Source organism: Beta vulgaris, chromosome 2 (genome assembly GCF_026745355.1).
Source record: "Beta vulgaris subsp. vulgaris cultivar EL10 chromosome 2, EL10.2, whole genome shotgun sequence".
Classification (NCBI taxonomy): domain Eukaryota; kingdom Viridiplantae; phylum Streptophyta; class Magnoliopsida; order Caryophyllales; family Amaranthaceae; genus Beta; species Beta vulgaris.
The window spans coordinates 47,602,741-47,673,803 of NC_079203.1; the positions used below are offsets into that span (position 1 = coordinate 47,602,741).

The window sequence follows — 71,063 nt, forward strand, 5'->3', positions numbered from 1 at the left end:
ATATCATATAGGCTTCTTTGGTCGTGGGTTATACAGTACTTCTATATTGTAATGGTATGAAGGTAGGACTAATCGTGGATTGGCTGGTGTGGTTTGGTATGTAAATCAAACCGCAAATATACAGTTTGACATTTTTTCAACCCAAATCGCACCGCATTTTTGCCCGAACCGAACCATGCAAATTTTTTGGTGCGATGCGATTTGCAGTTCAACCATATTTTCCTTCACGATGTGAGTTTTGTAATCTAAGAATTTTTTAAAAATTTTGTACAAAATTATTGATAAATCAATACATAGTTCTCTAAAACTACATACTAAATACCGAGCAGATGAGTGGAAGTAGGAGGAGCAGAAGCAAATAAGCGAGGAAGGCAAGAGCATTGCAAATAGGACCACATGACTGATGAGTGCAAATACCTAAAATAATATATTAACTTGTATAGTCGTATCATCTCGTATACTCATATGCCTGTTAGTTTTGTGAAGTGTATTTTTTTTTCAAAAAGCAAAATAGATAAATATTTTTTCTAAAATATAAAATTGCGGTTTACGGTGCAGTTTCAGTTTAAAAAACTCAAAGCCAACCAACCGCTAACCGCGAGTTTGCTTGAAATATCAAACCAACCCACAATTTTGAAACCGCAAATCATAGAAAAATTGTTTGGACTGCGGTTTAGACCGCACTCTGAATAGCCCTACATGAAGGTCAATAACTATATATGAATTTTGAGACACAACTTTTATGACAACTAATAACTAATCATTTGCATCATGTTCGTTTAGGTTAATCACATTCTTTTTGGTGTTAAAGATTGATTAAATGCACTAAAAAAGAGGGATTTGACCCAGATTTGGGTATCACCCCCACAAGTTTTTTTATAAACTAAGTTAAATGACATCCGCTAATTGTAAACATATTTACGTGATGAGTTGGTTGTTTGAAATTTGAGTTAGAATTTATCTACATCGGTCAGGCTTATATGGACTATTTATGTATATTGTCAAATTGGCTTATTATTTTTTGATGCATATGAGCCATGAAGGCGGTACAAAGTACAAAGAAGGGGAGGGAGGATTCGAATCTGTGACCTATCGTTCACAGCACCTCAATCTTAACCACTAGGTCAAGATATCCTTGGTAAATTGGCGTATTATGATATCGAACTGATGATTTGATGAATGTTGGCAACTTAGTCCGGCAAGGTGCATGTCAATTCATGTTAAATTTAGATCATGTAAACTCGGGGGCTTCAAATTGAATTACTACCATTTTCTAAAAGATAAAAAGCCGGTTCCTTAAGCTCGTATAGTCCCCGAGAAAAACATGAATGTCCTATTATTGGGCCAATACTATGCATTAGGGAATAAATTGGGCCGATTTTTTCCCTTTATTGGTAGTATTTGATTCTTTCCATAAGTAGAGAAACATTAGTGTAACAGTTAAACGCTATAACATCTCCTATTGACTATTTCACCATTGAATTCAATTTGGAGTTTGCGCACACAATTTCTACAATTTATAAGAGAAAGAAAGCCATTGAAAAGAGTATTGAGTGTTTCATTTCAGAAAATAATAATTAAAAAAAAAAAAAAAAGATTTGAGGAGGAATGCTTCGCTCAAGTATAAATGGTTGCTTCAATTTTCCAAATAGTTGTACCCTCTCAAAACATGGTAAATATCCCCATTTTTCTTAACATTATGCTCTTATTATAGGATTATTGTTATTTTTTTGAATCATTTGTATTCTCCAAGTTTGATATTTATTTTGATTTTTTTTCTTCTAATGATAAGATAATAATCCAGAGAGAAATCAATGTATTTCCTTTGGTAATTATGAGTTTTGGCCATAGAAGAATTATATCTTTCACGCTTTTTCATTGGTATGGGTTGCATTTCATGCTTAGGGTTAGTATAGAAGTATATATACCGCCACATATCCTAAACCTTTTATTATTTCTAGAAATTAACGGTTGTTCATCTCCTATTTTATGTAAATGGGGGGGGGGGGGTAATTTTTTTGGAAAAATTGATATTGCCGTGCTAACTACTTTCTCCGTTTCTTTTTACTTGCAACGGTTTGACTTTTATACTATTTTACCAATTCTACTTAGTTTGTGTTTGGTGATTTATAGTTAAGGAAAATAATATTCATGTGGGATCTTGTTAGATTCGTCTGAATGTAATATTTTCCGAATATATACTTTTTATAATTTTTATTTATCGGTAATTAAACTTACGGATGGTTGAAAATATACATTGGCAAATGTGAAAGTCAAACTGTTGCAAGTAAAAATAAAGAGATGAAGTATATACTATGGCTGATTCATTTGGAAAAGTCATAACATTTGACTATCTTAAAGTGGTTTTAACTTTTAGAAGTCTCCTTTTAAAATGGACATATAGGTTCTCACTAATTTCAAATTAGTCATGAGCTTCTCGAGCTTGGTTTGAGACTTAAACGTGGTGAATTGAGTAAAGTAAAACTTGATAGATTTTTAGTGACCAGGCTCGCATATATGCATTTGATAAAATGAATGAGTTGGAATTATGATTATCTTAATTCATAAAATTAGAATTATGAATATCATTATCTGAAAATATAATATATTTATATGATACATTTTAGTCAGGCCTAAGACAAAATTGAGCTGAAAAATTAGCCGATCCCTGAATTTATGAGCATGCCAAGCTGAATCAGCTACCTCATTTCGCTCATCTCAACGTGTTGTCAAACCTTTGTTTACCTATACTTTGGCTATGTTGCTCTGATTTTTACGTGTTTAACAGTTAAGTGTCCGACTCGGCTATTTTGCAGAGATTTACAGTGTTCAAGAGTCTAACCCATGTCAAAGTATCGAAAATCCGACTTAAGATGAAATGAAGAGTTCGAGCAACATAGTAATTTAGGACATATCATTATTTTGCATGAAAAGAATAAATTATTATTATGTGTAGACTAACTTTCTTAACATGGGCAGGTTTTGTTCCATGGATGGAAGTTCAAAGGCAACAACAATTGAGTATTCAAGATCATCATGGATGCACCATAAATCCCTTAAGACCACCTTCCAAACACATAATCAAAAGAACCAATTTTGGTAGCATCAATTGCAATAATGAGACAAAGTTAAGTATATATCAAAATTACAGTGTGTTAAATGAAAGAAAAAATATTGTGCAAAGGCAAAGTTTGCCTTTCACAATAGAACCTGGTTTTACAGATGATGATGATAATATTACTACGTTAGTCACTAACCTCTACAAGCAACTAAATGTTCTTTATCGCTTCAGTCGTCCTCATACTATCATTGGCACAGTAAGTTTGACTTATAATTAACAACAAAATTTGTTTATAATTTGAAGCATTTTATGTGTAATTTAATTTTGGTTTTTCATTGCAGTTTATAGGAGTAACATCAGTTTCTTTGCTTCCAATAGAATCAGTAGCTGATTTATCCCTTGAATTTTTCATGGGTTTGTTGAAGGTAACTTGCTTGCTTGTGATCTTTTAGTCAATCGGAGTTGTCATATTACTAGTTTAAATTTACTATATCAGTGTTTAAAAATATACTCCACCCGTCCTAGAAAATTGTGACATTATAATTTGAACTCTCACTAGTGCACAATTTTGACTAATAATATCTTTATTTATCTGTTGGTAAACATTATAAATAGTATTTTGAAATTGTCTATATTGAGGGGTTTGTTTGATTGACTATTTAATTCCTGGAAAGTTTAATTTCCTAAGAAGTAATTAGAATTAAGAGGTTATTTGATTGACATGAGCATAAGAAGTGGGATTTCCTAAGAAGTTCTAGTTCCCACCAAACGAGGGAAAGTTGCTTACCCATCCCCCCTAAAGACTCGTTTGGTTATCGTTGAAACTTAATTCCCAATGGAATGAAGTCTTATTTCATGGGAAGTAAATTCCCTTGTCTATTTCCTAGGAAGTGGCTTTGGGTGTTTGGTTGAGTATAGAAATTTGTAATTGACACATGAATTTCTAATCACCAGGGGAGTTGGTGATTAATTTCCTACATTTCATAGGAATTTCCATTTCCTTGAAAATTCTATTTCCCATGAATTTCCATTTCCTTGAAAATTCTATTTCCCATGAATTTCCTATTCCCTGTATATCAAACAATTATCATATTTTGTACTTCTTAAGAATCCAATTTCCAGTGAAATTTGAGGTGAACCAAACGACAAAGTAAGTAGAATTTTCTCATGGGAATTCCAACTTCCCATGCTCAGCCGAACAATATTTCTTACGTCCTAGGAAGTGAGGATATATAGGAATTGCAAAAACAAGAGAAGTGTAACTTCCCAAATGCAACCAAACAATACCAGAAATTAATCCAATAACCATTTGTTTCATAGATTATAGCAAAATTAATAGAATTAAAGCTAGTATATACAGTATATATAGTGCAAAGTCAATTATTACTGTTAACTTGGATGCATATAGTAATTTTATGAAACACAGGGTAAGGTTCATACTAGTTAACACATTACTTTGTTATGTCTCAGGCATTGGTTCCATCAATACTGATGAATATTTATGTTGTTGGCCTAAATCAATTGTTTGATTTACATATAGACAAGGTATTACAACATTCTTTGATCATTTTTTCTTTTTGCATTATAATCTTCACTTTAGTTTCCTGTCAATTGATAAACAATTCAGGTTAATAAGCCAGATCTCCCGCTAGCTTCAGGAGAATTCACAATGGGTGTTGGATCAATGATTGTATCAATTTGTTGTCTACTGGTATGTAAATTAAGCTTTTCAATATTTGTACATCACAAAATTTAACAATACAAAGTGAATTAATTCCTTTTGATCAGATAACTGTTCTCCTTTTGATTTTTCTTTTCCCCTTATCTTCCAGAGTTTTGGTATAGGATATGCCTCTCAGTCCCCTCCATTGTTTATAGCCCTTCTTACAAGTTTCTTCCTTGGAAGCGCATACTCAGTTGATGTAAGTTCTCCGTTGACGTTTTACCACTCAGTAAAATAGCCGAGTCAGACATTTGGACTGTTGGACATGTACTAGTCGCACTATAGTATCATATGTGTTACATACTTTAGAATTTCAGCATTTGATTTAGTAACAAAGTTACCCAAGTTTTGATCATCTAATTTGTAAAAATTGCAGCTTCCCATGCTAAGATGGAAAAAGCAACCATTCCTTGCAGCAGCTTGCATTGTTATAGTGAGGGCAATGGTGGTCCAACTTGCATTCTTCATACACATGCAAGTATGTAACATGTTATTTATCACATGATGATTGGATTTCTATGCTTTATGGCATTAACTAGAAGGTGTTTTGCAATATAAGCAGAAATATGTGCTAGGAAAACCAATAATACTGACTAGGTCAGTCATATTTGCAACAGCTTTCATGTGCTTCTTTGCCACAGTCATTGCCCTCTTCAAGGTACATATCCTCCTTCGATCAAAGGAGATTTATGGTGATTTATCAAGACATGAACTCTAATTTGGTGCATGTGTGTTTTGAATTTTGTTGTAGGACTTACCAGATGTTGATGGGGATAAACATTTTGGCATACAATCTTTCAGTATTACGCTAGGAAAAGAGAAGGTTTGTGATCTACGATATAAATAAGAGTCTGTTCTCTTCACTTTAAATTTCCGAATAAAATACTTCAGTCCTGTTCCAAAAGTTATAAAAAAAGTTTCAATAAGCTCAATTTACAATAATCTAAGTCCGCTCTCTCAGAACATGTACAAAATTGCATTTATTCCGCTATACTCTAATGACCTCTTGAACAAAGTAATGATCTCATCTACTATTAATTAAGTCTCAAATTTTTTATTATAAAATTATCTTTGAAAGTACATTTTTTTTTTTTTAGATAAACAATAATTCATTGATTCAAAATCATACGACATCTACAATAGAAGTCAAAACAAAACAAATACATATCAAAATGAAATAAATACAATTCTAATATGACAAAACCACGATCGTTGAGTAGATCTAACAATTCTGAAAACCCTCGTCTTTTACATCGCTGTCTGATGCAGCCTGCTGCAAGGGGGTCTGTCGATCTTTTGTAGTTTTGAAGTAGAATCGGATTCAATTCAAGTGATTGCAAATGAAGTCTTGACATATGTTGCAACCCCGCACAGATTTCGATCAACAAATCAACATCTTGAATTACACAAAAACCCAAAAATAAATTCTCTAGACTCTCACATGAAGAGAGATAAAACCCAATATATGGGTAGATATAACCCAATATATGAGTAGAAAAACTCTCCATTAGAGAGAGACTAAAGTTTATTAAAAACATAAACATAAAAAACTAGTAATAAAAGGAGAAAATGGGCTTACCACCGCCCAAAAGGGGTGGTGGTAGCCGCTAGATTAAAAATTAGGGTTTTGTGGGAGAAGAGAGAAAAAGAGAGAAAAGGAGGCGGGCTTCTTCTGTTGTAGTTGCTAGAGTAGCTGATTTGAAAGTACATTACTTACATATAATCTTGATTATCTATGTAAAATTATTTGTTGCTGCTTAGGGTTTATGTTTGTATGTGCTACAAATATAGGTGTTTTGGCTTTGCATTAAAATGTTGCTTGCAGCATATGGATCTGCGTTGGCTCTAGGTGCTAGTTCTCCATCCTTGCCTGTTAAGCTTGCAATTGTAAGTATAATTTCGTCCAATGATGCAGGATTAATAACCATTGCTTAATCACTTAATAATTATGAGTATTTACGACGTAATCATTGTTTTTTAGGTACTTGGTCATTCTGCATTAGCTGCAATTTTATTGATGCGTGCTCAATCAGTTGATCTCGCAGACAATGCTTCCATAACCTCATTCTATATGTTCATCTGGAAGGCATGTATTTCATACTATATGTATATATATAGTCTCTTTATATGCGTAAAACTTGGCAAAAAAAAAATGAAAAGACTTCACTTAACCCCATTTTAGATTAGGCCAAATTTCACTTTAGTGACGTTTATTTCATGAATTCATTCCAGTGTTACTCCGACACCTTCATTTACCTCAAAAATGAGGTGTTGTGTCGTCCGACTCGACACTTTACTTGGATACTTCATTTTAAACTAAAAACTTGACTTTTTTTCTACAAAATAGCCGAGTCGGATACTTGGACACGGTATCCGAGTAGAAACTCAATCTGTGTCAGAGTAAAATAGATTCATTCTATATATATTTTCTCAATCTGCCTGATAATTGTTGGTTTATGCAGCTATTCTATGCGGAGTATTTACTGATTCCTTTGATTCGCTGAGTCAAATCGAGTGTGTAGGAAGGAGTGCACTAGTTATGTGGGAAGTATCTCCTGGTTTCAGTAAGTGCAGCAACAATGTACAAATTAAAGTGTTTGAAATGTAGCCCAAGTAGGCTCTTATGTAATCTATACTCCAAATTTTGACACAACCTGTTTGTAAAATATATTCTAATAATCAATTGTCATGCATGGCTGCATGGCAAATAAGAGTTGTAGCATTTGTCTAGAACTTGATGATTTGCAATACATGAATCATTGAAGAGAAAGTATTGGGTCAGACCGTCTGACGTATTGTTTACTGTCAGACGGACTGAGCTCAATACATCTTCTCTCTGCTTCACTTTTAAGGTCACATTCTCTCTCCTCTTTCTTCTTCTCTGGATTTTCATATAATCCTTCAAATCTGCCATAATCAATCTTCAAGGATTTGTTCAATCATTCACTTCATCTGCCGTTTTCCTTATCTAGGTTATACATCACAAATTTTCCAAATTTGAAATCCATATTCTGCGGCACCACCAGCTCCAACCTCACCGTATGTTGCGATATATTAGGAATTTATTGTTATGATTCCCACTGTGATTGTATTCCTAGTTTTTAGGAAACTTTTCAATCTTTATTTTCTGTTCCTTATCATAAGGAACCTAGGGCTGTATATTATGGGCAACACGAATCAATCAAACACAGCACATTATTCTTCCCTTCTCAGTTGCAATAATTTCATAATCTAACAAAGAAGAAAAAAATCAGCTAAGAGGAATGAAGAAGAAGGAGAAAGTGAGAGAAAGCAGAGGTTAGTGTTTTGTTTTTCAGTTGGACTTTGTTTCGTTTCAGTTGGACTTTGTTTTCTTTCACTTGGACTTTGTTTTCTTTTAGTTGGACTTTGTTTTCTTTCAGTTGGACTTTGTGTTTCTTTCAGTTGGACTTCGTGTTTCTTTCAGTTGGACTTTGTTTTGTTTCAGTTGGACTTTGTTTTTTTTTCAGATTGACTACCTGAAAAAAAATTGAAGACTACCTGAAAAAGAATGAAACTACCTGAAAAAAAATGAAAGTACCTGAAAAAGAATAAAGACCAACTGAAACCCAAAGTAAGTCTAACTGAAGTACAAAAACCAACTGAAAACAAATGAAGACTAATGAAAAAAAAATGAAGACTACCTGAAAAAAAAATGAAGATACCTGAAAAAAAATTAAACTACCTGAAAAAAAATTAAGACTAACTGAAAAAAAATTGAAACCACCTGAAAGTCGTCCGACCAATGATTATGGTCGGACGAGTCCGACACAATACGTTCTCATCATTGAATATACTACGCTTCCAAAAGATGAGCTTTTCCATCATGGTTAGCTTTTATGGAGATCAAATTAATCTAATAAATCAATACCTTACTCCCTCCTTTCTTATTGGTGTTTTGACTTACACATTTATCAATGCATATATTCGACTATAAATATCTATAATTACATACTTGTAAAAAAAATTGGTACTACTAAAGTGCTAATTAAGACAAATCAAACAATATTGTATATGACTATGTTTGATTCTTATGTATTGATGAGAACATTAAATGTGAGGTGAAGCTATGCAACAAATTAAGTTAATTATAAAACAATTCCTAATTTCGAAAGGAAAAACAAAACAATTATTATAGGGGGTTGCTAAATGCAACTTTCATTTACCATGTACAACCCATCTAAATTCCAAAATTACCCTTATTCACTCACAACTCATTTCTCCCTCTTCCTCTCCTCTCTCATCACCCTCTTCCTCTTCGAAGATTTCTGGTTCACGAAATTTCACAAATTCGTCCACCATTATATCCCAAATTCGTTTCCAAGCTCTTCAATCTTTTCGAAAATGTTGGAAAATTGATAAATGACTAGATCTTATACACATTTCGGGTTCAATATCAAGCGAATAAGTTTTTTTGAATTTCGTCCAACTTTCTTTCAGAATTTCGAAGGGAATACTGGTATTTCGTGCAAGGTGCACGAAACGGATCCAATTGTTTCGTGCAGATTGCACGAAACAGAATCATCTGTTTCGTGTAGTCCACACGAAACAGAATCAATTGTTTCGTGTAATCTACACGAAACGGAATCATCTGTTTCGTGTAGTCTACACGAAACAGACATTACGAAAAAAAAATTACAACTTGAATCTGCGAAAAAAAATTCACAACCGGCATCATAATTACGAAAAAAAATTCACAACTTACATCAGATTGAAATTCGATTGGGTCAAAATTATAGTCCATTGAATATCAAATTAAAATTTGTAGATCTTCGATGAAGTTTTTTATATCTAACAGTTAGAGAGCAGGAGAGAATATTTTTAGAGAGAAAAAGGATTTTTTTAGAAAGAATATGATAATAAGGGTTTTTTGGGGTTTTTTTAAGGCTGCATTAGTAAAGTGAGGCTGCGTTTAGCAACCATGTTATTATAACCATAGTTTTCGATCCCATTAATCTCACAATTAGAAGCAATACAAAAATGTGAATAGATAGTTATTGTGGGCTTAGGCAGACGATTTTGACGACGGATTTCATCACAAGGTTTTTTTTGTTAGTTTTCAGACTCAAAATGCAATGCTTCAAAAAATATATATACAAATATATTGTATTTATTTAAACCATTATGTATATTTGAAATCTAATTCTCATTCATTTTCTTGAACAAGATCTAGAAGGTTTATTGATCCTATGGGGTGCAGGTCGATAAAAGCCACATAATGAGCTTACTTTACGTCGAGTTAATCTGGTGGGTTTGCGTAGGTCTTTCTTCCGATCTTTGGCTTCATGAATACGATTAGCTAATTGTATGACGACCTTCGCTACTATGAGAGTGAGCAACTTCTATTAGCGTTGGATTTACTTTTGACTGTGCAAGAATATGTGGCGCTCAACATGTCTGGAAGCACAAGAGATGACTGGTGTGTACTAAAACAAAAGGAAGTAAATGATGAAGACTTAAAGAGCGATTTAAGGTGGCCGAACCGCACGTATCAATTGGATCATAGACACAAGTTAGAAATGCTCTCTTTTCTTTATCTATCGCGATTCTCTTAACTTCTCTAATCCTTTTTAATTAACCAACTGTAATTGAGACCAATATAAAAACTCGAGATTACGAGTCTGTTCTATTCGACATAAAACGACTAAGCTAAACTTAACTGAACTGATTACAACTGAACTGAATTGAACCGATATACAACTGAACGGAACTGAACTAAATTGAATTGAACTGAACTGAAATGAATTAAATTATAACTAATAAAAATGATAATTGAAGCTGAATTGAACTGAACTGAACTGAACTGATTGCAATTAAACTGAATTGAAATAAAAATAAATTGGGAAGAAATGCCCTACTTATAAACAAACAACATATGAGATTTGCGATTGTTATGAAAATATATCTCGAAATTGAACTTTATTGTCCCAATTTCTCTAAGAGGTCCAAAAAAAATGCGCATTGCCAAAATTGTCGCAAAGGCCCATGGACCGTCATTCCATACGAACTATATATTTACTTCAATCGATATTAAATCCTTCGGCCAATACACATTCACATAACACCAACCCAAAGGCCCAAAACTAACAAAAAAAAACCCTCCTATAAAACCCACATACTTCACCCCTTCCGAATTTCTTCACATTTCTAGGGTTTCTCAGCGTCGTTCATTTCAGTTTCTCAGATCCTCCACTCATCGGCGGCTCTTCTTCAACCTCCAACCATGGTAAAATCAATGGCTTCTCTCTTTCTCTCTCCTCTGTAAGTTATTTTTTAACCTAAATCGTAAATCGATTAACTAATTTTCTCTCTCTTCAATTGCAGCCGTCACACAAGTCTTTCATGATCAAGAAGAAGCTCGCGAAGAAGATGAGGCAAAATCGCCCCATTCCTTACTGGATTCGTATGCGCACTGACAACACTATAAGGTAATTTTGATCTAATTCTTCATTTTGATGTTATTTGCCCTAATTTTAATCGGTTAATTTACAAACTAATTACTAAATTGATTTGTTATTTGTTTGATTTTGATAGGTACAACGCGAAACGCAGGCATTGGCGCCGTACCAAGCTTGGGTTCTGAGGTGCTTGTTATATTTATATTGCTGCAGTATTTTGTTCTAATTTTGCGATGGTAGTTTTTGAAAGGGGATGTATGGTTTTGTTTTATTTCGTAGAACGATGATGATACTTGTAGTTGAGTTTTTGTTTGTTGGGACCCCATTGTAATGAGATGCTATTAAGAGCAATTTTTTTTAGTAATACATCTATTTTGTAATGTTTTACTATGATTTAATGTTTTATTTTGAAATGTTTTATTTTGATGTTTATATATTTTGTTAGCTAGAGTTTTCAATTTGTAGGGGAAGTTTTGATTTTTGATCTTCCATGTTATGATGTTCGATGTCTTAGTGTGTTTATTTTAGGTCATGTTTGATATTGATTTTTTTCTGTTCGAAAGCAAATTCTAAATGATGTTTACTGGTAGCGTGATGCATTGGAGTTGGAAGGGGATTGATTTTGTGTAGCTATTTTGCTACTTGAAATCATATCCCAAACATTGCTGTATTGCTAGAGCGTGTTGATACTCGTGAAGTTTCTCGTACAGGAGGGGGGGAGATTGTATGTAGCTTTATACTATGGTTGTAGAGAGGCTTTTGGATGAGGTATTTGGTCGGCAATGCTTTGGACTTGCTTTGCCCACATTGCATAGGATTGATTCTGTGTAGCTATTTTTGCTACGTGAAATCATATCCCAAACATTGCTGTATTGCTAGAGCGTGTTGATACTCGTGAAGCTTCTCGTACGGGAAGGGGTGGATTGTATGTAGCTTTATGCTATGGTTGTAGAGAGGCTTTTGGATGAGGTTTTGATTGGCAATGCTTTGGACTTGCTTTGCCCACATTGCTTTGTTAGAGTGAGATTTAGAGATGATCTTACAAATGTGTGTAGTTAGTCAATTATTTTGTTTGTCCTTTGATGTGTCTCACTTATGTTTCCCTTCTTTGTATGCTCTTTAAAGTATCATCATTCATCTCTCTTTTTCCCTGGCCATGTACCTGTGAGGACAAGGATTACCGAGTAAGAGTGTCATAACTTGCTTGTTGGATTCTCTATGCTATTTTGCTGAACTTCTTTGTATCCTTTCATTGAAATTATGATTTTTTTGAGTATCTATGTTGTGTATTTTAGTAGTATTTACTAGTTAATAGCTACTAGAAATAAATTCAAATTCATCTTAGGTAGATATGTAGCTTTTCCAATGATTTGGTTTCATTAAACAATGAGTTACGATTATTTGAATTTCCTTTAGATGGACTTGTCTTGTGTCATTGAATTTTGTTGTGTTGGATAAAGTGTAGCTTAGATTTTATAGTTAAAAATGTATGGCATAATCTAATTCTTTTTTGTCATTCTTGGATTGTCAAAAGTATAGCAGTGGCAATAATACCTATCTCTGTTTATGCTCCGTGTTATGTATCCCTTCCTTTTCAGATTGTATAGACCCTTGATTAATCCAACAGCACGGTGCAAAACTTGTAGTCCCAAGTATATTGCACCGGAGGAATTAGTAGAACAGTCAAAAGAGTTCATAGGAGCTCAACTAGATTTTTTATTACTTGTATTCCTATGCTTGGATGAACAAGTATTGTATATTTCTAAGTTTTCGCTCAAAGTGATTTGTGTGCATTATGGAATCATAATGTTGCTAGGTAATGTTGTTTCTTTCGAGAAATGTTGCCATCTTTGTCTCTTATATTGCGCCGGATGAATTACTAGAGCACTCAAAGAGTTTCATAGGAGCCCAACTAGATTTTTTATTATTTAAATTTCTATGCTCGAATGTACAAATATTTTATATTTCGAAGTTGTTGCTCAAAGTGATTAGTGTCCATTATAATCTTGATGTTGCTAGGTAATGCTGTTTCTTTTGAGAGATGTTGTCATCTTTGTCTCTTACATGTGAAATGAGGGGAACTAATAGAAGAGACTGTTTAGTTGATGGTACTAATATTTGATGGTACTTGGTTGTTTAGTATGCATTTGTTAAGTATACAAAAAATTATTGATTTGCAATGCCATACACCCTTGAGGCATTGACATGCCCCCCATGCCCCCCATTGCTATATTCTGCCGCTTCATTCTTCAATATCTATAGGCTTCGCGCGCTTGTGGTCTTCAGTCTCTCATGTGATTGATGCGCTTGAAAATAATTTCATTAGGTGCATTTAGTGTTAGGATTTATGGGCTATCGATATGGTTTTCTTTTCTGAGAATCTTGTTGACTGTATCATGTTTGCTCTAATATTGAGCAAATCAAATTTCTAACAATGTAAATCTATGTTTATTATAAATAACTCTTTGTTATTGCTCTCGTGTCATATACTATATCTAGTTTTTTTTCCGGGTGATGCTTCGGGTCAGTTACAGTAAATAAATATGTTATTATTTTTAAATTTTATAATTTTTTTTGCTACTTTTCGTATTTTTGTCAATTAAAAAATTGAAAAATTCACGTTACTGACATGATAAGTAGAAAAAAGTGAATGGTTTGAGTTTGAAAACAATACCTTAAATAGGAATTGTGGTAAGAATATGACATTAATATTTTTTTGTAAGTTACGGAATAAGTGTGTGATAAATGTATATACTTATTCAAGTCTTTTTAATTAAGTATAATTATTATAAGACTTTATCATATTTTATTTGAAACATTAGACGACAAAGTCGTAATATATTGATGGTTAAGCTCTTAATTTTTATTTCAAAGGTCATATGTTCGATACCTTGCACTTACACATTTTTTTAAAGTGAGGAGTACACATAAACATAAAGCATTTGCGTTAGAAATTTGAGGAGAGTGTCATGTGACACGTAGGCTTTCTTTCGCACGTCTTTTAATATATTTGTATAGATATTAATACTTATGTATCATTAAAAACAACCTTTTCAAAAACTCAAAAGTATTTTGGTTTTCTGTTTAAATGTTCTTTTGTTTTTTATATAATGTTAAAACCAGATCAATTAAGAAAAAAACAAAGCAACAAAAAGTAGAAAAGAAAAAACAAATAATAAACTAGGTAGCTATGTTACCTGAATTTGTGTAGGAATGTCGAGTATGGGTACGGATTCGAGAAATCCTAGACGGGTAGCCACCATGAAAGCCACCGGAAGCTTCTCATAACACCACCGAACCACCATGAATCTCTCACCTCTCAATAACGATTTAAAGCCCTAAGTATTTGTCCTCTTCCATCTACATTTAGTGCTTCATTTTCAAATGTAAAGTTACAAACCCTAGATCTAAGTAACCTAAATATGACGTTTTACGAGAGTTTTCTTCTTCTCCTCTTCTTATCATTCGTACTCTAGGATCTGAGAATCTAGGGTTGGCCGAGTTTGGATGATACTTGACGGACCTGACATGGATTTCGTACCGGTGTCGTGTCGTACCGACACCGATATTTGGCAAAATTTGCCGAGTCCGGGTAACTCAGCTAGGTAGGAGCCAATAGTCACCTTGAAATCCTTATCTATAATTCTACTTAACAAAATGGGAGCACCATCTTTATCTAAAATATGTAGACTAAAGCCTTGAGCTACTCCTTTGTTGGCAAGCCATTCAGCATTATGGTTGCGTTCATACATGTTATTCTAATTTTATGTCCCAATATTATTTATTGAAACAATTCATAATATAAAATTTAGATGACAGAAAATACGAAAGTAGTTTTTTGGAAAAAATAATATTTTTTTTAGAGTTGGTAAGGAAAGGTGCTCTATTAGGTTGGAATCTCATACAAGTTAGTCCGATTTAGCTATACGGATAATGCACTTTGAGAGTGGGGAAGGAGGAAGGGGGAAGGTAAGAAATCCTACTCTAAAGTATCTGTAGTCGAATTTAATCCCACAATCTCACGTACAAACTCTACCAGTAGACTAAGTACTACTTGGTAAAAGAGCAAAAACAATGTACAAAACATTTGCTCACTTGTATTGGTTGTAGAGTTCGGTCTCCGTAAAATACTTCAATCGCTTGTTATATGGGTTACTAGAATTTTTCGGACGCGTTGCGTGCTTGAATTTTTTTCGAAACAAAACTCAATTTTCTTCGGCATAAGAGTCAAAATTTGAACATTAAACATACGAAGTATAATTTTTTTTAGTTGCAAAATATAATTGGTTTAGTTTCTGTCACTTAAGTCTCTCACCATTCTTTTTTTTTTTTTTTTTTTTTTTACTTTTCAGAGTTAAATCTATGAACAAAATAGAAATTTTATTGAATTCATTTATGATTTCTAATATTATATTTTTTTAGTTGATTTTTGAATTAAGTACAGTACTTCATAAATTGTAAAGAAAGTGGACACTTTGATTTCAAGTCAATTTTTTTCATAGGTTGTAGTTTGTAAGTAAATTTTTAAGTTTTTATAAAGTTTTCCCATTTTAGTGATTTGCATAACGTAAATTATGCAATTTTATGATTTTAGTTGACTTGTGAGTGATTGGTATAATTATATTTTTGGTATTTTTGTTTGAAGCCCCCTTTGATTTGTAAGTGAATTTGTAATTTAGAATGGGAAGGGGGTAACATATATAGTCTTTATTTTCATTCGGGGATATGTACTTTAATTTTTGAATGATATTTTACATAAACCTTTTTACCTCGATAATTAATCGATATTATATAATAGAAAAAGATAGGTCAAAATATATGTAAAAGTTTCATTATATATAGGAAACACTATAAAAAAGTACATAATTTTTTCCTTGTCTAACTTTTAAATTCTTATTTCACTACAAATACACCTCTATTTTTTATCATGACCCACCATTAATTGTGAATGGTTCTTGAGAATAGTGATTTGTAAGTAAATTTTTGTAAATGTTTTTGTATGTATTGACATTTTAGGTTATTAGTTTTAGTTTGTATATTAATTTTAAGTTTTAATAAAGTTTCCTGATTATTTGCATGACTTGCGTGATTTTTATAACGTGATTTTGTCAATTGTATGAGTGATTTGTAAAGTTTCTTCTTTTAAGTGATTTGTGAGTGAGTGTTGTAAATTAATTTTCGGTAGTTTTCTTTGAGTGTCGATTTTGATTTTGACGTTCCTTTTGTAATTTAAAAAGAGAAGGGGGTAAAATAGATATTTCAAAAGAGGACACCATTGCTCCCCCTTCCCTTATATAACTAGTATTTAGGCCCGGGCGATGCCCCGGATTTTCTCTTTGCTACAATTTATTAGTAGTTAAATAAGTATTCTCATCCTCATTTAAAAAAGTCATCTTATTTATTATATGTATTTCAAACGTTTTCCATTCATATGTCATCATTAATTTTAATTGCAAAATCAATAATGGTATGGTGGAGTAATAGTTAGATTTCTTACTTTCATACTTGAGGTTGTGGGTTCGAATCTTTACGTAAACAATTCTTCTTTTTTTTTTTACTATATGAGAAAGACGTGGATATAATATTATATTATTATTGGATGAGGGAGGGTGAGACGTGGCACATATACGTTCTTAGGAACGCCTTTTAATATATTAGTATAGATAGAGATATTGCTCCTTACTTCTATTGACTCTAGTACTCGCTAGATGACCCTTATAATGTAGGGAAATTTATTCGAGGTTTGATAACCCAAATCTTCAACAGAGGCACCCTTAGGCCTTAGGACCGTAGAAATTTGAGAATTTGAATCTCTTTTCGACGAGCCATCGTGAGAAATTCCCCCATTATCGGAGCCATGGATTATGTTGACAGACTTGGGAAATAAATGGAGCTCCTTTATGGAATTATAGGGTTGAAATTCATTGGCAATTGTAAATGTTAGTCGCCCCTTTTCGGACAAGTCTATAGTTCTAGTTACTATATTTTTTGACTTGACTTGACTTGACTTTACTATTATCAGAGTATCATTCTCTGAAATTTCAGTGGTCTTTCCTACATAAATTTATCTATCCCAACTTCTTACATAAGGTTATATTTGATACTCGATCAAAATCAAATATCAATCATCATATAGTTCTTGTTATAGCTTAATCATGGCGCTAATATGTACCGATGTGCAAGCAAATAGTAGTATCAGTATCAAAGGCATGGAACCTAAACTATACCTTGCAGCATTAAAGGGCTCCTTTGATGAAATAACTTCCATATCTAATTGGAAGGAACAATCAACCCCCATTGGAAACAATATCCTCCACATTCATACCGAGAAACCGCTCCAAAAGGCCTCCAAGGATTGCAAAAAGAAGATTAACATCAAGTTCATCCAAGAGGTTCTCAACGATAACAAAGGTACTACATCAGCACAATAAAGTCTTGTATGAGACAGTTTCGTAGGAACTTTTTTTTTTATTTTCAAAGGGTTATTGATAGTTATTTTATTGTTTCGTAATAAATTAGCGTCTGATCCAAGACTTCATCTAGCAGGATATTTGTTATTGTGGAAGGAGAACAACAATGGAGATACCCCACTGCACTTGGCTGCTAGATTCGGGCAGGAGGAGGCAGTTCAAGTGTTCCTTGAACGAGTTAACAAGGTGAGTCAAGAAGAACTGATACGGATGCTGAGGATGATCAACAAGAAGAAGGATACTGCCTTGCACGAGGCAGCTCGGAGGGGGTCTGAAGCTATGGTGAAGATGCTACTGGAGGCAGATATTAATTGCCTACATGAATCTAACGAGGTGGGCGAGACACCTCTCTATCTGGCTGCTGAGAGAGGATCTACTGCTTCAGTTGCCATAATTCTAGAGACCTGTGATGCAACAGCTTTTGGCTATGCTCATAAAGGTCCTTGTGGTCGAACGCCTCTTCACGCCGCAGTCCAATTGGGTAACGCAGGTAATAACCATGAAGTATTAGTATGGCTTTATGGCCAATTTCCACCCATACTGTTGTTTGCCTTACAATTTTGTTAAAAAAAACTCGCATTTGACCTGTTAGTTGGAGTAAGAGCAGATGAAGATTGAAGATCAATTTCACTGTTGGTTGGAGTAAACAATCAAGTGTGCCAGGGGTGTTGGTAGGATGAATTAACAACAATCAACAAACATTAGTTCTATTCAAATAAATTTATTAGTACCATCACATAAAGTCCTAACTCTGAAGCACATCATATGAAGTATATACTTTTTCATATACTACATTTATATTTCCATAACAAACTATTTGTCTTGGATTTTTGGTGTTGTAGACTTTCAGTCAAATGGTCGAGGAATATGAAGGCAAAAGCTACCGATTACAAACTAATATATATTGCTAATACAAAACCTGACAAAACTGATTGTATATGCTTGGAGAAATAAACAAGAGCTGAACCTAACAACCCCCACTTAATCCCAAACTAAAATGAGTTGAAGTGAACCAAAAGTATGCAACTGAAATTAGTTAGACCAGGATTATACCTGTAATAAAAGTCTAGAAGTAACCTGAATTGATTTGTCACAACAGAAAATGGCATGGGCTGAATACAACCTGAAGACAAATGACGCGAAGTTGAATAAAGCGAAGAACCAATGCAACCTAACGTCCTAACCAAATAATTAAGTCAAAATATCACAAGCAATAATCAGTAATTAAGAACAGTACCTTCTTGTTATTGTCCAAGTATTACATCTAATTGTGGATTTTATCAGAAATGGTGCGAAAGATGCTAGAGAAAGAAACCTCGTTAATCAGAATTCAAGACGATGAGGGGTTAACTCCACTCCATTGTGCTGCAGCAGAGATCAGCAAGTTCAAGCTTCTTAAGATGCTTTTACATTATGACAACAAAGACATCAACGAATCGTCAGCACTATATATACAGGACAATAAGGGGCGAACACCTCTGCATATTGCAGTACTTCGGGTTAACTGGGATGCCATAAAGAAGCTCACAGCATGCCGCCCAGATTGCATCGAGATAGTGGACAAGCATGGGCAGAATGCAGTACATTATGCTGCCAAATGGGGATGTCTTTATAAATTTGAAACCTTCTTAAAGAACGGACATTTTGACAATCTCCTTAATGAGAAAGATATGGATGGAAATACGCCTCTTCATCTTTTTGCCACACATATTCTTGCCCTCGGCCATGTTTGTCTACTCCAACTACCACTTTTCATCAGATCAAACAAACAAAAACTGGACCTTCTGGTGTTCAACAAACAAAAACTTACCGTTGGGGATATCTTGGCTTATAAAGTTCACATGTTTTATTCCGGACCTGTAAGTTTCATACTTTCCAAAAATTATTTTCTTTCATGGTACAAATAAAATTCTAGGCAGCCCTTCTCGTAACTTTTCAATTGAAATGCCATCCGTGCATGCCTCTAAAAATAATTCTTATTTTAGTCCATTCCTGTTGAGATTTCATGAAAACCCACATGTGAGTTATCTTAGCCCCGTTCATCTTCGGCGAAAAGAGCACTCAATCAATGATTCCCTACATCCTTTGTCACTGAGCGGTTATTTAGAGGCCTTTCCTGCACAGCTTAGGTGGAAGGCGAAGAAAGCCCCCTTCCGGGGGTCCGGGCCAACGGTGAGATACCACTTTGAAAGAGCTAGAATTCTAACATTGTGCAAGACCTACAAGCCAAGGCACAGTATCAGGTAGACAGTTTCTATGGGGCGTAGTCCTTCCAAAAGGAAACCACATTTAACATGACAATGGGCTGAGCTCGGATTTGGCTTATTTAGGCTTTATACGCAACTCATGTGTCTTAATATATATAGATTGCAATAGGCATTACAAAATGCAAGCCTTGCCCAAGATGCAAAATTAAATCTCATCAACATCACTATCATATGTGGCTCGTTAAACACCAAAAAAAAAAGCTTTTATATTATGTCTGCTGATTCATTGATTATCTGACAAATGTTCCATATTCTTGTTTCTATAAATTTCTTGTAGATTATACAACGACTTAGAAGTTGGATGACTCCAAGGGGCAAGAGAGTTAGCAAATATGAAGAAGAGATTGATATTGAGAAAGCAAAATCGAAAGAAGAATCAAAACTTGTGGCACTCAGAAAAGCAGCTCAAGGACAGTCCTTAGTTGCAACTCTAATCGCTACAGTATCTTTTACTGCTGGATTCACCTTACCAGGTGGATTCAATCAAAATCCTGGAGATAATAACATAGGAATGGCATTGCTTCAGAGTAAATCTGCCTTCAAAATGTTCTTGATTTCAGATGCTATAGCCTTTACATGCTCCAGTCTTGCAATGCTCTCCTACTTCACTATTATAACTACAGAATCTACCTGGAATATTGAGTCTCTCTCAGTTGCTGCACTTTTCTTGAACACAGTTGCATTGGGTGCATTGATGTTAGCATTTACGACTGGTGTGTGTGTTGTTCTACCTCAATCACCTCATCTTGTGTTTGCAATGTGGGCTATTGCCATGGTTTTCGTCTTCCTGTACGCTTTGCTAGTTTTTCGAACTTTTCGAGCTGGACTGCGCTTCTCGGCTAGATGTAGGGGAAACAATCATCAGTTTTTTCAGTAAAATATTGCAAAATAATACTCATGAAATATGACACTGAGATGAGCCAGAGCATCGATACAAAAGAGCAATAGTACCATATGATCATTGTAATGCACCTTAGGTTGCGTAGCGTTACGAAAGTTTATGGACTTTCTTTGATAATTCTACGTTATTGGTGTATTGAGGTTTAGCATGTTGGTATTTAGACTAAGCAAACACCAATCATTTGCCATTAACACTAATCAATAATTAATAAGGAAGATTAACGAAACTAAGAACAACAAAGAAAGTAATGAATGAAGGACACACCGAATAACATGGGAAAACCCGAGGACTGGGAGAAAAAAAAACTCATCAAGCAAACAACTTTGGTTAATGACCACAATAGATGATGATTACAATCACTAATGGATGATTACAATCACTTGAGCTTGAAGTAACTCGGCTCGTGAAACTTACACTCTCGAGCTTGAGCCAAAGTTTCCAGCTTTTTCATCTTCAAAATATAAATTCAGCTTTGCTCTAAAAGCTCGTGTCTCATCTATGAGAAAGGTGAATAAGGTGATTACTCATGACTAACAACTGTGACTTTTTTTATATCGGTTTGATATGGAGTATAGGCACGTAAAAGTGTCAAATACTTCAACTTGAGCTCAATAATTGCAATATTTGAAGTAACAATATTTTAGGCTATGAGCCTATGACCTTTGGGAATAAGAAAAAGATAAAGTAACATTATTTAAAGTGTCTCTAGTGGAGTTTGATCCAATATTTTTAATATAAAAATTTCATTAGATTAAATACTATTTTTTTAGGATTTTCACCGTTATACCCTTGTGTTTCTTCATTTTATACGTTGTACCTCAATTTTTTTAAAATTTCATACGGTACCATCAAGCTTATCTTTTTTAGTGTACGATGCTCAAACTGTTGACTATATGTCATTAATTTCGTTTATTTTTTAAAATTTATTGGAACTGATTTGATTTATTCATAATTTAACTCTTAGAGGGATTATTTACAAATTAGATTCATTCCACTAGATTATAAAAAATACACGAAGCTAATGACGTGTAATCAGTGATAGGGACATCTATACAAATATATTAAAAGACGTGCGTGACAATGTATACACACCACGTGGCACCTCTGTTACTCCACTAGAATTGTCCAATGTGCACATAAGTTATGTCAATTAACAAAAGTAAAATTCGCTTGCAATAAGATTTGAACTCGTGAACTCTTGCTATTACACATGACATAATTACCATCTCAACCAACTTTTAATCATACTTTAAATATCCATATTATTATATTTGTACCTTTTAAATGTTGAGTTTTCCTTAATATAATTTAGTGAGAATGGAAAAAAATGCATATCAAGTTCGAAAATACAATTCAAACCCGGGGCAACGTCTGCGCTCAAAAGTGGTAAGTTTGAGGGTGTCGCATGTATTTTTTAAAGTTTGGGGTACATTGTAAAATTGAAAAAACAAAAGAGTATAATATAGAAAAACGCTACTTTTTTTCTTAATAAGATGAATAATCTCTAGGCCATCTTTACATAGAGATCGACTCACAGTCCCAGATACTTAAAATAAGGGGAATTGTTAGGGGAATTCTCCTCAAAGTACCTAGTACCACTTGATATAAAGGAGAAAATATTGTACAAACATTTGCTCACTCAGTCACTTGTCTTGCTCGAGAGTTCGGTCTCCTCAAAATACTTCAATCTTGAGGTGATCATTTTGGCCTGGCCCGACCCGCTTTTTGGGCCGGGATTTGGCGGCCTGCAGTCGAGCCCGGCCCGGCCCGGCCCGCTTTTTGGGGCGGGTAATCATGCAAAAACTTGTTAGAGGGGATAGCGATTAATGATGCACTAGGTCTGCTCATAGGCCAGGCTGCTGGGGATGCATCTTCCCCCTGCCTCAGGGACATGCTATGCTCCCATGCTGTGCATGGGCACCTACTTAAGCCGCCATATGTCCAACTATCGATGTTTGGGGAGGCTCAATCTCCACTAGGGGCACTTAGGAAGAGGGTTTTCCCTCACCATCACCCTATTCTCGAAGTGTCTGTAGGAACAAAAACTGGTAACAATTAAATCTAGAAAAATTTGTCAGAAACCACCTTTTATAATCACTTTTTTGTGAGAAACCACCTTTTAAAAAAATTTGGTTAATTAGCCACCTTTTTGGTTCTTTTTTTGTTGGAAGCCACCACTTGCCGGAATCCGGCGTTGACCATCAGATTTTCGCCATTTTTTTTTCCAGATTTTCGCTATTTCTTCCACCTAAGATGTCGGGGGATGCGAGGGAGGTGATGGGCTTAGGGCTGGGAGGGTGGGGATGGTCGTGGGGGGTGTTTTCCGGCGGGTTGTGAGGGAGGAGGGGGGTTGTCGGGGATGCGAGGGGGGAAGGGGGGTTGCCGGGGATGCGAGGGGGGAGGTGGGAGAAAGATAAAGGGGGAAAAATGGCGAAAATCTGATAGTCAACGCCGGAAAATCAAGGTCAACGCCGGATTCCGGCAAGTGGTGGCTTCCAACAAAAAAAAGAACCAAAAAGGTGGCTAATTAACCAAATTTTTTTAAAAGGTGGTTTCTCACAAAAAAGTGATTATAAAAGGTGGTTTCTGACAAATTTTCCTTAAATCTAACTTATTTGATAACTCGTGAAAAGATCACTGCCCTAAAGTTGAATTTGCCCCGCAACAACACACAGATTTGGAGCAATCAACCTCCAGGGATACACGGTTTCTGTGTTTCCCGTGTTGATGGAAAAACATATTGAGAACGCTCTTGAATATTGCCCAGAATTGTAGAGAAGAAAGAAAGCAGAGAAGAAAAAGGTGTTTCGTATTTCTAATGAAACCCTAAACCTCGGTATTTATAGAGAGAAGAAAAACAGAAGGAGGTTGAAAACGATAACCGTAACTTAATACTGGATTAAAACGGTTATAAATGATCTGGCAGAATGTTGACCCAAAAAGTTAGTTAAGTTAAGTTTATTCCCCATTCCCCAAAGCCCTAGCCCGGTCCAGGCGCGTGTGTGGTAACTCCACTCACCACATACTCACTAAAAGTCTTGCTACACAACTTAAAGGGTAGAGAAAGAGTAATGGTTATAAACCTTTACACTCCCTCTTATTCTTGCAATGTAGGACAAGAGACTCTTCACATTCTTTTGAAGCAAACTTTTGAGTTTCTAAACAAAGCTCTTAAAACTCCAATAGTGTATACCCGCAAACTCAGATCGAGTTACCTGTGAGAAGTTTTGGTCTAACAGAGCCCTTCATCTCACCATGGGATTCCTAGTAGGGGACAAAAAAAATGTGGAAACTTATTAGGGATAAAAAAAATATTTCCTTCGTTTTGAAACAAATGAAAAACTTCTCTCAAAAAGCTCTCACATCAGAGAGAGAAATGTTTCATTTATTTCAAAATGAAGGAAATACGATTAAATTATTACATGTTTAATTGGAAAATTTACTACTTCCTCCTTTTTTTTTTTACATGTTAAACTTTTCAAATCACGGACTCCTAGGTAATTTTTGGAGAAAAGAGAGATAGAGAGAAAGAAAACAAAAGGGTCTCATGTGAACATGTGATAGGAGAGAGATAGATAGATAGATAGATAGATAGATAGAAGTTATTACCCAAATTAAAAGTGTAACATCTAATTTAAAACTTACTAAAATAAAAAGTGTAACATGTAAAAAAACGGAGTAAGTAAATAGAAAGGTATATGAAAATGGGAAATTTCTTGGTCATACCAAAAAGCAAGAAAAAGAAAGTGAGAAAACCTATTGTGATAGTATATGCCTTTTTCACATTTCCTTGCTCATACCAAAAAAGTAAAAGTGTTCATAAAAAATCGAAATCGAAAAACCGTACCAAAAAAATTGGTCAAAATGTGTGGTAATCGTACCATAAAGAAATATTTTAACAATATAGTTACCGAACTGATAATTTACTCCCTCAATTTGTACCATACTTGGTTTCAGGTCACTTACGGGTCGCTTCGAGCACAGACAAGTCATGAATTTTGTGTGGCGCTGCTTCAATAAATTTATATCATTATTTAAGATTTTATTGAAAATCAATGCTTGAATAGTTCATCTAGTTATATGCCTTTTTATTAGAGTGTTAGTTTATGATTTATGTTATTATGTGGTGAGTTAATGACAAGTCGAGTTATCAACAATCAACAAGTCAGGTAAAATCGAGTAACATGTAGCAACAAGTCGGGTAAAATAATGTACCGGGTCGCAACAAGTCCATTGAAATCATGTAACAGGTCGAGTTAATGACAAGTTACATCGAGTTATAATCAGTTTCAGGTCAAGTGTCGAATCGAGTTCCGATCGTTGTCAAGTTGGATCATTTCAGTTATCGATCTTTTTTGAGCGGGTATCAGTTCAGGTTCAGGTCATAGAATATCGGGTCAAGAGCAAGTATTACTTATTATCAGGTCGGGTACATGTTAGGTTACAGGTGACCTATTTTGCAAAATTTCAGACAAATCATTACAGATTCAAGTTGGATTATCAGATCAGATCATTCTTTCACAGCTCTAATATAAACCATAAACTAATCCACAATAATACATATTACAATACTACTAATTAATTTTCTCGCCTTCTCGGACAAGTCCATAGTTACTTTTTTTTTTTCCAACTTTCTACTATCAGACATTCAGACTATCTTCTCTGAAATTTCTGAAAAGTTGTCTTTCTTCGTTTCTTACATAAGCTTATCTAATCATCTTTGATACTTGACCAAAATCAAATATCAATCATAGTATAGTTCGTGTTACAGCGTAATCATGGCGATGATAGGTACCAATCTGCAAGCAAATAGTAGCATCAATTTCAAAGGCATGGAACCTAAATTATATCTTGCAGCACTGAAGGGCTCCTTTGATGAAATAACTTCCATATCTAATTGGAAGGAACAATCAACCCCCATTGGAAACAATATCCTCCATATTCACACCGAGAAACCGCTCCAAAAGGCCTCCAAGGATTGCAAAAAGAAGATTAACATCAAGTTCATCCAAGAGGTTCTCAACGATAACGAAGGTACTACATCAGCACAATAAAGTCTTATGTGAGACAGTTTATTGTAGTAATTTTTATTTTCAAAGGGTTACTAATAGTTATTTTATTGTTTTAGTAATAAATTAGCGTCAGAAGCAACTAAGACTATGTGTAGGGTGAGCAACACACACGACCTCAAAATATAACGGCCTAATTTTCTGCTCAAATTAAAAAAGAAAAAAGAAAAAAGAAAAATGTATAATTACAAGTGTATAAGACCATGGGCCGTGCTGGGCCTGACCACGGGCCAGGCCCGCGGGCTGAAGTGGAATACGGGCCGGGCCGGGCCCGTGGCCCATGAAACTCGTGCCGTGCCGGGCCGGGCTGAAATTATGGGAAACTTGTCCATGGCCCGGCCCGGCCCACGGGCCAGGCGGGCCGGGCTCGTGCTCACCGCGGCTTGGTCCAAAAATCACAGTTTTTGAAAAAAAAAAATTTGCAAGGCCCACGGGCTCGTGCCGGGCCCGGGCCGAAATCTAAAATCCCCAAACGTGCAAGGCCCACGGCCCATGTTACGGCCAGCGGGCCGGGCCGGGCCCATAGCGGGCTCGGGCCGGGCCGGGCCGAAAACGGGCCGGGCTCGGGCAGCCCACGGGCCAGCCCGGCCCATGGCCACCTTTAAGTGTGTACATTTCTAATTTATTGAGTGTAATGTTGGATCTTAGATGTATATTCAAATAGGTTAATTTCTATTTGGTGTTTTTTTTTCATTCTTCGTGTTCTCGAAAAAAAAAATAAAACTCATTAATAACTCTTTGATCTTTTTCTATTCACAAAAGTTTCAATCCTTATAATTTAATTTAGCACGAGGTCCCTAAATTTTACAAGAGGGTCCTGATTAGTGTGTTTGGATCCTCTAGAATTGTAAAATAACTCTACAAGGTAGAGTTTGAGCAATATCAACCATTGAATAAGAAAATCTATGGCTCATATACTCTCTTTCCAAAATCTCCCCTATTTTATCTCATCAAAATCCACTCTTAAATCTTTTCCTTCCACCAATATAAACCCTTGATTTTAAAATATATGGCTCAGATATAACTCCACCCCACCTCGTAGAGTTTCACAAAAACTCTAGGGGGTCCGGACTCCTAATTAGTGTATGATCCAAGACTTTTCTATAGCAGGATATTCGTTATTGTGGAAGGAGAACAACAACGGAGATACCCCTCTGCACCTGGCTGCTAGATTCGGGCAGGATGAGGCAGTTCAAGTGTTCCTCGAACGAGCTAACAACGTGAGTCAAGAAGAGCTGATACGGATGCTAAGGATGATCAACAAGAATAAGGATACCGCCTTGCACGAAGCAGCTCGGAGGGGGTCTGAAGCTGTGGTGAAGCTGCTAGTGAAGGCAGATACTAGTTGCCTACATGAATCTAACGAGGTGGGCGAGACACCTCTCTATCTGGCTGCTGAAAGAGGATCTACTGCTTCAGTTGCTATGATTCTAGAGACCTGTGACCCAACAGCTTTGGGTTATGCTCATAAAGGTCCTTGTGGTCGAACCCCTCTTCACGCTGCTGTCCAATGGGGTAACTCAGGTAATAATCATTAACAGGGCCGTCTCATAAAATTAGGGGCCCTGTGCTAAACTAAATTATAAAGATCAATTTTTTTTGGTGGACGGGGAGAGGTGGAAGAGTAATAAATGGGGTTTTTTGTTGGAGAATAGGAGGAGAAGAAATAAAACACCAAATAGAAATTAATTTCTTTAAATTTGCATCCAACATTACATTCGATAGAATTGGAGAGGAATAGTCTCTAATTTAGATTTTTTTTCTTTAGGGAGACAACAAAGAGAATTAGGCCCCTTATATTTTGTGGATCCTGTGCAACTGCTCACCTTGCACATGACCTTAACCGCCTCTAACCATGAAATATTATGGTGACCAATTTCAACCATATACTGTTGATCGCGTTACTTTTTTGTTAAGTAAAACTTGCATATGATCTGTTAGTTGGAGTAAAAACAAATGAAGATCAATTTCGCTGCAAGATTACTAAGTTTGTGACCTGTTGATTGGAGTAAACAATCAAGTGTGCCAGGGTGTTTGTAGCCTGGTAGGATGAAAAAACAACAATTAACAAATATTAGTCCTATACTCCTATTGTTGATGGAATGAAAAAACAAATGTATTAGTGACATAGTATTAGCACCAGTCCATCACCTAACCCCCGAAGCACATCATATACTTCATCCGTTCTGTTTTAAATGAAACATGGGATGAAATGACACTATTCACTAATCAATTTTAACTCCAATTTATCGCTATTATATAAAGAAAAACATAGTCAAGTGGGATCTTGTTAGATTCGTCTCGATGTATACTATCAAATTATAACTTTTTTATATTTTTTACGTTTACACAACTAAAGATATTAATGACTAAAGAAGCGCGTTGGGTTGCGTGAAAAAGCAAACGTTTCATTTAAAACGGAACGGAGGAAGTATATTTATTTTCATAGACTATACATTTATATATTATCATAAAAAATTATTTGTTTTGGTCTTTCACCTAATCCCTATATAGTACTATATATTTCGTATTACAATCAAGTGGTTAAGGAATATGAAGCCAAAAGCTACCAATTACAGATTAAAGAATTGTTTAATTTGGTTCAAGATATGGAATGAAAAGGGAAGGCGGAAACAAATAGAAGAGGAAAATGGTAATGAAAATGGTTATAGTTATTGGGTGTTCGGTTCAAGCCATGTAATGAAAATGGAATGGTAACCATCACCACCAACTAGTGGATTTTGTTACTTGAGGGGAAAGGACGGTAACAAATCGAAGGAGTCCATTACCACCAAGTAAATGGAATGGATTGGTGAGGGGGTTGAACCAAACATGAAGAAGGGAATCGATAATTGATTCCGTTTCTTGAAACCTAAAAATAGTGAACCAAACCTGAAAAAATTAATTCGTACTCTATATGATTGGAGAAATAAAAAAAAGAGTTGAAACTAACAACCCCCACTTAATCCAAAACCTAAAATGAGTTGGACTGAACTCCAAGAATGCAACTGAGTTAGTTAGACCAGAATTATACATGTAACAAAACTCTGTAATTAACCTGAATTCATTTTGTCCCAATAGAAAATGGCATGGATTGAATACAACCTGAATACATATGATCCAAACTTGAAATTTGAATAAAGCAAAGAAACAATACAATCTAACCCAGTAATAAAGTTCACACATCACAAGCAATAATCAGTAATTAAGAAGAGTACAGTTAATTTTGTTATTGTCCAAGTATTATATCTACTTATGGATTTTATCAGAAATGGTGCGAAACATGCTGGAGAAAGATACCTCGTTAATCAGAATTCAAGACGATGAAGGGTTAACTCCACTGCATTGTGCTGCAGCAGAGATCAGCAAGTTTAAGCTTCTTAAGATGCTTTTACATTATGACGACAAAGACATCAATGAATCATCAGCACTATATATACAAGACAATAAGGGGAGAACAGCTCTGCATATCGCAGTACTTCGGGCTAACTGGGATGCCATTAAGAAACTCACAGCACGCCGCCCAGACTGCACCGAGATAGTCGACCATCATGGGCAAAATGCAGTACATTATGCTGCAAAATGGGGATGTCTTAATAAATTCGAAACCTTCTTAGAGAAAGGACAATTTGACAATCTTCTTAATAAGAAAGATATGGATGGAAATACGCCTCTTCATCTTTTCGCAACATGTATTCCTAACCTTGGTCATGCTTGTCTAGTCCTACTCCCATTTTTCATCAGATCAAACGACCATAATCTGGACCTTATGGTGTTTAATAAACAAAAACTTACTGTTGGGGATATCTTGGCTACTAAATTTCACATGTTTCATCCTGATCCTGTAAGTTTCATACTTCACAAACTTTTATTTCTTTTCAAGGTACAAAGAATTGTTTAGTCAGCCCTTCAATTAACTTTCCAATTGAAATGTCATCCATGCATGCATCTACAAATAATTCTTACTTTAGTCCATTTGTGTTGAGATTGTGAGTTATCCCACAGTTTAAGATGACAATGGGCCGAGCTCGAGCTGTCTCATTTAGGCTTTATAGGCAACTCGCATGTGTTACTTCAAAGTGAGGTCGGAGTATATATATATATAAATTGGATTTAGTAGGCATTACAAATTACAAAATGCAAGTCTTACCCTAGATGTTAAATTGAATCTCGTCTACATTACTACCATATGTAGCTTATTAACACACCAAAAAGAACTTTTATATGTCTGCTGATTAATTGATTATCTCATAAATCTTTCATTTTGTGCTTTCAATATATATCTCTTGTAGATTATACAACGACTTAGAAGCTGGATGGCTCCAAGGGGTAAGAAAGTTAGCACATATGAAGAAGAGATTGATATTGAGAAAGCAAATTCGAAAGCAGAATCAAAACTTGTGGCACTGAGAAAAGCAGCTCAAGGGCAGTCCTTAGTTGCAACTTTAATCGCAACAGTATCTTTTACTGCTGGATTCACCTTACCAGGTGGATTCAATCAAAATTCTGGAGATAAAAACATAGGAATGGCAGTGCTTCAGAGTAAATCTTCCTTCAATATTTTCTTGATTTCAGATGCTATAGCCTTTACATGCTCCAGTCTTGCAATACTCTCCTACTTCACTATTATAACTACAGAATCTACCTGGAGTATTGAGTCACTCTCGTTTACTGCACTTTTCTTGAACACAGTTGCATTGGGTGCATTGATGTTAGCATTTACTACTGGTGTGTCTGTTGTTCTATCTCAATCACCTCATCTTGTGTATGCCTTATGGGCTATTCTCATGCTTTTCTTCACCCAATACGCCTTGCTAGTTTTTCGAACTGGTCGAGCTGCACTGCGCTTTGCAGCTAGATGTAGTGCAAGAAATCATCAGCTTTTCCAGTAAGATTGCAAATTAATAATATGACACTGAGATGAGACATTATATGAGACAGAGCATCCATTACAAAAGGGTAATATTACCATATCAATATGATCATTGTAATTCACCTTAGAGGTAAGTATGTATGATGCTTTCTATGAGTAATAGTTGATCTACATATCACGATTTTGAACTAAGTGGTTTGATTGTTGTCACATGTAATACTGGTTGCTTGTTTGTTGGTTGAGTTTGATTTTTGAGATGAAATTCTTTTGTTTAAGACGAGATAGCACATTTTAATTTGGATTATCAGCATTATAAGTCGAATTTCGGTTGAAGAATGCCAAAAAAATCATAATTAAGTTCCTCATGATAGTGATACCAAGTGAGGCGGGATTGTATTTGAATTATAAAATTGAGGAATGATATCAAATAATATTTTTCATTTCTTTCTACTTCTCATTCTTTTCATGTGACAAGTAATTGTCATATTGTCATGCTATCTTTATCATGCTCAATTTGTATCATCTGTGGTTGAATGATCGTGTAAAGAGGAAATTTAAGGAGCTATTGATGTTACTGATGGTTGTGGTATGTTTTGGGTGATTGATTTCAGTCTGTTTTTATGGGTTCAATTCCTCCAAACAAAACAATGAACTTCAGTTATTTCATCAAATTATAAATCATCAAACAATAATTTGAGAGAGAAACACTTGCATCTTTTAGAAGGAGCTGAGAAATTAACGAAAAAAATACTCGATGCAAGTCCATGAATAATATCGAAGTCCGATAAATCGTTCTTGTACACATTGCCATAGCTAGAAAGTCCAATAAGAGTGGTGGATCTGGTTTTGAGGGAGCGAGAAAGAGAAAGAAATATAAGAAATATTAACTTTTTTTTTTGTTATTGCTCCTAGTTTCATGTGCAACTTGGCAACCAAAACATCTCAAAGTTCAGTACTTTAAACGGTTTTGGTGACAAAAGTTGGGTTGTGTATTTTGTAGAACATTGATTATTGATTCTATGTCAATAATAGAAACTTGGGATTGCTTACAAGTAAGGTTGTGCATGGGTCAGGTGCCTAAATGGCTAAATCAATATCGATATCAGTTAAAGGATCCGATATACTAATACTTGTAAAGTTTATGGTATTTGTTTGATTTAATAAGGAAAAGCAAGCCTTTAAAACATAATTTCGACATCATCTAACATTAATAAACATCATTACAACAAAATTACAATTTAACTATCAACAAAACTAACTATTTACTTAAAATTAGTAAGTATTAACAAGTCTTAAGAAACATAGCAAGAGAAAAAGAAGGAAAAGTCTTCAAAGTGATACCTTATCTAGTTTTAATATCCAAACCTTCAAGTTAAGTATCCGAATTGATAAACGATCTAATTCGGGCATCGTATTTCTCAAATTGAATCTATTGACTGTTTGAACTTAGGATATCCAAATAGTTTTGCACAACACGACCACAAGCCAAGTCTTTCGGATCAAACTTTTAGTAATGCTAGGATGACTATTGACTATATTTAGCCGAGCAAGGGACTAATAGAAGTGGTAAGCAAGCTATAATTTTGTATAAGTGAATTTAATTTAATATCGAGTTAACTTTTCAACGTATGAAATTACAACTGCGCCCTTATCGACGTTTAGATATTTAAGATAGAATGTAAGCACTATATTATGAAACGGAGGGAGTAATATCGACTTTAACTTTTTAGCGTATGAATTACGAGAGAGCCCTTGTTGACGTTTAGACATCCTCCTGCACTGCTGAGTACACAATTTACACAGCGTCATCCATCACGCTTTCGATTTTATCGCCCCTTCCAAACTCAAACCTTCCCCACTTCCTCTGTCTCTCTCTTCCTTTGTGGTTCTCATTTGAAGCGTTAAGGTACGGGAATCCTCCTTCATTTTTACTTACATTTCCTACTTATCCTACGTACTAACTTCATCATTTCCAGCATTAATCACTGCAAAAATGGTTCTACTTTGTTCAATTTATTTTTCTGGGTTTTTACTTTTACTTGGGTTTTTCAGATGGCTTCAATCTCTGCTACTTCTCTCTTTCTTCAAACTCCTTCTAATAAGGTTATTTTTCACCTTTCATTGTTTTCCCTTTTCTTTTAATGAATACTTCTGTGTTAATTTTGGCAAGTATTGATTTTTATTTATTTCTTTCAAATTTAGGGAAGGGTGAATCTGAGCAACTGTGATTCCAATGCTTTTGTTGGTGGAGAAAAGAGAAATGCATCTTTCAAATTGCAGGTAACCCACTTTTCATCTGATCTTTTAGTTTGATTGGGTTGTTCCATTATTATAGTTTTTGTTTGTGATTTTGTCAGAAAGTTATGGTATTTAAATCTGGCACTTAAAGATTTTTTGTAACAATAAGCTATAATTTTAGTTTCCTGCATATAATTTTAGTAAGGATATAAATATCATCATAGACCTTCTTAGGTCATTTGATCTTGGGTGAAATTATGAGGATGATCACAGTAATTTTCAGTTACCTTCAAGTTACTTGGAATTTTAGCCCATATTGAGAGATTTGTGGACTCTGATTCATTTAATTTTCTTGTTGCAATGTTAAGCGTTTATGTCTTAGACTAGGTGGTTCTGTTATTAATTTGCAAGCTCATGCATCCGACCCCGGCCTATTAGGCTTAAGGTTTTGGCATTCTTCTTGTTGGTTTATTATTAATTTTACAATGCAGGGTGGGGGTGTGGGAGGACGAGGGGTGAATTGATGGGTGTCGATCAGTCAAAACTATAAGCAAGGTTTTGATCTTCAAGTAATGCTTATTGTTTTATTATGTTTTGTCCTCCAATTGCAGTCTTTCAGTCGGGTCAGCATGGTTGCCACTGTCAATGCTTCTCGTTTTGATGGTGTATCAATGGCTCCTGCAGACCCTATCTTAGGTGTTTCAGAAGCTTTTAAAGCTGACACGGATGAAAAGAAGTTAAATCTTGGTGTTGGAGCTTACCGTACTGAAGAACTTCAGCCTTATGTCCTGAATGTTGTCAAGAAGGTAAGTTTTGGTTTTTCTTTTGATCTGAATTTTTATGCATTGTCTTGTACAAAGAAGTGCAATTTTATAATTTTCTTGTGATTAAAAACCCTCTAATCTCCCGTATGTCTTCCCTCTCTTGGGCTTATCTATGAGCTATGGTGGCTGTATTATGGAGTCCATTTCTAGTTCCTATCAACTGTACACTTCCATGCCGCACTTTTCACATACATATTGTCAAAATATAAATCATCATGCAGATTTTGCCTTCATGTTTTTTCCAAATAAATTGACTCTCTTCATTCAGAAATTTAATCATCACTCTTACCATTCTATAATGCTGCTAAGCACTCAAATATGTCACACAGAAAATTAGGGCTAAATAAGGATATGGATGTATTAATATTAGTCACAGCACCAATGGTTAATACAAACTAGCTCACATTCGAGAGGTGAGGCTCTCCTTAGTTACTTCTCTCTACAAATCATTTCATACCCTACTCTTATTCCACTCCTCTATTTATACTACTGAGCTGCTGAGATCACTCCAATCATTTCTGCCACCTCTGCTGTCCTTTCTGCTAGCCGTTAGGAATAAAGGAATATCCCCCTGCCAATCATTGACTCATCATGCCTTGCTGTCATTCTTCTAGAAGGTGGGATGAAGACCCTCTTTTACCCTTTCTTGCATATGTAATTAGTTTCTCACCAGGCTGGTATCTAGCATTACTCCCCCCCAGGAGAGCCACCTTGTCCTCAAGGTGGAAGTGAGGGAACCTGGTGGCTACTGCAGCAAAATCTTCCCAAGTGGCTTCATAGGCCAGTAGATGCTTCCACTGGATGAGGACTTCTGTGGGATTCCCAGTGTGTGGATTAGGTGCTCTGATGTTCAGTAGCTTCTCTGGTTCTGCCTCTAGGATTAACTCAGGGGACAGTTGGGGTGGTAGTGTGGGATTGGCTAGCTGGGGACCCACAGAACGCTTCAGTTGAGACACATGAAAGACTGGGTGGATCCTTGCTGCCTCTGGAAGTTTTAATCTGTAGGCTACTGGTCCTACTTTCTCCAGCACCTCAAAAGGCCCATAATACCTAGCTGCCAGCTTTTCATTCCTCCTTTTTGCCAATAATCTCTGCCTATAGGGTTGCAGCTTGAGGTATGCCAGGTCCCCTGCCTCAAAATTGAGGTCTCTCCTTTTCCCATCTTCATAGCTCTTCATCAATTGTTGTGCCCTGATTAGATGAGCCTTTAGGTCATCAAGGATAGCATCTCTTTCTACTAGCTGCTCCTCCAGTGTAGAGATAGGTGTGCCACCCCTGGTATAGGGGGTAAGGTGGGGTGGATCCCTCCCATAGAGTGCTTTGAACGGTGTACATTTGGTAGATGAGTGTAAGCTGGTGTTGTACCAATACTCGGCCCAATGTAGCCACTTTGCCGATGACTTCGGTTCCCCATTAATGAAACACCTCAAGTAGGATTCTAAGCTCTTGTTCACCACCTCAGTTTGACCATCTGACTGAGGGTGGTACGCGGTGCTGTAGTGTAAGGCAGACCCCTGTAGCTTGAAGATTTCCTTCCAAAAATTGCTAAGGAAGATCTTGTCCCTGTCAGAAATAATGGTAGTGGGAGTACCATGTAGGCGGATGATTTCTTTTGTAAACAATTCTGCTATCATGGGGGCGTTGTAAGGGTGTTTGATGCTAAGGAAATGAGCATATTTAGTCAGTCTATCAACTACAACCAGCACTGCATCTTTACCCTTAGACAGAGGCAAGCCTTCAACAAAATCCATACTTATTTCTTCCCATACCTGTGTGGGTATTGGTAGAGATTGAAGAAGTCCCCCAGGGCTTAAGGTAGATTGTTTATTCTGTTGACAAATGTGACACGCTTGAGTGTATAGCTGAATCTCCTTCCTCATGCCGGGCCAGAACCACTGGGTTGCTATCCTTTTATAGGTTTTCAGGTCTCCTGAGTGACCTCCCAAGGGGCTGTCATGGTGCTCCTGTAGTAAGAGCGGAATCAGAGAAGAATTCTTTGGAATGACCAGTCTCCCTTTGTACATCAGCAGGCCCTTCTCCACATAGTAACCCTTTTGGGGTAGGGGTTTCCCTTGTTTATGTCTGCTGTGAGCTGCTTTACAAAAGGATCTTGCTGTATTTTGGGCACCCACTCTTCCCATGCGAACTTGCAGGTAGTGGCCAGGGCATTGATCTCCCCTCCTTGCCTCCGGGATAGGGCATCGGCCACTACATTGGTAGTGCCAGACCTATAACTGATCTCGAAAGTAAACCCCATCAGCTTACTCACCCACCTTTGGTACTCCGGCCCAATTTCCCTTTGTTCCATCAAAAACTTCAAACTCTGTTGATCCATTTTTATGATGAATTTTCTGCCCAATAGATAGTGTCTCCACTTAAGGACCGCAAACACTATAGCCATCAATTCTTTTTCGTAAATGGATTTGAGTTTTGCCCGTGGCCCCAATGTTTGGCTAAAAAAGGCAATAGGGTGCTTATCCTGTGAGAGAACAGCGCCCAATCCGTAGTTTGACGCGTCTGTTTCAACGATGAAGGTTTTTGAAAAATCTGGGAGGGCTAGTGTAGGATCTTGTGTCATGGCTTTTTTGAGGGCTTCAAAGGCTGTGGTGGCTGTTGGGTTCCAGATGAAGCTGTCTTTTTTAAGGAGTTGTGTCAAGGGTTGGGCTACACTCGCATATCCTGCCACAAACCGCCTATAATACCCGGTTAGGCCCAAAAATCCCCTCAATTCTTTTATGTTCTTGGGTTGTGGCCAGTCCGTCATGGCCCTTACCTTCTCTTGATCCACCGATACCCTGATTATATGCCCCAGGTAGACTATTTTGGAGTGGCCGAATTCACATTTTTTTGGGTTTGCGAAGAGCTGATGTTGCTGTAATTTTTGGAGAGTTAGGGAGAGATGTTTTTTTTGGGTTTCCAGGGATGGGCTATACACAAGTATGTCATCAAAAAACACTAAAACAAACTTGCGTAAAAAAGGCTTGAATACCTCGTTCATGAGGGATTGGAAGGTGGAGGGGGCATTGGTGAGGCCAAAAGGCATCACCATGAACTCATAGTGGCCTTGATGTGTTCGAAATGCTGTCTTGTGTTCATCTCCTTCGATCATCCTAATTTGATGGTACCTTGCCTTCAGATCCAACTTTGTGAACACGGCTGCCCCCTTCAGTTCATCCAATAATTCATCGATCATTGGAATGGGAAATTTGTCGGGTACGGTTACCTTGTTTAAAGCCCGGTAGTCAATGCAAAATCTCCAACTTCCGTCTCTTTTTTTAACAAGCAGAACTAGGCTCGAAAAAGGGCTGGTAGAAGGTCTTACCAGACCAGCCTGCAACATATCCTCCACCAATCTTTCGATTTCATCCTTCTGGGCCTGACCATACCTATATGGTCTCACACTGACCGGATCACAACCCTGTTTCATAACTATGGAGTGCTCGTGGCCCCTGATGGGTGGGAGCCCAGTGGGTGGCATGAACACAACCCAATAAGAATGGACCACCGAGGCTAAAAACTCCGGAATTTTCCCTGTTTCAGCAGTACCTTCCCCCTCTTCAATCCCGTTAAGTCCGATGAGATATCCTCCTCCCTCCTTCCTGATCGTTCTCATCATGGCTTTTAGTGAAATCAGGGTCCTATACAAGGATGGGTCTCCTTTAAGGGTGATTGTGTTTGGGCCAATTTGAAATTTGAGGGTTTGAGTTTTCCAGTTTGCAGTCATGGTTCCAAGTTTTTCCAACCATTGAATCCCTAAAATCAGGTCAGAGTTGCCCAAATCCAAGGGTAGAAAATTCTCAATTATCTCTATGCCTTGTAATTGTAAAAGAATGGATCGGCACTCACCTTGGCCTTGCACGGCTTTTCCAGTGTCGAGGGTGACCCCAAATCCTCCGGTGGGTGTGATGGGAAGGTTGAGCTTTTCCACGGTGGCTAGGGACACGAAGTTATGGGTTGCTCCCGGGTCTACCATTACTACCACTTCACTTCCTTTGATGCTTCCCCTCATTTTCAGCGTTTTTGGGGTGGTTATGCCCAAAACTGAGTTGAGTGAAATTTCCGGGTGGTGCTCCGAGGAAGGTTCTTCTTTTTCCTCTTGCTCGCCGTCGTCCGCGAGCTCCTCTTCCTCCCCCCCTTCTTCCGAGCTCATCAATACGCTCAGCTCTCTTCGCCGACACCGGTGCCCGACGCTCCACTTGTCATCGCACCGGAAGCAAATCCCCTTTTCTCTCCGGTACTGCATTTCTTGGTCACTGAGCCTACGGACCTCGTTACTGTTGCGGTGGGGGGTGTTTTTTGAGTTGGGATAGGTGGTGTTTGGGTTGGGATAGGAATTTCTGGTGGTGGAGCTTGTCGATCCGGTGAGGGAAAGTGTGGGATTAGTTTTGGGTGGGTTATATGGGTTGTAGTTGTGGGTAATACTGCTATTTGGTTTAGTGTAGGAGTAAGGGGTGGGGTTTTTGTTTTGTGAGGCTCTGTTTGAGTTAGGCCCAGTTTTACTCATTGAGGCCCACCTAAGTTTTTCTTCGGCCTTGAGTGCTAGGTCCATGGCCATGTCAAGGTTCCTGGGGTTCAGCAGTTGTACTTCGGCCCGAATCTCTTCTTTCAGCCCATTCAAGAACTTTCCTTTTACAATCTCTTCTGGTACCCCTGTGAGAGGAGCGAGCAACTCGATGAACCGCCTCCGGTAATCTGCCACTCCCCCATCCTGCTCGTGGCTTAGCCACTGTTCGTGGAGAGTACCTCCGGTGATCGGTCGGAATTGCCGGAGTAACAACCCTCTTAGCTCGTCCCACCGTTGTATCTCCCTCCTTCCGTTTTCCCACTGAAACCAAAGTAGGGCGTCCCCTTCGAGGGCGACCACCGCTGCTTTCACCTTGTCTTCTTCATTCATACGGTGGAACTTAAAATACCTTTCGGCTCGCATGATCCAACCATCCGGGTTCACCCCATCAAAGAGAGGGAGGTCTAGTTTCCGGTATCTCCAGCTCCCACCTCTTCCAGTCACCCGGTTTTCCTCGTCGTGAAAAGGGGTGTTTTCGAATATGTGGTCGGTCTCCCCCCGTCTGGGCTGCTCCACGCTAGGCGTGGCTGACTGGTCTGGCAGCGCCTCTTTCAGGGCTAACATGGAGGCTCTTATCTCGTCCTGAAACTTCTTCTGTTCTTCCCGGAGTTGTCTCAGTAGGAGCTCATTGTTTTCGCGGGCCCGATTCATCCTTCCCTCCAATCTTTCCCCCAGCCCTTGGTGGTTGCGCATTACCTCGGTGAGGGTGGCGTGAAGTCCGGCAAAGTCTTGTTCTAACTGGTCTACCCTCTGCTGTTGGGTGGGTGCCATTTTTTTTCAGGTTACTCAAGGATCTCGCTTGCTCTGATACCAGGTTGCTAAGCACTCAAATATGTCACACAGAAAATTAGGGCTAAATAAGGATATGGATGTATTAATATTAGTCACAGCACCAATGGTTAATACAAACTAGCTCACATTCGAGAGGTGAGGCTCTCCTTAGTTACTTCTCTCTACAAATCATTTCATACCTTACTCTTATTCCACTCCTCTATTTATACTACTGAGCTGCTGAGATCACTCCAATCATTTCTGCCACCTCTGCTGTCCTTTCTGCTAGCCGTTAGGAATAAAGGAATATCCCCCTGCCAATCATTGACTCATCATGCCTTGCTGTCATTCTTCTAGAAGGTGGGATGAAGACCCTCTTTTACCCTTTCTTGCATATGTAATTAGTTTCTCACCAGGCTGGTATCTAGCAAATGCCTAAAAACATAGTCCTTTTACTTAAAAAAGTGATAATGTATACCCTATTTCCTTATCATTGTTGGAGTTGGCTTTTTGTAGAGGATTAGCATAGGATTTCTCTATCTCTACCAGGATAGAAGTATATTAGGAATCAAGTCACAACTACTTTGCTTCCTCAAAAAAAAAAGGTCAAAACTACTTTATAGCAGTATTTTGTGAACTAACATGGCTATACAAGTTATGATACCATAATGTATGTTGGTTGCAGATGATACGGTATTGGTGGACGAAACTATAAATGAGATTAATGTTAGATTGGAACAACAGAGGCAAACATTGAACCTTGGGGTTTAAGCTAAGTCAAAGCGATACTAAGTGAATGCAGTGCAATTTTAGTAATGAGAGGGAGTGAGGATGTAGTATTATTAGATGGTAAAGAATTGCCTAGACGTGAGTGATTTGAGTACCTTTGGTAGAATCTACTGAAGAATAGAGATATTAACCAAGATGTGGCTCACACAATACATTTAGGGTGGCTCAAATGAGAGGAGCAACTAGGATATCAGCAACTGTATCGTACTTCTAAGGTTATTGGGAAGATTTTGTAGCTTAGCTATTAGACCAATGTTATTATACGAGTCGGAGTGTTAGAACATTTAGGAAGAATCATATTGATAGCTTGAAGAATTTTTCTTCACTTCCTGAATTGAATAGATTACTTTGTCCAGAACATTTAGGAAGAATCATGTATTTATGCATTTTGCATAACATCTTTATCCCTCGAAGCAGAAAACTTTATGATTTCCTCATCATGAGCTATTAAAGCCATGCTTGCCGTCCTTGGGTGAGTTTTAGGTGTTTGAACCTTTAGATTATGGAGACCTTGTTATATGTCCATGTCACTTGAAGTTTAAGTAATTGAATTTAAACTGCTTATCTTAATTTTTTATGCTTGTGTAATGGTCGAGCAAGATTTCCTGGAAGAAAGTTAAGATGTATTAGGGTCATTACTGCTGATGTTGCCTAGAATTGTAGTATTTTATTTTGATACTCGAACCTTACACGATATGAATTTGGTGTGTTTTCAGGCGGAGAATCTTATGCTGGAGAGAGGAGAAAACAAGGAGGTATGCTGAACTATTGGATCAATGTGGTGCTCTCAGAATTACTTTGTTTCTCATAGTTGCTTATGATATGTTGATTTCACTCTACAGTATCTGCCAATTGAAGGCTTGGCAGCTTTTAACAAAGTGACTGCAGAATTGCTCTTCGGGGCTGACAACCCTGTTTTAAAAGAACAAAGAGTATGTACTCTTTGAAGCAATTAGTTTTTCTTTCAGCTATTGTTGTGAATAATTCCATAACTTTGCCTCTTCTTTTCTTGAGTGTTGTAATTTACAATTCTAATTTTCAAACGTAAGAATGACTTCTTCCCCTTTCTTTGAATTTTAATTGTGCTCCATTTTCATTTCAAGGTGGCAACTGTCCAAAGTCTTTCAGGAACTGGTTCTCTCCGCCTTGCAGGAGCATTCATCGAACGCTATTTCCCTGGTGCCAAAGTGTTGATATCATCTCCATCTTGGGGTGTGTATCTTCACTCCTTTATTCCGTCTTTATCTCTTGGTTATGTCATAGTCCTCCATGCAAAGAAAAACATAGACTAAAGTTAACTTCTGGTGCAGGCAATCACAAAAATATTTTCAATGATGCCAGAGTTCCATGGTCCGAGTACAGATACTATGACCCTAAAACAGTGGGTTTGGATTTTGAGGGGATGATAGCAGATATTAAGGTGAGGTAGATGATGTGAAATGAAACAATCGTAATCTATCTATTATAATAGTATTCAAGCATTCAATTTCTCTATCATGTTTCCTCATTCATATTCTATCTGGGTATAATGGCTTGCCACAGATTCTTGGTTTCTTTGATGCCACCCTATACATTCTTTTTGAAGTTTTAAGTTCTCATACTTAGGTCTGCAGTCTGCTTGCCCATTAAAGATTGATGAATTTTGGCCTACCATTAATACAACAAGTATATGTTCTCTATCAGCAAATTAGATACAAGTCTTATCAAAGACTTATTTTTTCAGGCAGCTCCTGAAGGATCGTTCATTTTGCTCCACGGCTGTGCACACAACCCCACTGGAATTGATCCAACTCCGGAGCAATGGGTAAAAATTGCTGATGTCATTCAGGAGAGGAACCACATTCCATTCTTTGATGTTGCATATCAGGTATTTATTTACCTGCACCAATTATGTTTGTTTGCCAGAACTAGCATCCACAAATTTTAAGTGTTTAGTTTCAAGCAGTCATTCAATTTTGATTTATTGAATAATCTAGCTTGTAAGTTAGAAATGTCATTACGACAATTATTGCAAGTCATTGACTAGAGCCTATGAAGTATGAACTATTACAACCAGGCAAAGGTATATTTTTGTGTAGTGATTATCAATAAAGATGAGAGAACTTCGGACACCCTCCTTGTGAGGTATTATCCTAGTATGTCTACTATTCAATGTCGATAATACGCCAAATCATGTAAAAAAAGTTAACAGAGAAAAGATATGTATGTCTACTCTTCAGTATCTATTTCCCTGCTTGTAAGTATTAGAGTACGCTTGAACTGAATATCCTTGCAGCATGAGAATAGAATTTTCTTGTCATTCATGAAGGCGTCAATATTCCATGGACCAGAGAACTTCTCTAACAGAAATTGAGGCTATGTTAAATTTATCGGAGTATCATTTTCCGTGAAAAACATGCTCGTATGGGAAACACAATTGTAAATTAATTTTCTTTTGTTTGGTCCCTTACAATATAATTTAGAGAAAGGTTTAAATGAAATATGAAGGGGAGAAAATAGATGGGAGAAAAATTTGACTTTTTCTTATAGATAGGAAAATGTTTTCCTGATTTCCACCATTGAGAAAACTATTTTCACCATTTACGAAATAAATAAAGGACAATAGGACTACAACTAAATTGCCTCCCTTAAAGCCTTAAACATGTATCGTAGTATGTGTCTTGGTTTATTTCTTACTAAAAGTAAAGATAGCTGATAACTGAGCGGTGCTTCGGTAGTATGCAAATATTAGTTTGTCAAGCTTGGGTTTCGAATTTCATATATATTTTGGCCACCTAAAAGGAAGATGATAAATATATGAAGAAACCGTAACTAAAGTAAATTTCGTTTATAAGCACTCTGATGTGAAGGTCATTCATCTTTCTTCTTACTACGCATGAACTAGGAGGGAGAGTGTAAGGTGCAACAAGGAATCCAAAGTGCTTGCCCTTATTTCTTGAGCCCTTGGGAATGGGGATAATGATCAGTTTGCTTGTGTAAGGCATGTGATACTGGATCCTGCTCCTCTCCCCCCCCCCCTCCTTTCAGCACCCTTCTCTGTGCAAATTTTGTCATTGCTGTTCCTAGTGAATCGCTCATCTTTTCTTCTCATATTGTGTAATCCAAAATGTTGAAATTCCGTATTGTAGGGTTTTGCAAGTGGTAGCCTTGACGAAGATGCATCATCTATGAGGTTGTTTGCTTCGCGTGGTATGGAATTGCTGGTTGCTCAATCTTACAGTAAAAATCTTGGTCTTTACGCAGAAAGGATTGGTGCTATCAATGTTGTCTGCTCATCTGCAGATGCTGCTACAAGGTGAAGTAATTCTTGGGCTCACTTCCAAGTTTTCAATTTTCTGCATTTAAGCATCTTACATGGAAACTCAGTGATTACGTTTGCTTTTTAGCAAAGGAAATGAACTTCTTTTGGTTTCTTGATTAAGAGCCCGTATGGCATCAGCTTTTTCAGAGGTTTGACCAAGTCAAAACTCTACTAAAGCTGAAAAGTTGTGTTAGATGAAGTAGTGCTATAAAAAAGCCAAAAATTTACTTATAACGGTAGAGGTAGCTTGTGTAGGTAATATAATTTTGCTTTTGTTCTTTTACTAATACGTCAACTACTTTCACTGAACACTAATTGTTCCAGAAGCTCATTCGACAGCTAACATCTAGATATGAGCTAGTATCATAGCTAACATTTTTTTTGGCCGAATACATCCTATTTTAATTAACTAAAAGAGCTACTATTCTTCTACTTCCCTTTCAGGGTGAAGAGCCAATTGAAAAGGCTAGCACGACCTATGTACTCCAACCCTCCAGTTCACGGGGCAAAGATTGTTGCTAATGTTGTAGGCAATCCGGATCTTTTCAATGAATGGAAGGAAGAGATGGAAATGATGGCTGGTAGGATTAAGAGTGTTAGGCAGAAATTGTACGACAATCTGATTTCAAAAGATAAGAGTGGGAAGGACTGGTCATATATTCTTAAACAGATAGGCATGTTTTCTTTCACTGGCCTAAACAAAGCTCAGGTAATTTTCTTTCCAAGATGCCGAGATTTTTACTTGTTCAGTTGTTTGAAATAATTGCTGGAATTGATAAAGTTAGCATCATATTCGTAAGACTGTAACAACATGCCAATTCTTGTAACACTCATTTCACCGTTTCTGTCCACCAGAGTGACAATATGACAAATAAGTGGCACATATACATGACAAAGGATGGAAGAATATCACTTGCTGGTTTATCTGCAGCCAAATGTGAATACCTTGCTGATGCCATCATCGACTCATACTACAATGTTAGTTAAAAGATGTACATTTACACATGAAGCCCAGGAAATCGCATTAAAATTTTGGTGAGTGTTCATCTTGACTTCGAGATTTTGTAATAATTTGTGCACTATATGCTCTTATTTGAAGCAATGTGCATTGCATTTGTTACTTTGAGGACTATATTGTTATTTGACCGTGTGGTTTACGTACTACTTGATACTCATTGCGCAAAATCCTCCGGAACATCATATTAGATACTAACCCATTGCTCCATTGATGTGGATGACGGTCATCTGTGTTTTTTTTTGTTCATTTATTAGTCTTGATTAGTTGGGGGATAGACTACAATCGAAAATTCAGATCGGTAATCGATCCGGATTAGAGTTGGTTACTGGATACACCCGAATGGAAAAAAGGGCAAAGAATTATTAGGTTATGTTCACTCTACCTTGTTCATATTCAAATCAGATTTTACCTTATTCCATTTACTGTTGACTTGTTCCCACATGAAGGAATTATGCAAAATCAGCTTTTGTGATATACAAGTTGAAAAATGAATCTAAAATACCTCACATTGTAATGTTTTTCCTCATAAGCTAGTGTAAAATATGGTCAAAGTTTTTTCCAGTACATGATGAGACTATACTAGATAAGAATTCATCTTCAAATTCCATGCCATCCAAACAATAGATTTCATCCAAATCCGGGATTTGAAATGAAATCTTGCTATCCAAACATAGCATTAATAAATTCATATTAGATCATCTTATCTGAAGTGAAGAAAATAAAGTGTTGTTGGGTATCAGAAAAGAGGGCTACCCATGACGCTAGATTTTTGGTGTTTTTGGCTTAGACCCTCCTACCATTAATGATTAACCCGACCCTCTAATGACTCAACCTGACCTAATAAGAAGGTCTATTCGGAGGTGTAAAGAGATTGTCGAACACCGAGAACGTTAAATGATTCTAAGATAGAATAGACAATATAATCCATTTATTCTTGTAGGTTATAAAATACACTTAGAGCATGCTTTGCTCGAGTTGTGGAATAAAAAAGGAATGGAATCAAATAGAGCAATAATGGTAACAAAACTTGTTATCTTTATTAGATATTTGGTTCAACCTTGAAATAGAAAAGGAATTGTAACTATTATCATAAAGGGGTACGAGGGGAAGGTAACAAACTAGAGAGTCTATTTACCATCAAGTAATAGTAATGGAACGTGGAAGAGTTCAAACATTAATTCATTAGACACTCGTGTGTACCATGTGGATGGTACACTCAAGACTAATACTTGCTAATTTGCTCATTTGAAAAGTCTCATTTTCAGTACATTTTGTTCATTTGGTAACTAACTAAGTAAAAAAAATTCTTGTATGCCATGCTTACGGTACACCATGGTGTATGATAATATTGTAGGGGTTGAACTAAACAAAACAGACGGAAATAATTGATTGATTTTATTTTCTAGGGTCCAAAAATATTAAACAAATTATGGTCTTAAAGTTTTAACCTAAAAAAACCATATGTAACTCAGAAATTTTATATATAAAAAAAAATTGTGGATCATTTTTATTCCTAGTCAAGACAATTTCACCAAACACACCCTACAAAAACCGTGAAACAAAAAAGAAAGAAACTTTATGGTGGGAACGTAAGAAGGGTTGGGCAATCAGCAATGAGGTCTCTCAACTCCCACACCACATGCTTGTTGATTGATGCTCCTCAACTGCAGCAGCTATTATGCTTTACAGCCATGACATGAGCAGATGAGCTACGCTGTTTATATATTGTTGAATGTTGAATTGAGTTGATATTTGATGTTCCACAGTATTAATTAAGTACTAGAGTATTGTTTTGTGACCGACATTGTGGTCTTTTTCATCAACTCATTTTTTTCCAAGTACCAAATTGATAATTGTACCAGTACATTGTAATAAAGTTTAATCCTAGATCTTCATTGTATAACACCTTACACTACAGTACTACACATCACACATGTACTAACTCTTTCACACGGGCCATACAGTCTACAAAGGTAAAATAAATACACAATGATGGCCAATCATACATAAAACGTCATACATTAATAATTACTAACATTACATTAATTTTGATCCTCATTCTCTTTGTCTTTGAGTTTTTTTCCATATCAGAATACCGATTCTCTAGAGTTTCAAAATAATTCATATCAGAAAACCCTTATCATGAGATCCTCTTTGGCGCTCCTTTTTGTCTACACTTACTTTTGCATGATTTTCAAGTCACACATTTGCCTATTTATTTGTATATATAACTGCTTATTACTTGTAATTATAATATATTGATATTTTGAAAGTAAAAAAAAACTAACTCGATTTCACACTTTGGTGTGTAGATCTTTACATTTATGAATGACAAAACATACAAATTGATTCTATCATACAAAAACTAGCTATAGTAATAAAAAAAAATAAAAAAATAAAAAAACAAGTCGACTATATTATACAAAATTACTATATCATACAAAAACTAACTATATCAAATTAAAACTGACTATATCATATTTTTCGAGTGCACAATAAGTTATTGTGAGCTTAGTCCATTCAAGTTTTTTTTAAATGAATAATTTAATATTAATACTTTCTAACTTTGATCAACAAAAGGTAAAAAAAAAAAATGGGGGGAAAGAAAAGAAAAACGAATATAGTAGAATATAGAAAGTGTATGGGTACTACCCAAGTTTGCTAGCGGACATACATTATGGTCGGCAGTATAGAGTCAGGACGCGAACTCACAAGAAGTAAATCAACGCTTCCTCTACTTAAAGACTGGGATTGCCGTCGCGGCCACCGAAAAGGACAAAACAAAGGGAATCTTCCCTCTGACAGATTCATTACAGTCATACACGTGTGACGTGTAGGGATGGGCAAGAGTCGTGTCTGGCCGGACCCCGGACCCGGACCCTAATTTTTTTTTACAGACCCGGACCCGGACCCTAAGGGTCTGAAAAAATTGGACCTTGACCCAGACCCTTAGGGTCTGGAGGGTCTAGAGGGTCCAAGCCTAAATTTTCTTTATTTTGCCAAATTTTCAGTTTTTTAACCCTAATTTTCAATTTTTTAACCCTAATTTTCTACAAATTCAACTCAAACAAAATATCAAGACTGAAATTCATACTTATAAACTGAAAAACGAAACAAACAATGAAACAAATCAGTTTGAAACAAACAAATACCACATTTCAAATCATTGTGAAACAAACAAATACCACATTTCAAATGAAACAAACAATGAAATAAATCAGTTCGACAAACAAATCAATTTGAAATTTAACAAATAAATCAGAGAAATAAATCAGTACGAACTTCGAATAATGAAATTAACAGTTTCATACAAAAAATGTTCGAAAAAACAAAGAGAATGATCGAAGAATCAGAGAGAAATAAAAAGAAAACTGGAAAAATTCAAGAGAAATACATGGAGCTGCCTGAGCAACGTTAATCAGCGGCAAAGTTGAAGGAAACCGGCGGCAAAGTCGAAGGAAACCGGCAGCGTGACAATGGATGAGTGGAGGCGTGACTGCGTCTCACTCTCACTCTTTTGGTCTTTTTGTGTTAAAGTTAAACTATTAGTTTAGGCCTTTAGGGTTTTAAAAAAATCAGCTTTTTCAAAAAAAAAATATTAAAATTTACATATTGCATATGTTTAGGGTCTAGGGTCGGGTCTGGGTCTACAACATCAGGACCCGGACCCTCAAAAATTACTTGGACCCAGACCCGGCCCCGGACCCTAAGGGTCTGAAAAAGTTGGACCCATACCCTTAAATTAAGGTCGGGTCCAGCAGGGTCCGGGTCGGGTCTTGGACCCATGCCCATCCCTGGTGACGTGTCAAAGGATTATCTATTCTGTCAGGTGAATAGTACACCTATAAATAGCCAAACAGTACTATTCCTGCAGATACATTCTCTCCCATACTAAAAATAGCTTATCTCGCTCTCTCTAAGTTTTCTCTCTAGATTCCTATCGGACACTAGCTGACTTGAGCGTCGGAGGGGGTTTCCTCACAACCACCCCGAGGGTAGCTCACGTTTGTTCTTTTGCAGATCACCACTCCCGGATAACCCCCATTACTCACGGAAACCTTTTGCATCCGCCACCGTTTCAATACCAAAACAGAAAGCTTGTGAATTGTGATAGTAATATTTGAAAACAAATTGTAATACTTTTTTTTGATATGATTCTTTTTTTTGGGATACTATTGCTCTTATGTGCTTTTTGTTTCACTTTCCTAAAAAAAAAGTTACTAAACTCATCGTAAAGATCAACCAATCATTGTTCACATAAACAAAAAAGAAAGAAAAAATATCAGCCTATCATGCCTCCACACACGTGGTAAATGTTTATCCCAGTCCACACTATGGTCATTCACTGCACCAATTCTGAAAATAATACTATACATCAGCAGTATATGTAAATATAAACTGCATTTTTCAGATTTTCTATACAGAAATTCAACTTTTATACGTGTAACAATTTACAAACCTGGTAAAGTAACCAAGACTCTATCTAAAAATCAAAATGACTCAACCTTAAAATTACAAGAAAAAGAGATGGAGGAGAGGAGAAAATCTTGATGACAAGGAAGATAAAGCAAATATGGTGGAAAATAGATTCTGTGAATATTGAAAATGGAATTTCAAAATTGTGATTGTAGCAAATGCAGAAGACTTCCAACCTTCTAAGCTGTCTGCTGCTCCACGAACGCCGTGGAAGCCCTAGAATTAACTCTAAGAGTACCTCCAAGTTCAACTGGGACGAGTGGAAAAAGCGAGTGCAAAACGTCGGTAATCAATGGACGGTAACTCGGTTCTGGTTGCACACATAACACGGCTACAGCGGCGACCTACAAAATTTGCAGTAGAAAACATTCTTTTAGCACATTAAGCAAGGATTGAATGATTGATGACAACAAAATCATAGTTCCTCCACCCTTAATCTTGCAATTACATACTACTTCCCTAGAACACTATGCTTCAATCAAGTAAGTGTAAAACTGTTTGGAATGTACTCAGTACCAAATCCCACTTCAGTCTATTCCACAATAATTAACTAGCTACAAAAAAATGGATATGGAATTTGGTATGGAGACAAAAGGTAAATGATTGTTCTTGGGTATTTAATTCAAAAGTCATTCCTAGTCACATACCAAATAGCAAATTTCATGATATTACTACTCCCTCCGTTTCATAATATAAGGCATCACGCTTAACGAAAATTTGCTTTGACCACAAATATCTCTTATAATATGATAAATAATAATTATAAAAATTATACCGTTGGATTCATTGTGAAAAATACTATAATAATAACTTTAATTTTTTACATTTTTTATCCACGTAAATTTAGAGTAATTAATGGTCAAAGTTCGACCTCGAACATTGTGCGTGCCTTATATTTTGAAACAGTATTAACGACATATCTATACTTGTGTCAAAAACATTTATACATGTTGACAACTTGACATAGAGGATAAGAGTATGATTGCTAAAAACGATTTCTCTATAATTAATGTAATCAGTCTAGAACAAATCAGGTAGAATAGATACTCCTATAGCAAAGCAATTAGGTAGAAATCAATTATGAAATTATGCAACTTTTGTGGGTATTGAATGAACATCCTCTTTCCAATAATATTATAAATAATGATGAATTCCATCCCATTCCAACCAACTGCTACTAAGACTTTCTGGTGTCAGACAGTTGATTTGCCAGATCTTTACTTAACAAGAAATGAACTCTGCTTTTGAATGTTAAGGACCCTAAAATTGATACTACTATCAAATAAAGGAGATATTGAGAGGGGAGTGTTGTGATAAATTACTTGATACAAATGCTTCGGATCCATGGTGTCTCGGATCACAGGATCCACGATGCTCGGAAGCTTTGTTCTATCTGTCAACTGAGGCATTGCCTGCAATAGAATGGATTTGACACTTAGAATTCTAATTACTTGATAGTTGATAAATAGGCACGCTTTACGGCACATTATACTATACATACCCATGTCACTATGGATTGGCATTGAGATGGTGATAATTTTTCCACAGGCTTTCTCCCGAGGAGAAGCTCCAAGAGTACCACTCCAAATGCATAAACATCACTTTTATCTGTCAATTTGCCTGACAACACGCAGAAAACCCTTAATTAATCATATACAAAAACAAATTGCCGTATGCATGCTATAATGGTCTGTCATACAATTTGCAACTGATCGTGCAATGCTCACATTACAGTTTTGTTTTCTTCACTTGGTTTTCACTTAACTAACTAAAACTTATTGTAGTTGTCAATTGCACTTGGTAGTGTTTACTGGCTTTCCGAGCTTAAATTATCTGAGCTTATAAGCCCTTAACTTGAACTTTTTTTTTTAATCTATATGAGCCACAAAGACAGTACAAAGTACAAAGAAGGGGAGGGGGAATCGAACCTATGACCTATCGTTCACAACACCTCAATCTTAACCACTAGGCCAAGACATCCTTGGTAGCCCTTAACTTGAACTTTAACTTGTCTGAACTTATTTTACCATAACTAAGTGAATCTAAGGTGAGAATGACAAAGCCTCGACGACTTCTTTAGTTTTGGTACCTGTAGAGATGCACAGGTTGTAATTCCCAGGGAGTGAAAAGCGAGGGACTTTTTTACTGTCCAAAAACAGAAGATGTATTTTAGTAAGTTCTGATTCCCACATTGGAATTTTACTTTCTACAGCCAATCAAACTATCTTTGACACTTTTCAGTTCTCAATAAGTGAAACTTCCACAGACATGTAATTTTGAGGGAATTGTGTGCTCAACCAAGCGATTACTAATCCATTTATCTGCAAGGAGAACATGAATCTATAGATTTTTGTGCAATCTAAACCAAAAGAATCATTTGAATTCTGTGACATGCAATCCATACATAACTCCAATAATCTAGCCAGAGGATACATACAACTAGAATATTCTAACTACTGAATTTTTTTGTGTAGACAATTAATATAGTGGACCAAGGGGATCCAAAGTCCAGCAAGAATAAGGCAGTAAGGAGATCAAGCTCAACAAATAATATAATCCAGATAAGTGTTTTTTTAAAGAGTAGAGCTCACAACATAATTGACTCACCTGCTCTTCAGCAGCAATACATGTGCACCCATATGCAGATGAAATTAATATGAATCACAAAGGTACTATCTACATTCACCTACTAAGATCAGATTATTTTACAAGATGATTAAACAAAGAAACCCGACAGAGCCATTATAAGGCATCTCGAGGGAAGAAATATACTGTTTGACAAAAGCAAAACAGCCAGAATTGAGAATTTGCAGCTTACCAAGGGTGCATCTTCACCTTAAAAAAATACTTCCCTAGTTTTCTATAAAAGTGCAACACGTTGACTTTCATGCTGGCGAATGCATAACTTTGACCATTAATATCTTAAACTATATATTAGCAAAAAGCATAAAAGTCGGCATTTGTATATACATTAAGACAAATCAAATAACATTCATTTACTATTTTAATTATATGGTCAAATGGTAATATGTGAATAGAGAAGCCAAAGTGTTGCATTTAGAAAACAAAGGAAAACTCACCCTAAGCATGATAGCTGATAAGCAGGTTTAGCAGACTTACCATCTAAGAGGTACTCGGGTGCCACATACCCTAAGGTGCCCGAGAGCTTTAGGTTGTTCTTGATGTGGGGTCCATCAGTGATAGCGAGACCGAAATCCGAAAGCTAGCACATATCAAGACGTTAGATAAAGCTACATCAACGAATGGTTAAAATGAGTAGAAGTTTAAATAAAGATAATATTATACTGGTTTAACGCATATCAAGAATAGAATAGACACTCCCATTCGTTTCTTTTTTACTATTTATAATTACCTTGGCATTGTACTCGGAGTCCAGAAGAATATTTGATGATTTCAGATCTCTATGAATGACTGGAGGGTTACAGTGCTCATGAAGATATTCGAGTCCTCTGATCAAGACATACAAATTTGTCATCATGCGATCTAAAGAATTAAAAATTAGCAAGTGAGTGCATTTATAGTCACCTTGCAATTTCAAGAGCGATTTTCATTCGGATATACCAAGTTAAAGTTGATCCTCGAGAAACACCTATAACATTGATCAAATACATATATTAGGTTCTCCATCTTTCATTCTATAGTACTTTACACTTGACATTGACACTATCTTGTGTCACTCATATGATATATGCTACTCGGACTCTTTATTTCACATCAAGTACTCATGTACATCCTCGAGACTCTAACATGCACGTGGGCACTTAGCTCGTCATTTTGGATCAAAAACATGGAAATCTTTAATCAGATCCCATTACTTGGACACAAACCTGTGTGGCTGTGTGTTGTGTCTGACACGAGTACCCTAGTCCGAGCATTAGTAACATTTCATATGAGAATGTTTAGAGATATTACCGTGCAGCTGAGTTTCTAGGCATCCATTTTCCATGATTTCATACACAAGGAATCTTGTATCACCATGAATGCAACATCCCAAAAGATTTATAATATTCTGATGCCGAATTTTACTTAACAACTCGATCTCATTCTGCATTTATGTAATTTCAACACAACTCAGTGAATCACATTTAGGAATAGTTCCAAATTCATCATCTTAAACAGAGAATAGGTGTACAAGCTAAGAAGATACATAGTAGATAGTACCTCGAATTCTTTTTCAGCTTCTTGGCCACCCCCATTGATTTTCTTCACAGCAACATAACAATTACCATCGAGTTTAGCCTTGTATACACAACCAAAACCACCCACACCGAGGACATTATCCTCATCGAAATTGCCGGTGGCAGCCTCTAGTAGCTTGTAATCCAAATTAGAGATAGACCCTCTTGATTTGCTATTTTTCAAAGAATTCAAGGTACCCTTTGATTGTTTTAGTGAAAACCTACTGACGAAATCTTCAAAGTCGAATCCCCATCATAGGAAAGAACACATACTAAGAATGTCAGTAAGCTCAATCAATGAATAATAACAAGATCATACCAAAAAGTGAAATTGGTAGTCTAAAAAAGCAATTTTTACCTGAGTTTGTACCATGCTTCTTTCTGGGTTTACCTAAATTCTTCTTATGATAAATCCACAAAGAAAGCAAAGATAACATAACAACACCAACAAAAGCACAGGCAACAATGAAGGCTACTCTCATTCTGATGTTTGTATCCATTTTTATTTGTTCACCACCCACTTGAAATCCTGCTCATAAAAACCAAGAGAAAACTAAAAATTTCGTCCAACACTAAATTTGCTATAAAAAAAATCATCCAACCTAATTTGCAAAGTTGGAAGTATAAATCACTTTAATTATGACCAGAACATAGAAATTTGGTGAAGAAATGTAGAAACTTTATCCCACTGATAACAGCTAAATAAAATAAATAAACAGCTGATTCAATAAAAACAATGAGGGACCAAAAAAGATAATGTAAATTATAACCACATTAATTTGAAGATTTAATCTTGCAATAATTAAGTAATTTAATTACATTCAATGATCTGGGTCATAAACCCATAACTGCTTTTTGGTGGGTTTTTTTTCCCAATTTATATTTTGAAATTTTAAAGTGGCCCCAAAAAATTTCAAGTCACTTCAGTTTAAATTTTGATCTAATTAGTAAAAAAAAATGGAGGAAAAGAGAGAATTTTACCTGGAGAAAATTCAGCCATTGCAGGAGAAATTGGAGAGCTTACAGGTGAAGAAAAAGGGGAAATTGCTCTTGCATCTGTGAGTAAGAAGTGAAAAACCCACTTTTGATGTTGAAGTAAAACAATCAAAACATAAACAATTTTCCTCATATTGTCCTTCTTTTCTCTCTACTACTATGAACTTAATCAAGAAATTCCAAATTTGAAAATGTTTTTCAGAAACAAGGAAGATGAAGAAGACAGAAAATTTAAATTCTTGAAATTGCCCTTTTGTGTTGAAGAAAAACAAAAATTGTTCAAAACCTTCACGTTTTCTTTGCTTTCCCTCTCACACTGTCCTTCTCTGTCTCTACCATCCACAAAGACAGAGAGACTCCAAGAAAAAGCGTTGCAATTTTATTATTTGTCAAGCTGTGCATGTCATGAACGGGAAACTCATGAAGTATTTAACATGGTACAGTCTTTTTCAATGTAATTAACGAAATAATTGGGTAATTGGCGGTTACTGTTGACAATTTTACTTGGTTGGATCGAGTGGTTTATATTGGGTTTTATGTTACATTTTGGGGGAGGTTGGTTTCGGTAATAACTTTTGAGGTAGCTTTTAGTATTTTGATCAAGTTAAAATTTTAATACTCCCTCCGTCCTTTAATAGAGTGTCCATTTCTTTTTTGGACACTATTCAAAGGTAAAGAAAGCCCTCAAAAAATATTTCTAATATATAAGAAAAAACATAGTAATGTGGGGTCTTGTTTGATTCGTCTCATTACGTACATTGAGAAAATCAAACTTTTATAATTTTTACTAATATGAAATTAAAGATAATAACAATACAAAACGTGCATTGGCAAATGTGCATTGGAGAAATGGGCACTGTATTTAGGGACGGAGGGAGTAATAGTGAAAAATTGTATTTGGTGAAGAGTGTTTGGATTTTGGAGTTCCTTTTGGTGTTTGAACTAGTGTTTTGGAAAAGCTATAAATATTAATTTTTGGGATAGAGGTAATTTTTTGAGTAGCTTTTGAATACTCGATATAAGATTATTTTTGTTACTTTTACTAACGGCTGGTTTTTTATCGAAACTAATTATCAGGAAAGTTATTTCACTGTTAAATTCTAACAGCTAATATCTGACAACTGACAGCCAGTATAACAGCTGACAACTACTTCTACGTCTAACGGTTATCGCAACAGCTACTATTGTCGAATAGACTCGTTGTTTGATTAAGAGTTTGTAGTGTAAAAGTAGTTACCTCGGTAAATGTTAGATGTAATGTAGTTGTCAGCTGGTATATTAACGGTCAGTTGACAGATATTAGCCGTTAGAATTTGGTTGTGAAAATTGCTTTTATGGTAATTATTTTACAGTAAAATTAGTTGTTTTATCAGAAAAATAACAATAATAAACTTTAAGGTCATCATGGGAGTCCAATGGTTAAAGCTCCGAGCCTCCCACCTCCTAACCTCATGGTTGTGTGTTCAGCTCTCATCAGCCCCAATTTGGGGAGTTCACATAAATATTTGCTTTTGGGTGTAAATATCCAGTTTTCAGTCTCTTGAAGTTTCTTATGGGTTGGGATCCACCTTCTTACCCCCAATTCATTAGGACTGACCCTGCTTGGTCTAGTTAATTACCGAATAAAAATAATAATAAATTATATTAAATTAACTTTCGCAAGCTACTCCAAAAACTATCGTTATCACTTAATAAGCGTTTTGATCTTATCCAACTGTCACCGCTATTTAAAACACTAGTGCCGAACAGGGATGTTATTTGTCCGGACCAACTCAACTAAAAGCTTAATATGATGGTTGGAGTCCCTTAATAGTTTAACACTCTATCACGCCCCCCCCCCCCTTAAGCGAGAGCACATTGGTTTGTGCTAAATATTCCACTTAGAAAGAATAGGGTGGATGAGATTTGCACCCGTGACCTTTTATATCACCCTAATCTGATACCATATGACAAAGGACCAACTCAACCAAAAGGTTAAGCTGATGGTTGGAGTCCAAGAAAAAAGTTTAATACTTTATCAGTCTTTTGTTTTCTCAAAAAGTTCTTCTATTAGTCATTTATTTCTCCTCTTCAGCATGAACTAATTCTTTCGGTTAAAATCAAATGGGATAAAAAGAAATGATAGGAGTTAGCTCAAGTGGGTAGAGCGCTTCCCCTTGGCCCCTGAGGTCAGGGGTTCGATCCTTACCCACAGGCTTGTAGCCTTGTAGGAGTTAGTCCTTGGGCTGACTTAATTTCCTAATCAAATAAACAAACAAAAAAAATGAGATAAAAAGAAAATGTGGCACCAAATTTAAATGCTAACTCTACCAAAATTAAGAATCATTTTTTTTTCGCAACATAAAAAATTATAGATACTTAAAATAAAAGAATATTTAATAAGTTTGATGAATACGTTTTGAAAATCAACTAGCATTTGGCAATCATCAACCATTACCACTAGTATCAAAGTATTCATATTGCTCCTGAGAGCATCAAGAATTAGGTATCTCCTCTCACATTCTTTACATATTTTACATTTTGCTAATTTAAGCAAAATATGTGATAGATATGAAAAAAAATATAATTGGTAACACATAATTCTAAGTGATCTCTGAAACATGTAAAAAGTAATAATGCAGTATTATTAGACTTAACAATTTCTACTAGTTCGACATATTTATTTCAGCATATGCATCTTCACTACCTCGATGGTTAACTATGTTATGGCCTTGTTTGGTAATTGGCGGTTGGCTGTTGGCTGTTTTATGTGGCTGGTTTGACTGGCTGTTTGTATTGGCGGTTTGTGTTGGTTGTTTGACTATTTTTATTTTATAAACATGTTTGGAAAATTGTCTTTGGCTGTTGGCTGTTACACTATAAAATGACCAGGCATTGATTTTTTTTTCATCCAACTTATGCCATAAGGGTATATTTGTAATTTTATTATTAAAAAGCCAACAACCAAGGAAGAAAAGCTACTTGGAGTAGCTTTTGGCTGAAAAGCCGGCTTAAAAGCCAACAAAAAAGGCACAAACCAAACATGATTTTTGGCTGTTTGACCAAACTAAAAAGCTAAAAGCCAAAAGCCAAGCAAAAAGCCATTTACCAAACACCCCCATAGTCTCTATATGTCCAATACTCAAACTCATAGAATAACATTGGTGACTGGTCTACTAAGTATTAGCTAGTCATCTAATATAATTCCATGGTACCCATTTGAGTCATTTCGATTTTCGAGTACACAAATTCATTAAAAAAAACGCTCTCACATTAGTATTAAGGTAAGATCAACTGATGTAATACTAATGGTGAAACTAGTTAAACACTTGTACCTATTAGTTAACATAACTATTAGTTATGTTAGTAAAGCCATCATATTTCCCCTCAAATATATTTTCTCTCTCCTCAACCCTCATTTCTCTTTCATATTCCCCTCTCCTCTATCACCTTTTATCTCTAGAAGCTAGTCATTTCTCTCTATAACTCTCTCATTTTCCACTCTCCATTCGCAAATTAGCATCCTACACCTTACCCATGTGGCTTGGCAGTATTTTTGAAAGTGGGCTAGCTTTTTCTCTCTCATCACGTTAAACAATTTTTTTAATGTACCAATGCATATAGTTTGGTGTACAATAATATACGAGTGTACATTTGAGGATTTTCAGTGATCAAAGCAATGACCATCAGTATACATTGTGATTTTATTGAATTTCGGTATGAGACTGTAATTGTACATATTGAATTTCATTAGTGAACAAACATTAACACACCCAGTGTACAAAGATTGCAAATTACTCACTTGACATCAGCTTCAGGAATTGGGTTACTTTCAGCTGGGGGGTTGTCATTGTACATTTTGATTTTATTAATGAACAACCACGAAGCCAAGAATGTACAAGGAGGTTGAGTGTGGAAAAGAGAGAAGTGGTGAACATTATATGAGGGGAAATGATGGCGGTTGACATCAAATCAGTTATTAAATGGTGAACAGCAACTGTCAAATCAGTTACTTTTTGTATTTTCGACATGTACACTGGATGTAATGGGAATGTACATCAGCTGTCAAATCAATTACTTTTTTGCATGTTGAATGGTGCGTTTCATTCTTCTTGCCTTGCGTTTTGGAGCTGGTATAGGATGCTCATCCTACACCTTGGTCCAGGATCTACTAATTGCTCTCCATTACAATAAATTCTTGCCATTTTCAACCTAGATCTTTTTCCATTTTATACTTTTCCTTCTACTTTTCTTTTTTCTTCTTCCATTTCTATTCTTGCTTCGTACTTATATGTTGTTCTTTTTTATTTTCTGATTTTAGGATTGTTATTCCATTTTCTATTTTGTTTTGGTGATGGTTAAGAATTTTTTGCGTTGATATTGAAACTTTATATTTGGATGTGTAATGCGATGGTTAAGACATTTTCTTTGTTTTAATTACATACTGAAATCAGGTTGTCTATTTAAATAGAAATCTGGATAGCAAACTCTAGTTGTATAGTTGGTAAAAGTATCGTAGCACTTGTTTTGTGAATCGAAAAATTACTTATTTTAAATCTTTAGTTACTATTGTTGTGGATTAGTTAATGTTCTATAACATGCAATTATTAGATCCTATTCATGATAATGGCTCTGTTTGGCATTACTAGCTAAAAATAAACTGAAACTGATAAGTTAACTGAAATTGATAAGATAAAGCTGAAACTGATAAGGTAACTGATTAGCTTAACTGTTTGGCAAAATTAGTTGATTAAGTTGATAAATTATTTTAGCAAAATTAGTTGTCAAAAATTTGGAAAGATTTTCCAAAATTTCAGTCACCTGATTGTGAAAAGGTAAATTTTTTAAATTATCATTTAAGTCATTTTAGCCACCTGAAATTTTATTTTAGTTGCTCCCCAAACACAACTAATCATTTTAGCACCTAAACTATGTTAGCACCTTATCATTTAAGGTAGCTAAAATGCTTTCTCAAACAGAGCCTATTAGTTAATAATTTTGGCAAATTAGTTAAGTATTTTTATCACAATAGTTTAGAGCTAGAAATCTATATGTAGACTTACATTATATTGGTAGTTAACATATCGAGTACATTAGTTAGTGTTGTTTTGTAATTAGTTAATATCTATTGAGCATTATTTAGTTTTCAATATAAAATGAAAAAATAACTTGTTTATAAATCTAAAATGTCAAATACAAAAGACAACCAGAAGATAGAAGTTGAGTAAGGATTTGATATAACACTGAAATTAGAGAAGAAAGAAAGAATGATTTATGCGTGATATTGTAATTAAGGCCAAAAAATGCGTTATGATCTGGTTTCTATAATATAACTAATACACGTCAGTGCTTAATTAATATAATTTAATACTTAACTAATTTATTCAGAAGCAATTTAAGACTAACATAACTAATATGTGGAAACGATTAACTAATGCTACTGATTGTTTGATGCACGCGCGACGTGATATCAACTGGTCTTACGTTAACACTAACGTGAGACCGTCTCTTAAAAACAGACTCTTTCGACTATAATATTATAATATATCATGTAAATCATGTCTTATTCTATATTTAATGTACTTAAAATAATCCACTTTAAAAAATGATCATCTAGTATTATTACATCCCCACTTAATTGATAATTCACACAAGGAAAATTGCTCTCCATATATGTTTTTTTTGACTTGGATTAAAAAATAAAAACCCTAAAGATTCTAACTTTTCACTCCTGTCACACTGATTTAGCTTTAACCCCTGTTGGAGACATGTGATATATTAACCAATTATTAGTGCAAAGTTTAAAATGGAAGTAGGCTTTGAAAGAAATAACTAGCTCACTTTAATAAGTTTAACTAATACCAAGTATAATGGCCTTATTAAAAAAAGGCACTACATAAATTGCCAACTTGAACAGGGAGTGGAACATTCCCACGTCTAATATCATGCTCCTAAAAGAAAGTAAGCATTACCCACTGAATGTCTAAATCATTAACCCACTAAAACTCACTTAAACCACTTTGACTACTTCAAAACATTACCCACTTACATAGTGATGATAGTAAAAATTAAATATCACCTATATACCAGAAATAGAAATCCACAAAAGCAATGTTCTGAATCCTGCGAACAACATACATCAAGCTAACTCATTATAAAACAACAATGTTAATCCCTAGTGTAGTCATATCATAATAGAAAATCCTTTGTTACTCCTGAACACGTCTTAACATTTGTTTTCACGTTTTAATACAAACAAAATATATCCTCGATCAAACCAATAATATTTCGTTTAGTATGCGCTTTTATGACATGACCAATCAAACAACACATCTAAATACCTTATCAAATGCCTTCTCTAAATCAGATAATAATTTGCAAATCTTTCTCCATCGTATGGCAATATTTCATCAATTGTCTGATAAGATGTATGACTTTTATGGTAGATCATCCCAAAATTCCTAGCGCAAAGAGAAATTGGTTTTCTAAAATTCCTATTGATATGTGACTGATACGGCCAAATTTTGTAATCTTTGATCACTTAAAAATAAATGTTGCACCTAAATTAAATAAAGGAAACAACAGTACATCACTATATATATACTTATATCAGTACTTTTCAAAATCCTTACGAGTTACGACAGAAACATCACTACTCTTGTGAAGATCCTGCTTGTTTCTTTGAAAATGTTAGCAATGATTTGCTGGGATCCTAATCGTTGGATTATGTTAGAAGTATTGGGCCATAGCCCATTAGGTTAAGTTGTGTTAGGTTAAATTTATGTTATGTTTCTCTATCTAAAGGGTTGTAATCTTTATGATATGAAACAAGCAATAATACATCTCTTTATATAGAGAAACATAACATAAATTTAACCTAACACAACTTAACCTAATGGGCTATGGCCCAATACTTCTAACAGATTATTACCATAATACAACCATGTGGACAGTGGCCTAAAGACTAAAGAGGCTAAATCGGATACTTCCAAAGAAAAAAGTTCTCTCTTTTGCTGAGTTCTTTTTTTAACATTGTTCTCCACTTATTTTCTTTCCTTAGGTGCTGTGTCTGTACTGTTGGTCTGCTCCCTTGTCCAAAGCACAAAATTTTTTGAAAGATTTGCATAATCTATTGCAAACTATCTACTCCCTCTGATTTCTCTCATTTTATAGTTTCTGTTTTATTTTGAATATGAGAATTAAGGAAACAATGATTATTATATACTTAAATTATTATTTTTTGGAATTATTGTCATAAAAAATGAAAAAGAATGAAAATATTAAATGGTTTGGCATGTGAAAAGAGGAGAAAGAGAATAAAAAAATACATTTTGTTATAGCCAATCAATGAGAGTTGATAAACGGTAAATAATAGTGCAAAAAAAGCCATGTGAAAAGATGGAGAGAAAAAGAGTAAAAAGTAGGGGGTGTTCATAAGTAGCCGATCTCGTCGACTCGATATGTGATCCGGTCGATCCGATCCGATTTTTCGGATATCCGATCCGCTTTTTAATTTTCGGATCGGATATCTGAAAATTTTCAGATCGGATACAGATTAGAATTTTTCGTTTTCGGCTATCCGATCTGAAATATCCGTTTTCAAGACCGAATATCCGATGTATTTGATGATCCGATCCGAAACTTGATCTATGAACTTTTCCTTTGAAAATTTTAATTTTTAGTTTTTGGATATCCGATGATCCGATTCGAAAATTTCGGATATCCGATTCGATACGATATAGAAATTTTCGAGTGGGGTTCGGGTTGCATTTTCCCGAACCGAAATTTCAAAACGGGTTGGATATCCAAAATGAACACCCTTAGTAGATGTGATGTTCAAAAATGGAAACAACATTTTGAGACACTCAAAATGAAATAGGGAAACTATAAAATGGGACGGAGATAGTATTATACTAGTGCTTTCTTTTAAATCAACATTTTATAAAGAAACATGGAATTTAATTAGAAGTAATTTTTGTTTGTAATTTGATTCACACAACGATAGTTTTTTTTTTTTAAAAGTAACATTAATTCAATGATTCAAAGTCATACGATATCTACAATAAAAGTCAAAACTAAACAAATACATATCAAATGAAATAAATACAATTCTAATATGATAAAACCACGATCGTTGAGTAGATCTAACACTTCTGAAAACCCTTGTCTTTCACATCGCTATCTGATGCAGCCTTCTGGAAGGGGGTCATCGATATTTTGTAGTTTTGAAGTAGAACCGGATTCAATTCAAGTGATTATAAACAAAGTCTTGACATCTGTTGCAACTCTGCACAAATTTCGATCAACAAATCAACATCTTGAAAAACACAAAAACCCAAAAACAAATTCTCTAAACTCTCACATGGAGAGAGATAAAACCCAATATATGGGTAGAAAAACTCTCCATTAGAAAGAGACTAAGATTTATTGGAAACATAAACATAAAAAACTACCTGACCCGAATCAACCCAAACCTATTCATGTTTCTTATGAATTTCAAGATTACATGATCTGAAATTTCTCTTAGAATGTTTGGATTTATATATATATTGATCATATAGTCTTATTATCATATTAATAGTTCAAGAATTCTTATAAGACAAACCCTGATTTAGAAATAATTATACAAGATGGTGAACCCATTACCCACTTACATATCAACATATGCACTAGATCAAAGATGTCTCCACATACACATGAAATATACGCGATTATTGAAAAATAAACACAAGTTGACTTTTGTAATAGGCGGGCACCAGTTATGGCTTCCCCACACTTTTAACCTTACAAATCGATAAGCCAAAAAATCTATAAACTTGAGTAGTGATCATCTGATCTAATTTGATTTGATATGAACTTATTTTTTTTGATTTGATCTAATTAGGGCTCCGTTTGATAGGGTGTAAAACGTTTTCCCGGAAAACTGTTTTCCTCTATTTTTAGTTTTACATTGTTTGGTTGGCAAAAAAGTGTAAAATCATTTTCCCTTGGGGTAAAATTACTCTCCCAATGATGGAAAACCATTTTCCTTTCAAAATGAAGGGAAAACTATTTTCCTTACCTCTCCTGTACACTCCTCTCACTACCTCCTTATTTTCCTTTTCATTTTTCTTTCATTTCATCATTTTTCTTACATCGAACCAAATAACGGAAAACTAATTTTGGAATTGTGTTTTCCATTGTAAGTTGTTTTTCATGAAAATTATTTTACACTGAAAATATTTTACGCCCTACCAAACGAAGCCTAGATCTGAAATAAGCAAAAATAAGGTGAACTGAACAAAGCCTAAATTTAGCATTACTAGGGCCCGATAATAATCAACATTATTTTAGTGCACACATCAAAAGTGCATCAATTTTACCTAGCTCCAAAAATAATGTATGTAAAATAGTCTTTGCTTTTGGTAGGAAATAATGCCTCGAACAAAGAGTATTAGGTAAAGTAGATAGGAAGTGATGAGGTCCACTGAAGATCTTAGTGTAGACAGTGTAGTGATCCGATCCGTCGACTATAATACAACTCGACAAGAAGTCCAATCATCTACCTAGTTTGTGCATGCATGCATATGATCGACGTCCAGCTTGCTTCTTTGACTTGTTACAAAAACTGATTTAAGTAATTACTTAGCACTTCAATCTATATTAGGTTGATTAATACTATGCTTTTATCTATGAAATGGGTAATTTACACAAAAGTAGCTAAAAAAATGTTCTAATCTTTGATAACAATTCCACAAATGGGTAATTTACACAAAAGGAGCTAAAAAAATATTCTAATCTATGATAACAATTCCACAAATTAAAAGTTAGAGTAATTTGCATACTCTATGTATTTAACTATATATTTATAGATATGCAGTGTGTATGCACACGTACGGTTTCTTTTTGTTCAACATTTTGTTTTGTTTAAATTCCATCTCTAATCTTTTACATATTTTGTTTTATTTTCTCTAGTGAAGCAATTTGATGTGTCGTTGCTAGTGTTTTGGTCTTCAGTTTTCATCACTTTGTGTATATAATTTATAGCATAACAACGTTACACATTTCATAAAGAGAAGGTATTGTGTCGGACTCGTCCGACCATAATCTTGGTCGGACGACTTTCAGGTGTTTCCAATTTTTTTTCAGGTGGTTCCAATTTTTTTTCAGGTAGTCTTCATTTTGTTTTCAGTTAGTCTTCTTTGTTTTTCAGTGGGTTTTTGTGCTTCAGTTAGACTTACTTGGGTTTCAGTTGGTCTTTATTCTTTTTCAGGTAGTCTACATTTTTCTTCAGGTAGTCTTCATTTTGTTTCAGTTAGTCCATTATTTCTTTCAGTTGGCTCATTATTTCTTTCAGTTGGTCCAACTGAAAGAAAAGAAAGTCCAACTGAAAGAAAAGAAAGTCCAACTGAAAGAAAACAAAATCCAACTGAAAGAAAACAAAGTCAAACTGAAAGAAAACAAAGTCAAACTGAAAAGAAAATAAAACACTAATCTTTGATTTCTCTCACTTTCTCCTCCTTCTTCATTCCTTAGAGAGAGAAAGATGATGGGTGAGACTGAGAAACACTCCAAACATCAACTTTCTCATCATACCCATTACCTTCATTCGCATCTTGCATCTTATGCGCATCTGCGGGTAGTTTCTAAGTACCTTATTATTACTCTTATTACTTTTGATCCTCCATACTCTTTTGAATACAGGGGTGATATTACTCTTATTATTAGCCATTGCTTTTTTGATCGCACATTGTTCGTTTGGCTTGTTTCAAACTCATGCCAATTCACATCCATATGATTACTCTCAAGCTGATTCATTCTACATCTCTAATGATCCTCCATACTCTTTGATTACGAGGACGACGACGACAACAACAATAATAATCAGGCTCCTTCAATATCACTTACCAACGATCCAAAATTTTTGAGTGGTTTGGGGTGACACCATAACTACCACGCCAAAAAAACAGCATAGAATGATCGAGATACAGAAACTCCGGCAAACGACGACTTCGCCGGAGTTCGAGTTTCATCGCCGAAGATTACATCAGAAAAATGAGAGAACTTCACGTGCGAAATCGAGAGGGTCTTGCAGTGGTAATGGCAACAATAGTACAGAGTGGGGAGAAGAAGAAGAGAAGAGAGAAAGTGGTGCGTACAGAGTTTGAGTTGGAGTTTGAGTTTTGGGCTCAGCCCGTCTGACAGTAAGTATTGGTCAGACGGTCTGACCCAATACTTTCACTTATAATTTTTAGTACTTCTTCCTTTTTTACTTGTATTGTTTTTTGTTTTTGGTAATTTTCTATTACTTGTATTGTTTTTAACTGTTTGACAATAATTAGTGTTCTTACTTCATGTAGCTAAGGCTGTCCAAACTAATTTTCTAACTCTTTTTCGGGAACTACTTAATCAAGATAAAAAAGTTTATTTTGGAATAAAGAAAGTAATTGCATTTTCTCAATAGGTTGAAAAGATCGATTAAACCGATTGTAAAGTATCTAATGCCACCGACGAAAACATGCAATCAACATCAGGGTTTTATCAAAACCTAAACAATCAACTTTTTATCCGGTTTTCTTTGAAAAGCTTTTTGATATGACAGATTAACACATTTTGATGTGATTTGTAGGGAGACCTTTCCACGTACCACTATCTATGTCGTCTTTATAAATTTATATATCACCTATTCTTTAATCTTTGATAATTACAACTTTTGTCACTCATTATATGCCTATCGTATTTAATTATTATTTGCTATACGTTTTTGGGGCACGAGTAGGAATGGCAACGGGTCGAACTTGGATCGGATTATGCATAATCCGACTCCGACCCTACAAAAAGTCGGATTTTAAATCCGAGTCCGACCCCGGCTCCGAGATCCGACTTTGAAAATCCGAATCCGACCCGACCTAAAATCCGGACATCCGACTCCGAGATCCGACCCGACTTAAAATCCGGACATCCGACTTAAAATTCGAACATCCGACTCCGAACCTGATCCGACTTATTTTTCTTCCAATTTTTTAATTTTTTCTGTTGGAAAAGCCTATATAATACAACTGGCTGAAAGTCGAAGTCAGATTATACATAAATAATACATTACATAAATAAGAAAAAATGATTGATTGACTCAAAGTCGGAGTCGGATTCGGATGTCGGATTATTTTATGAGATCCGACTCCGACCCTCCTCCGACTCGGAGTCGGATTACTTTTTTGTCGGAGTCAACTCGGATTTTTTCCTTCGGATCGGAGCGGACTAGGGTCGGATTCGGATTGGATTGCCATCCCTAGACACGAGTATTTGTGAAACGTAAAGATACAATAGACATCATAATTTTATAGAAAAATGACAAAACTAAATTTGTGAGTTATAGGTAGGAGGATGATAAAAATAAAGAAAAACAATATTGATACCTTCTTATGAATCATAATTATCACATAAATAAATATAAAAAGTAAGATGCGACATACATAGTGCAAAATTTCATCATTTTACAATGACCTATAGTAGAATGGGGTGACTTTTTGTGCTAAATGGTTCGTGTAGGAAAGGAATAGATCACCCCTGTGAAATGTGACTTATTACCTTAAAGTGACTTTTAGCTTGAATGATTCTTTTAGGGCAAAAAGTGAGTGGTTTTACAATAATATTATTGTAAAGTCTAGTTACGCAAGCTATGACTTACTACTATTTACTCCCTCTATCTACGAATAGACTTATCATTTCTGCTTTTCACGTTTGTCAATGCACATTTTGCGTTATGAATATCTTTACTTATAAGTAAAGATTTTAAATTTTGACTTTCAATATATACAATGAGTCAAATTAAACAATACTTCACATGAATGTTTTTCTTATATATTGAAAAAAAATTGTACCAACTTTCTTATAAAGAGGCTAAAATTAGAAATGAGAAGTATACTGATGGACGGAGAAAGTATATACTAAATCTAATTGTATTTAACTTTTTTTGGTACTATATATAGATAAATGTTATCATATGTAATATGTTGTTGGATTATTACTAATGTTAGTTTCATCCATGACAAACCCTTTTTCTTATCTTGTTTTCAATTTGTAGTTTGTTCGTTTGTTTTGTTGAATAGGTTGGTTTCTCTTTATGAGTGTTTCTCATGCGATGTTATGGAAAGTTTAGTCTTCTCCATTGTGATGTGTGAATGTCTCATTTTCCCCTATAGAAGTTATGAGTCTAGTTTGTTTGTTTATAGGTATGAAAAATTGTTTTATTTATTAAACTTCAAGACTATCAACACAGAGGCATTGGAAGCTCGAATGTCAAAATTGCTATATCAAGAATGTGCTTCTTCAAACTATGTCAAAATAATAGAAAATTTCATTAATAGCTGCAAGATTCATCAAATACAAGCAATCTAGTTTGGTCAATCAGGTTCATTGTAGTTTCATCGAAAACGAAGTTGTTTCTTTTTTGTTTGATTGTATTTTATTTTTCTTTAATGTTTATTGTAGATGTCGTTTAGCCTTTAATTAATGAAATTTGTCTTTAAAAAAACTTAATCAACTTTTACTAATAATTAATTATAAATAATAAAGTTATAGTAATTTATTGGCAAATGTAACAATTTAAACTTTACATTGTAATTATGAGAACATGTATAGTTTTTTTTTTTTTTTTTTTTTTTTTTTATATATAAGTCCTCTAGTTATTTTATTTTTTTGCAACATTTCAATCTATGAAAGTTAATGGATGTGGTCTAATGTCAAAGAAATGAAGAGACAAAATACCTTATAAAGAATAAACTTGTAGTTTGGGACAACAGGAGTAATATAAATTGTAAGATGTTAAAGCACATCAATAACCACCAACTATCAAAAACCACCAACAGGTTGGTCGAGTTGGTTGGAGGCCCTCTTTTCACCCTTGTGACAAGGCTCGATTCTTGCTCTGATAAAGTGGAATTTTCAATTTCCTTCTACTTGTACAAAGAATATTCATCTTACCTTTAAAAAAAACAAATAGAATCAAGAACCAATTACTATTATACCTTTTATACAATTATACAATTATACTCATGATAAATTTAATAAATTGAGATCGGAATTCGGATGTACAGCATGACTTGAACCCATACTCATAACTTGGGCCTATAAGTAATAAGTTATATAGTAATTGGGCCTTATAGATAGTTAATTACAATATGCTGATACTTGCAAGTCAATGTAATGAATATAAATTAAATTTTTATCAAAATAACTTCATAAATTAAAAAAAAAAGTTCGTATGATTTGTCTTCCCTATCAGCATTATATATATTATTTTATTTTGATCCATATGAGCCACGAAGGTAGTACAAAGTACAAAGAATGGGAGGGTGATTCAAACCTGTAACTTATCATTCACAACACCTCAATCTTACTTAACCATTATGCCAAGACCTTCTTGATTATTTTTTATATTAGTTGATGTACTTACGTTTTTACAATCTTTATATCGTAGTTTAACCGAAATTAATATTTAGATGTGCCATGACTCTATCTAAGACTAATTATAAAAAAAAAATTGTTAAAAGGTAGAAAACTTGAATTGCAATGAAAACCTCCAAAGAAATGTTGTTATAAAATTAATAGTATTGATATTTGTCATTACTTTCTATGCTAAAACAAGTTGATAATAAAAGTGGCAACAGTTTTGTTAATTTTTCATGATGTTGTGGTATATTAGTATAACGATTTTAGTTGCATATACATGAACGACTAATTATATAACGATTTTATAGTTTTAATCTTTAACTATAAATAGAGGTAGATGTAAGTATGCAATAATTTAATTAAATAAACGGCTTCGCACGCATAGCGTGCATATAAGGCTAGTTAGTAGAGTTACTACACAAGTACATAACAGTTCTTCCAACTCTATCCGCTCTAGTGATTTCAGGTATACAAGAAATACAAATCATACAATATAAGCACCCAATATAATTACCAGAGTAGCTCCAAATATTGAACAGCCCCATGGGTCAGTTGGGTCGCAGTAGCATAAAACTGACTCCCTTTTCTTTATTCTGGCCCAATTACATCCTTATCTTGGGCTTTGATTGGTGATGCTAAAATACCATTTAAATGGGCCAAAGTTCCTATTAGGCCCAAATGAAAATCGAAGCGCAGCCATTACATCACGAGCTTAAATGTTAATAGACCTACCAAGTCAGTCCGCGTTTTCTTACGAGTCAACTTTGGAAGTCCAATCATAACTTATAAAGACAGCTAAGACGACATTCTCAAAACGAAAATCACGAAAATATGTGAATTAATAATTTATCAAAGACTTGGTCAACCTTTTATTAGCTGAAAATTCATTTGTATTTTGCGTTCTTTTCCACTGACCCACTACTCAATACGCCTATCATCCTATGGGAAAATTTCTAAAATACCCTTTAAATTTGGCATACTTTTCAGAAATCCCCTCTCACGTTGAGAAATTTCTTGTATATCTCTAAACTTTGACACATGGCTCAAAATAACTTTATTATACTCCCTCCGTCTCATAATATAGTTCTCATTTCTATTTTGGGAGTCAAAATTTAAAATCTTTGACCAAATATTCTCATTAATGTATACACGAAAACATATGCATGTGGGGTCTTGTTGGATTCGTCTCAACGTGTACATTCATAATATCAGTTTTTTATATTTTTTACTGATACGAAATAGAAGATATAATAGGTCAAAAATACGTCTTGGAGACTGTGCAAAAAGAAATGGGAACTATATTTTGGGACAGAGGGAGTAGACTGAAATTCAAATTCATTAATATCTCGAGTACCTCAAAAATTCTGAAATTTAATCTTATAAAATTCAAAATTTAATAAGAATATTTTAAAAATAATGTCAAATTTCAAGGGTATCTCATGAAATTTTCTTACTCATATTGTTGTATGAAGCTTCCTCCATCTTGATAAATCCTCGAGCATGTTCAAACATGTATATTAAGATTTAAGATGATTTAGGTATTATTTGATTGATATAAAAACATACAAAAAGTGAAACTTCCTATAAAATAAAATAAAATGAGGTTATTTAGTTGGCAAAAATGCAGAATGTTACACTTCTTGAAAAAAATTCGATTCCCACACATTGAAGTATGTCGCTTACCTAAGGGGATATGTTTATCACCAAGAATGAAACAACTTGGTCTAAATTAATTACGATAGTGTGCTTAAAGTTTTTCTTAATATAATTTCGTCAACTAATTTACTTTAACCCTATTTTTACGTTAATTAAAAAAATTACATGTATAATCTAGTTTTTTTTTTTTTGAAAGAAAGAAAAGGAATTTCATTAATATTTCGCCAAACGGCACTTACAAGTCATTTCTGAAAAACATAAAATTCTAATAGAAATACATATCACCCTAGAAATGTAAACATCGCAGATTTGACTTAATTTTGCCTTAATAAAAATCTTCATTTGAGGCAATGCAATATGTGAGTTCGCTCTGGTTCGGCATACGATCTGCAGATGCGGAAATTTTGGGATGAACGTACTCCAATAGTCTTCCATAATTTTACAGAAGTTGTGAAACCCTAATTCTTCAGGTTGAATCTCGAACTTCAACCAATGAGAATAATTTCTCATACCTAAAAATAAAAGAACTATACTCACAACTCCCATAGGGGAGAAGGAGATTTCCAAAACAGAAACTAAAAACCCATAAAAGGGTTTGAGAAAATCTCATAAAGAGATACTAATTTATTGAACAAAACAAGAAAATGAACTAAAAACTGAAAATAAAAGGGAAAAAGGGGCTTACCATGGATGAAAATATCCATGGCAGCCCCCTAATTGATGAAAAAGGGGTAAGGGAGGCTAGGGTTTTAGAGAGAGAAAAGGAGAGGGGCAAAAGGTAGGTTTTTATTTTTTCTATGAGTTTCTTTTTGTATAATCTAGTTGGGATCGTTTTGTTGTGTACTTTTTAAAAAATATAAATTTCACAACTTTTACTAAAACAAAAATAAGCATGTTTGATACTCCCTCTGTTTTTTTTTTATTGTTCTCACTTAGAATCTTGGCACTATTCATACTTAGAGAGGATCTTCTCAATTTTTTTCAATTTATAAGAAAAAATATAGTCATGTGAGATCTTGTTTGATTCGTCTCAATTAGTACA

The 71,063-nt window shown here is 35.3% G+C and overlaps 6 protein-coding genes across 9 annotated transcripts; 5 read left to right on the forward strand and 1 right to left on the reverse strand.

Annotated features, from left to right (window-relative positions):
• The first annotated feature begins 1,444 nt into the window (after window positions 1-1,444).
• On the forward strand, window positions 1,445-7,542 carry LOC104884339 (homogentisate geranylgeranyltransferase, chloroplastic). The gene is made up of 12 exons (XM_048639884.2): window positions 1,445-1,672; window positions 2,980-3,317; window positions 3,403-3,486; window positions 4,532-4,606; window positions 4,689-4,772; window positions 4,894-4,983; window positions 5,161-5,262; window positions 5,347-5,442; window positions 5,536-5,607; window positions 6,576-6,671; window positions 6,766-6,870; window positions 7,247-7,542. The coding sequence occupies exons 1-12, from the start codon at window positions 1,609-1,611 to the stop codon at window positions 7,286-7,288; spliced, it is 1,248 nt and encodes a 415-aa protein (XP_048495841.1). The 5' UTR covers window positions 1,445-1,608; the 3' UTR covers window positions 7,289-7,542.
• A 3,322-nt stretch (window positions 7,543-10,864) lies between these two features.
• Window positions 10,865-11,632, forward strand: LOC104883077 (60S ribosomal protein L39-3). The gene is made up of 3 exons (XM_010667529.4): window positions 10,865-11,028; window positions 11,127-11,230; window positions 11,337-11,632. Exons 1-3 carry the CDS (start codon window positions 11,026-11,028, stop codon window positions 11,383-11,385), a joined length of 156 nt encoding a protein of 51 aa, XP_010665831.1. The 5' UTR covers window positions 10,865-11,025; the 3' UTR covers window positions 11,386-11,632.
• A 5,089-nt stretch (window positions 11,633-16,721) lies between these two features.
• LOC125495013 (ankyrin repeat-containing protein At5g02620-like) lies at window positions 16,722-21,022 on the forward strand. The gene is made up of 4 exons (XM_048639192.2): window positions 16,722-17,611; window positions 17,747-18,160; window positions 18,955-19,529; window positions 20,215-21,022. The coding sequence occupies exons 1-4, from the start codon at window positions 17,356-17,358 to the stop codon at window positions 20,812-20,814; spliced, it is 1,845 nt and encodes a 614-aa protein (XP_048495149.1). The 5' UTR covers window positions 16,722-17,355; the 3' UTR covers window positions 20,815-21,022.
• A 4,409-nt stretch (window positions 21,023-25,431) lies between these two features.
• On the forward strand, window positions 25,432-31,230 carry LOC104883058 (ankyrin repeat-containing protein At5g02620). Of its 3 annotated transcripts, none has more exons than XM_048639193.2 (4): window positions 25,432-25,872; window positions 27,003-27,431; window positions 29,177-29,751; window positions 30,200-31,230. In XM_048639193.2, the coding sequence occupies exons 1-4, from the start codon at window positions 25,617-25,619 to the stop codon at window positions 30,797-30,799; spliced, it is 1,860 nt and encodes a 619-aa protein (XP_048495150.1). In that variant the 5' UTR covers window positions 25,432-25,616; the 3' UTR covers window positions 30,800-31,230. The 3 variants fall into 3 exon arrangements, with proteins under 3 accessions (XP_048495150.1, XP_010665807.1, XP_010665812.1); XM_010667505.4 differs by having other exon boundaries at window positions 27,015-27,431; XM_010667510.4 differs by having other exon boundaries at window positions 25,433-25,872; window positions 27,018-27,431.
• Window positions 31,231-32,533: 1,303 nt separating this feature from the next.
• Window positions 32,534-44,431, forward strand: LOC104883049 (aspartate aminotransferase, chloroplastic). Its single transcript, XM_010667497.3, has 12 exons — window positions 32,534-32,686; window positions 32,833-32,883; window positions 32,983-33,060; window positions 33,630-33,824; window positions 40,683-40,721; window positions 40,809-40,898; window positions 41,070-41,178; window positions 41,277-41,386; window positions 41,690-41,833; window positions 43,095-43,261; window positions 43,712-43,976; window positions 44,123-44,431. The coding sequence occupies exons 2-12, from the start codon at window positions 32,833-32,835 to the stop codon at window positions 44,252-44,254; spliced, it is 1,380 nt and encodes a 459-aa protein (XP_010665799.1). The 5' UTR covers window positions 32,534-32,686; the 3' UTR covers window positions 44,255-44,431.
• A 4,195-nt stretch (window positions 44,432-48,626) lies between these two features.
• Window positions 48,627-54,427, reverse strand: LOC104883041 (probable receptor-like protein kinase At1g80640). 2 transcript variants are annotated; one of them, XM_010667484.4, is made up of 10 exons: window positions 53,942-54,403; window positions 53,319-53,489; window positions 52,944-53,194; window positions 52,695-52,827; window positions 52,308-52,371; window positions 52,135-52,231; window positions 51,882-51,984; window positions 50,263-50,381; window positions 50,084-50,173; window positions 48,627-49,105 (listed from the first exon to the last, which is right to left on the reverse strand). In XM_010667484.4, exons 1-10 carry the CDS (start codon window positions 54,087-54,089, stop codon window positions 48,941-48,943), a joined length of 1,341 nt encoding a protein of 446 aa, XP_010665786.1. In that variant the 5' UTR covers window positions 54,090-54,403; the 3' UTR covers window positions 48,627-48,940. The 2 variants fall into 2 exon arrangements, with proteins under 2 accessions (XP_010665786.1, XP_010665794.1); XM_010667492.4 differs by lacking the exons at window positions 48,627-49,105; window positions 50,084-50,173 and having other exon boundaries at window positions 50,312-50,906; window positions 53,942-54,427.
• Between the last annotated feature and the right edge of the window lie 16,636 nt (window positions 54,428-71,063).

Excerpts from the sequence above, each read along its gene's own strand:
- LOC104883041 (XM_010667484.4), bottom strand. The coding sequence starts at position 54,089 with ATGAGGAAAATTGTTTATGTTTTGATTGTTTTACTTCAACATCAAAAG. Across the intron at positions 53,490-53,941 it reads AATGGCTGAATTTTCTCCAG|GATTTCAAGTGGGTGGTGAA; the intron begins GTAAAATTCTCT and ends TTTTATGAGCAG. Across the intron at positions 52,232-52,307 it reads ATCGCTCTTGAAATTGCAAG|AGGACTCGAATATCTTCATG; the intron begins GTGACTATAAAT and ends TGTCTTGATCAG.
- LOC104883077 (XM_010667529.4), top strand. Across the intron at positions 11,231-11,336 it reads CGCACTGACAACACTATAAG|GTACAACGCGAAACGCAGGC; the intron begins GTAATTTTGATC and ends TGATTTTGATAG.
- LOC104883058 (XM_048639193.2), top strand. The coding sequence starts at position 25,617 with ATGGCGATGATAGGTACCAATCTGCAAGCAAATAGTAGCATCAATTTC. Across the intron at positions 27,432-29,176 it reads TGTCCAATGGGGTAACTCAG|AAATGGTGCGAAACATGCTG; the intron begins GTAATAATCATT and ends GGATTTTATCAG. Across the intron at positions 29,752-30,199 it reads ACATGTTTCATCCTGATCCT|ATTATACAACGACTTAGAAG; the intron begins GTAAGTTTCATA and ends TATCTCTTGTAG.
- LOC104884339 (XM_048639884.2), top strand. The coding sequence starts at position 1,609 with ATGCTTCGCTCAAGTATAAATGGTTGCTTCAATTTTCCAAATAGTTGT. Across the intron at positions 4,607-4,688 it reads TTGATTTACATATAGACAAG|GTTAATAAGCCAGATCTCCC; the intron begins GTATTACAACAT and ends TAAACAATTCAG. Across the intron at positions 4,773-4,893 it reads TATCAATTTGTTGTCTACTG|AGTTTTGGTATAGGATATGC; the intron begins GTATGTAAATTA and ends CTTATCTTCCAG.
- LOC104883049 (XM_010667497.3), top strand. The coding sequence starts at position 32,833 with ATGGCTTCAATCTCTGCTACTTCTCTCTTTCTTCAAACTCCTTCTAAT. Across the intron at positions 41,179-41,276 it reads GATATCATCTCCATCTTGGG|GCAATCACAAAAATATTTTC; the intron begins GTGTGTATCTTC and ends CTTCTGGTGCAG. Across the intron at positions 43,977-44,122 it reads CTGGCCTAAACAAAGCTCAG|AGTGACAATATGACAAATAA; the intron begins GTAATTTTCTTT and ends TCTGTCCACCAG.
- LOC125495013 (XM_048639192.2), top strand. The coding sequence starts at position 17,356 with ATGGCGCTAATATGTACCGATGTGCAAGCAAATAGTAGTATCAGTATC. Across the intron at positions 18,161-18,954 it reads AGTCCAATTGGGTAACGCAG|AAATGGTGCGAAAGATGCTA; the intron begins GTAATAACCATG and ends GGATTTTATCAG. Across the intron at positions 19,530-20,214 it reads ACATGTTTTATTCCGGACCT|ATTATACAACGACTTAGAAG; the intron begins GTAAGTTTCATA and ends AATTTCTTGTAG.